The sequence below is a fragment of the Filicampus tigris genome, chromosome 4 (assembly GCF_054856515.1).
Source record: "Filicampus tigris isolate MCC_2025a chromosome 4, RoL_Ftig_1.0, whole genome shotgun sequence".
Taxonomy (NCBI): Eukaryota; Metazoa; Chordata; class Actinopteri; order Syngnathiformes; family Syngnathidae; genus Filicampus; species Filicampus tigris.
The window spans coordinates 7,259,814-7,317,476 of record NC_141220.1 but is presented as its reverse complement, the minus strand read 5'-3'; the positions used below and the strand labels follow the sequence as shown (position 1 = coordinate 7,317,476).

Below are 57,663 nucleotides of genomic sequence, written 5' to 3'. Positions count from 1 at the left end.
GACGTCAAAATCACCAATCATTAGGCTACCCTAACAGCCAACAACTCTAATGTTGTGTTAGTTCACCTCAAATTACATAACAGGCTTGGTCTTACGAAATAATAGCAATTAATACATAAGTAAAGTAACCCTAGACAACCGTCGTAAAAAAAGAGAAAACAACTCACTGAATGCATGTTATACTTTAAACGTTAAGTACTTGCTGCGTGCGTGGGCGCATAAGAAAATTGAGCCTTTCCACTGAGCGCTGAGCCAATCAAAAAAAGTGCACGATTGCAGACAGAACTATTAGCCAATCGGAGTGGAGATATGAAGCAATGGGCGTTTCTTACTGCCAGAGTTGGATAAAGTTATACCCAGCTGTTATTTTCTTCAAAATATATCGAGCCGCAACAGGATGAAGAGAACGATAACGTACACACCACCAGTAATTCATACAGTGGCGGCGTCCTTTGTTGTCCTTCGATAAACAACTTTTCTGCAGTGCTGTTTCACAAGGTAACGTTGCTTACTCAACTTTTTCGCAGCAATTGATATGGTTACAGTATTGCCTTTTTAAACGTTCACTTCGGCCCAGTCTTGGAGCCACTGTTGGCAAGATGACTGTCGATATGATTGAGTGACTTCTTGAATGGCAGAAGAAGGCGGGGACTGTTCAGAACCCAAGCTTGGCCGTGAGTGTTGTTTGTTTCTTCGACTGTCAGTGGAGCTGCGGTCCGACCGGCGGAGGAGGACCAGGCGGAGGTTGTCCTGTGCACAAAGTACATGACTTGAAGTGGAACAAGGAGATTTTTTTTCCACCCTTGTCACCCCTTCCTTTCAGTTGCGGAGAGAAACAATAGAAGAAAAAGCCAGTGACCTGGCTGCGCGCCCCGCTTTTTAAACATTTTTTAAAAAATTTATTTATTTATTTTTCAATTGAACTTACTCTCAGTTGAAAAGACATTTCCATTTTGTGTTTTGTTTGTTTTTAAGATTCAGACCCACTGTCAGTGGATGTGTGAGTATGGTGGAGAGTCCGACCCATGTCCAGAGGGAAGGAGTGTACCGCTGGTTCTCTTCCCTCACCTCTGCCCAGAGAGCCGAGTTCCTGTGTGGCCTGCTGGACCTCTGTGTCCCCATCGAGCTTCGCTTCCTCGGCTCCTGCCTAGAGGACTTGGCCCGGAAGGACTACCATTCGCTCCGGGATGCTGAGATAAAAGCCAACAACCCCACCGATTTATCCGGACTCACCAACATCACGGAGGAGGTGGTGCGGAGTAAGCTGCTGGTGTCCCTTGCCCTGCTCGGCTCGGACAACCGGGAGGCGGCGGGGGTCCTGTTCCAAACGTTGACGCATATAGATACGGTGATCAACAACTACGGCTTGGCCTTAAACGACGGAAGGGCCGAGGAACAGTTTCTGTTGCTTTTCACCATGGCATCCAATCACCCAGCTTTCAGCTTCCATCAGAAACGGGTTCTGAGGCAGCAACTCGGCCAGATACACGACGTCCTGCAGGTGAGGACCAAAATTGTGTGCATCTGTGGGACACATGTCTCTATGGAATGAGTGTGTTTCACCATATTGTCAAAATAACAAAGCCACAGTACACTATTGGAATGCGCTATTTCAAAGGAAATTATACCATATTGTCAAAATAACAAAGCCACAGTACACTATTGGAATGCGCTATTTCAAAGTAAATCTATCTATCTATCTATCTATCTATCTATCTATCTATCTATCTATCTATCTACCTGTCTGTCTGTCCTTGAGCATTGTTATCTTTGTAAATTCATTTCATTTTGCTGTGGTTGGTGTGTGTAATACAGTTTTGCCTCAGTCGTTCTGGTACATTTCTCAGATCAGAATTGAAATTTGCCAAACACTAAATGCATTTCTCCAAACAATTTGTACACATAGCAAGATATCATGGTTTCCCCTGCAAAAAACATTTTCTTCCTCAACATTCTTAGTACATGCTAGGTGGAAGTTCCACCTACATCCAATATATTCATTCACCCAATCACTGATGCCAGAAGCGGCCACGTTTTTATGAATCAATGTGGAAGTATGTCCCATGTCGATTTGTCGAACTTTTGCCAAACAAGTAGATAACGCTCTCAACAGTCAGAATGGCTCCCAAGAAAAGGGAAACTGCCAAAGTGAGCATTCGGAAGCACACTTGTCATACAGTAGATGAGCGGGCAGATCTGTGCTCTCGCATTGTGTACCCAGGCGCTGCATCAGGCAGTGTAGGCACCGCTACGGTACAAGTGTCTTTGTTGTTCTTTTTTGCTCTTGCTCTTTTGCTCTGCTGTTGCTCTTTTTTTAAATTGACAAATCACAAGCGCTCTCCAGCGAGTGTGAGAGTGAGGCAGTAAAAGAATTATAAAAATGCTAAAAGACATTTGTAGTGAATTAATCTTTGAAATTAAATTATGACATCCCATTTGATGATTTTTAAAAATTCTTTCAATAAAAGTTTGCCTGGATCGGTATGCCAAAATCAACCAATGAATTTGAAAAGAAAAAGAAATTAAAAAAACACTTTAATCAGAATTTCCCCATGTTATTGTGGAAGAAATAGTCCTCGTTCCCCTTTTCCCCTCCTTAGACAGAGTTCATAATCAATACATAGTTTTTATATTGTTTAAGTATTTTATTTTTTTATAATAGTGTGTTTCACTTATTTCTATATTGTTTCATATTTATTTTTAACCAGCCATTGTTTTGCGGTTGGAACATCTCACGTTTACTGTTTGCGCTTTAATTTGTTGACAAACCATCTCATTATGATAAAGAGAGGAAAAGATTGCACTGCATAGCACAAAGAAAGAACCATTTTTAAAAAACTATAATTGGTAACATGGGACATTCTCCTAAGGGAAAACATGCAACACTCTTGGAATAAATGTGCAATAGTCCTACTTCCTTGGTCACAAATTCTCATTGCATCACAACAATTATCTTCACTTGCTATGAGCCATTTCAGAAAACTGGTTGATCATTTGTTGATCTAATGCTTCAAACATTTGCCTTTGTTAGAAAGTCACAATTTGCCTGGGAAAAATGTCAAATGGTAATGTTATAGAAATTTGCTTGACATTATGACAACTTTTTCAACCATTTTGCATGCAAAGACTTATACTGTATGCATGTGAACTAATGATAAAATGTGGGGTGTGCCTGTGAGAAAAAGTATCAGAGACCCATTTTCCTACATTTTGATCTACATGACATAAGCAATTGATAATGTTGGAAACAGCAGAGAATTGGACATAATCATTTACACGGTTATGCCAAAGTACTTGCAACTTTTTCAAAGCAATGAGAAACTGCTTTTGTGAAAATGGAACAAGTAATTTTGAGAAATTAAATCCTGATATGAGAAATGTACCAAAGCAACTGAGAAAAATTGTAATACCTTACATGCAAGGGATAAACTTCTTCAGTTCCCCCATGGATGTATTTTTTAAGAAATTAACTTTCTGGCCATGTTATTACTTAACCACTTACTTAATGCCCATGGCAAGTGTAGCACAAAGTGCAGTTTAACTGTGCTCGTGGGAGGGAGTTTTAATTCTTTTTGGCATTTTTGTAGACGGGCGCATGTAGAAATGTGCGTTTGCGCCATTGTGGGACTGAACACAGCCCACTTGATTCCCAGGCAATTGAAACGGCTACCATCATTCCCTTTAAACTCAGTATGACGGAAGCATAACGGATTCACTGAAGTCCATGCAGTAGATTGGCGTGTGCAAAGTACGTTCATAAGAAGATCTCCACTTGAGGATGATGTAATTTTGGTGGCTGTGAAGTGGGCACTTAGAGACCGCCTTCAACCCCCTATTATGAGTCTGCATTTGACAACCTACAAAGATTTTCCCATATTTTGGCCGCCATACAGTATATGAGAGAAAATATAATGCATGCCAATACCATGCCACTCAATTAAGACAAACTAAACTCAGAGAAGAGTTTAGCCACTTAGAGGGAAAGAAGGGTAACGCAGAGTAAAGTACATAAAGAGTTTATGAAACTTGTCCAAAGAAATTACCATTACTCATGAGCATGCAAGACTCACATGGTGTCTTAAATGCCAAATTACAGGTTTGTCAAAATCAATGACAGCCCACCTGTTAGCACAGCAGAACTTTGTCGTGCAAATTACGTGTGTAGGCGAAAGCTGCTCCTTTGACTGACAGCACTGTTTTTTTGTGATGTCTGCAAAGACAGACGTGAGGTGGAAAACCTTTCCTTTTCAGTAATCTAGCAGTGGAAGGATTTTCAATTGAGAATTTACTTTTTTTTTTCTTTTAAATTGAGATGATTTTTGGCTTTATAGCGAGTTGATTTACGTAGCTAAAATACATCCATCCATTTATTTTTTTTACTCCCACTTGTCCTCATTATCTGATTTCTGGGTAGAGGTGATGTACACCCAATGTCAAGCGTTCTATTGGGGACTGGAAGGGGGTGGATCCCATCAACGTAGACAAGGAGAAAGTTCATATAACAAAATTCATTACCGTTAAAGTTCAACCAAGGTCGCTGGCGCAATCTGCCAGGAGAAAACCCGCGATCAGAAAAAAAAAACAGGAACATGAACTATGCCATCTAGAAAATTAGTCTCTTGAAGCAACGGTGGCAAGCAAGGATGAATAAGACGACAATGAGCTGCTGCGGGAGAAGTCCTTTTAAAATCCCTGATTGCTCATGCACGACAGGTGCGGCATCGGAGGACACACCTTCCAATCCCGCCGCAGCCCGCAACAGACCAGAATCATGACACCCAGGACTCGTTGTCAGCCAATTGCAGGACAGATATAGACAAAGAAGCATCCACATCACATTGACACCTCTGGACAATTTAGAGTCTTCAATTAAGCTAATGTGCATGATTTTGAAAGGTGGGAAAACCCAAGCGAGCACGGAGATAATATAGATAGATCTAGATAGCTGGAGATGATTCAAACTACTAGCCCACCATATTGCCTGTAGGATGGTTGGCTTCAGCCGTGACGTGGAACACAAGTAGGCAACAGTAGACATAATAACCATGTGCAGTTTAGTAGATGTTATTGCAACCAAGAATGCAAATGCAAAATTAAAAGGCAGACCCAAAAGGTCCTTGCAAAGAAACCAACCAGTTAATGTACTAATTCTGCTGATGTGGGTGGAGCCACAGAGGAAGGGAAGTGTGTGGAAGCCGATAACGTAATGACATTCCATAACGTAATAAAAATCCTGAACCTATAACGTAATAAGTTTTGGCCAATAACGTCATAACTTATTAAATAATTGGCCGGTTATTACGTTATTGGCCTGTTAAAAAAAAATCTTTACAAATGTTATAACTGAGCCTAGAACGTAATTATATACTAAAATCAGTTTGCTTTTTATTTTGGGATATAACTGTGAAAATACATACTCTATCTGTTTTTATTTGTATGATTTGCTTGTTTAACTTAATGGTTATACTGTAAAACCTGTGTCCATCTCGGTCTTCTTTTCCAAACACGATTTAAGTTCCAACTCTTATGATTTACAAATGACTTATATATTGCATATATAGACCACTATGAAAACTGCCACTTAAAGATGACGTATTCTCAAATGAAATGACCACACGTTATTCTTGAACAACCTCATCTTTATTCAACATTCGTATCAATTATTCAGGGGAAGAAAAAAAATATATCAGTCCTCTTTTTGAATACTTAGTATGTCAATATCTGCTGTTCTTATTGTTTAACTTGTTTTAAGACCATGAACTGTAAAATCAAACATGTAACATGAGCTTCAAAATAACTTAAAAAGACTGCATAACTGTCTCCTTGCTAACGTGAACAAACAAACAGACACCAAACAGTTCTTTCAGCCATGCACCGACACCATTTCCACATCCAGCAACCTTGTAGCGTTTAGTAACACTGATGGAAAAGTTGTTATTTCTGTCAAGTTCCAAATCCCTTGCAAATGTCTCTCCGATATAAATGTGGGGATAAAACGATTGCTTGGGTATGGTGACGTTCACACCTCATCCCCGGGTTACAGGTTGAGACGAGTATCGGCTGTTCTCTTATGGTCACCATAACGTCTGGGTTGACTTGGACTTGTCGAGCAAGCATTTAAAACCTGGGGCATCTTAAGCCATAGGTGCAAGCGGTGCACGCTCCGTCGGCGATTTGTTGCAAGACCTCCTGCCTATGAGCAGCTGAGCTGGCGACCGCTCTACTGACTCAAGTGGAGTGGTTCTGTCTTGTCTGGTGCCTTGTACACTGTGACATCCGACACAGCTAGTTGGCTTCTTGAGTCCCAGTATGGTTGCACTGAAATGGACACCTCCCGCCTGTTGATAGGCACTTGGATGGATTGTCTGCTAAAGACAGCTTAACTTTTCTTTTGTGCGTTCTTGCAGCTCTGCATATTTCTGGTCACTCGTAGAGACAAAGCTGAGCATGGAAACACTGTCAAGACCATCTGCCTCAGAATTTTGCTCCACTTCATAATTGTGTCCTAGGTGCTGATTCGTCACCCAAAAAAAATCAAATTTTAAATCTGTATGTTTGAAGCCTGAAATGTGGCAAAGGGTCTAAATGTTTTGTAACCAGGCTGTCATCAGAACAATCAACAGTCCGGCTCTGTGTGATAGTTTATTGTAATTACATCCTTACATTACATTAATTGCCTAGGAATACGACTAGGGCACAGGTGCGCCAGCTGCAGGTGTGATTGGTGCTACACAGCACTGCCACTGGTTTTAAAAAGCACATAAAGGAGAGCCGCAAGAAATAGGCCTGTCTTGTAAGGCACTTCATGAATGTTATATTAATATATTGTTAAACAGTACTCTAAGGAAACACATGGCATAGTGGTTCGGATAGATGATGCTTCTCTGCTCATTCAATGTTGCAAGAGGCAACGAATGTAAGAAGACAACTTTTGTTTTATTCAATTAATATATACCTTGGATATTCCAGGTGAGCTATGGAGGAGCGGGCGTTGAGGGTCAAGGAGCAGGCCCATGTGGTGATCAAGTGGCTCTCTCTTACGCTCAACTGCAGCACCACTATACCCTGAACAGTGTGTCCTTACCTGGCACAGCCTCTTTGTCTCCCTCTGGCTGCTCGCTTCCTGACGCAAGTGCGGCCTCCTTGCCTGCGTCTTCCGCTCAACTGTGTTATCCACCCTGCACCTGCTGGCAGAAGGTAGGAAGTTGGGAAACAGAAAGCTTCATTAATACTCATGCAGGTTTAATGACTGTTTAAATGCTAGTCACAAGTCATTAAAGGGAGAAATCAACCCAAACATATTTATTTTCAAGAATATGTTCTACGCAAGCCCACTAGTTGAAACAAGGAATTCTGATAAATATTGCGTTTTCAGGATAAGAGTTAATACACCCGTTTTTAGCCATCTCTGGGGGTGCCCATTTTGTCACTTCTATCGACTGAAAATGACATCACCACTGCTCAGCGCTCAGGTTACAACCTGGCCTGTTTTCTGAAGCTGAGCCGTCATTGGTCGTTATCTGAGCTCTGAGCAGTTGTGATGTCATTTTGAGTCCACAGAAGTGACAAAATGGCCGCCCCCGGATTTTGCTGCTTAACTCATACAACACATATTCCTGAAAAAAATATGTTTGGATTTGATTTCCCCTAAAAGTAAAAAAAAAAAAAAAAAATGTGTGTGTGTATATCGTTAAAGTAGTCAGCAGACTTGTTGCAGTGAGATGCAAAACAACTATCGTCACCATATGTGTCTGTTGTTATTAAAGTGATGTGATGCGGTACTTGTGATTTACAGTGGTTAACTTATTTTCACACCTGTATGACATGGAAACTTGGACTGATTGTTAGAGGAATGCTTGACTATTTTATAATCATTGTTGTGTTGCCTTTGACCAAATTGCTCTTTTTGACATATTTTCAAGTACAGGCAGTCCTCTAATTACGACGTACACGACCAACGACGTTTTGACTTTACGACGCCCTGCCTCTTCCGCCATTTTGTTCCCAGCACCATAGTGACTCCCTTTACATACAGTCAATGTTTGGGTTTAGTTCAAAATTCAGATTTCTGAAACATTCTGAATATCCCGTTTACATGATTGAGTGGACAGAGCTGCTCTGGCATTCAAATAACCCACGGTGTCCGGCGACACATGGCTTCGTGACTCAAATGGACGTCATTTCCGCTTGTTGATATTCATGTCACTCACCACAGGAATGAAGCAGCCGGTTTCCTCCTCGCTCCAAAAGTCTGCTTTTGTGCTGCGTCTCTGAGCTTGTTTACCTCTGCTCATGTATTTGCGATGGGTTTCGAGTCAAACAACGCACTTCCGCATACAAGCACTTTCTGTAACTACAAAGACCAGCATTCCTTGCGGTTGAGCAATGAGCATGCGCAGAGTGTGCCGGCAGTATCTTTGCCTTTTTCACCCTCCTTCCTCTCCTTCCTTCTCCATCCACCTCCCACCAGTAATTCTAAGTACAGCATCTTATGTTTTTATTTTAATGTATTTTCATTTTTTTGTACCAAGCATTTTGATGTAAATTTCGACTTTAACGGTGAAATCCGACATATACGGAAATTCAGGTTACATCGCCAGCGTAGGAATGGAACTCGTTCGTAAATTGAGGACTTGTGTCTAATTGCAGATCTGTGTGTGAATTCTGAAATGCACGTAACAAAAGTATACCCAATCACAATTTTTTTACCACTCATTTATATACATATACATTTCAAGAGCAAAAGTCCAAAATTATGTTAAATATACATTGCACGTAAGTATCTTCACAAGCGCACCTGGTTGAGACAACACGGAAGTAAACAATAACAAATAATACTTGTACAATAGTACAATTATTTAACGTTAGATACGATTTAGTAGTTGGCCTGTGCTGGCTCTTTACTCCACTAACATGTTATACCATTACAGGAATGATTTTTCTTCCTTCTTTAAACCCATATACATTTCAGCTGTTCAAGTAGGCGTTTCATAGTTTATTTATTGTTTGCTTTCTAACAGAAGTCTGAAGGTTTCACGCTATCGCTGACTGCTATTTGGAACTGTTCATAATTCCTACCGTCTTGTATCCTTTACATTCATACAGTATTCTCTTTAAAATTTGGGGGCTTAGGGTTAGGGTAAGAGGTTAATGATTGACACACTACTAATGTACTATACGTACAGTAGACCACATGGTCTGTTTTTGTTGTTTAGATTTAAAGGGTCAGTTTGTTGCAGTTTTCAAACTACTAAAAAGGTATGAATGCTGCCCTACTTCACTCCTCCCTCGTCCCCATGGAGTCTCTGTCCAAAGCCAAGCCCCTCACTAATGTGAACCTGCAGGAGACATGCACTGTAAGACCGCGCATGGTAAACAAGCTGTTTTTAGCCACTTCTGTTACTTTGCTAGCATGACTTATTCATGATGGCGTGATACTTGTTTTTGTCGAGAGCTGTCCAATTCCATCTTTTTCACTTTTGCAGCTAACCGGAGGTAAATAAGGAAACTTTTGGTTGTCCCAGGAAAGTGCGGCATGTGCCTGCGTGTGCATGGCAAATGACTGACAAAACCCTTCGGTCGCGCCTTCGATCCCTACAGTCACTGATAGCCTGTTCTGGTCAGGGTGTGGTGTCTTTTAAAATTATAACTCAAATAAAATAAAATTAGAGGAATACATTGAGGCCTGAGATTGATGATAGTTTCAAAGGTCATTTTAATAATATTGTAATGTTCGGTCATCCAGTCAGTTTCAACATACAGTACATGACAAAAAGTGTTGTTGTTGTTGTTTAACAGCAAACTCCCCTTTAAAGTGGACGTTTTTTTTAACGTGCTTGTTTGCATCGTTTGGGCAGAAGCAGGTGTGTATACGTTACCTGTCGGTGTATTTGTATGAGGTGGGGCTAACATCGAAGAGGTAAATCTGATCTGTCCGTTTACACTGCAGTTGCTTTGGCAGATATCCGATATGCTTTGGATTTTTATCCACATTTGGAAGAGGTCCCTTTCCAATGTGGGGTTGCAGTCCATAGATTTCATCTCAGGATTTAAATCTTTTGTTCCTCCTTATCTTCCACATCTCTCAATCTTTCCCAAAAACTAATAGCAGCAGGCAAAATGTTTAAACATGAGCGAGCAGTGAAGGGAAAGTACCCTGCTCAGAGTAGAGCATTTGTATTTAGTGTTTTGTTGCCCTTGGCTCCTACTTAGTGCAGCTCAGCACATTTCTCATTGCTGAAATCAACCCTCTGTGGTTTGGTTCAGTGTGTGTGCGTGTGTGTGTGTCTGTGTGTCTCAAGTGAATCCCCAGGAAGTTAGAAATGCTGTCTCTCCCTCTGGATCTCTTAGCGTAGCCTGAGAGTAAACCATTGTAATGGGTGTTACAGTGCTTTTCTCTACTGCAGCAGACTTGACATTAGCTACAGTGTTGAATCTCAAGGGGTCATTAAAGTTTTGACCTCAGCCCAGCACGAGCTCTGAATCAGTCAACGCAGACGGAGGTAAAACGGAGACAGAGCATGAGTCAAGACAAAATTTATTCACATTAAAGCAAAACCTAACTTAGCTAATATTTTTTAAGTACGTTGTCAGTGTCCATAATAAAAAACATGTGTCATCCGGTGTTTGTGGTATGAGAGGAAGAGAGACAGCCCAACCCATGCGATGTCTATGAGACTGTCCCAATAGCATGTTGCATGCAGGTTTGGCTCCCTATGCACCACACACAACACATGGTAGTAGTTTTGTATGGTTTGGACATGAATCTATGACAAAGAATCTCAGGAAAACATTGGATTTTTATCATGGAGTTTCTGTTTTTTTTTTTCTCGTTTAATTCAGTGTTCTTGTAAGGACATGTCACAATATTTGCTGTTAATAAATGGTCTACTGCTGTCCAAAGCGCTCTCTTTTTCAATGGTTTCTCCCTCTTGCTCTCCAGAACCAAACCAGAGAGGCTGGATCAGCCCCTGCGCCTGGATCAGAGGTGAAAATTGGGAGAGGAGCTCAAGCGGTCAGCCAGGAACCCAACGCTCGTCACCTCGACCTCGCACCTCCTCCTCACCTTGCTCCTCCTCCAACTGCTGTGCAGGGTCACGACGCTGCGGCACCACCTACCAGTCATCAGGGGAAAAGAGGAACAGGTGAGCCTCTGGAAAAGTGTCCTATCCAACCAAGGTTCATGGTTTGATATGATTGACACCCTACCACCTCTTTGCATACTCTATCATATTCTATAAATAGCCTTTCACTGTCATCGTCAGCTTGAGCTAATGATGAATGACTGAACTTCCACCCGGTGCATATGCGGATGAAATGTGTGTCTCATGCTGTGCACCCAGTCAAACCCCGTTGGGCAAGATTCAACATGCCAGTCCCACTGAACATAACTAAGCTTCAAGAATGCAGCCTCAGGCACTGCAGTGTAATATGTCACTCAGGGATTCATTTCATTCATGGTTGCAACTTCAGGTAGCCCACCAGGACAACATTTCAACTTTATCGACTGACTAGTATTATACTGTGCAATGGTATATTTTTCACACGTTGGTCATGCATATTATATATAGCACTCAGTCATGATTTGGCCTGCTAAATATGTCTCAGTAGAAATAGTTTGGCTACGATTTACTGTATTGATACATGTAGACCAAATTGTTGGTATCATTCCACATTCCATTAAGCGTAACGGTCCCTCCGATTATGTCAACTGACAAAACTGAGATTTGCCAAAATGCTTATTGACAAGCCGCAAAGCTTCTGTGAGAATGTCCTTTGAACAGATTAAAGAATGGAGTCGGGGCCATATGAGTCCCACGGGCCATATTATGCGCACTGCAGGCAAACTTTTTTCCTCTTTTTAATTTGGTCTCTCTCTTTAGCTAATTCTGCTTTATATACACAGGCCTGCCAATAATCATTAATTGCATCCTGTTAAAACCACCATTGGCTGAGGTGGCTAATGTTCTACAAAAGTTGACACTCAATGAACGGCATGGCAAGATTTATCATCTAACAAATGAAAAAATACAGGGGGAAAAAAATCTGCAATAGGTGAATCCACAGGTGCCAAATCGACAGTATACAAGGGTCCACTGTAGTAGACAAAACGTTATATGTTTTTTAATTTATTAAAAACAATATTTGGGAAAATTATTTGAGGGGGAGTGTGGGCGCAGGCCACCAGTTGCCCATTCCTGGTCTAGACTCTTTCTGGCTCCCTGCCTCTGTCTGAAACACAATACTCGACTATCTCACATTACCTCATGGTCACATCGCATATCTGTCATCATCTTAAAACGCACAACAAGAACACAGGCGCACAACAGTCACTTTGAGCACATTGAAACATGATTGTGGAGAATTGGAGGCACATGATATGATACACATATGTACAGTAAATCGTTGCTGTCCTGAGAAAAAGACTTATCTCCATTTTTTTATTTTTTCTTATATTTGTATGAATGGTGTTTCCGCATTACAGACATCACATTAATGTGAAAATTAAAAAAAGTTTGCAAAATTGAAGATATGTGTTTTCACAGGACAGCGACAAAATGAAGTTTATATGCCAAACCCTATCGTTTTTGTGTATAAGTGCAGGGGCTTGTGTGTCCTGCAAGGTGCAATTTCTTTACTGTGTGTTTTGTTCAATATACACATTGACAAATTAATCCAAATACGGGATTAGGAAAACATCTTAATGTTATGCAATTCTTGGAAGTATAATATTGTACCTCCTCTTTTGGCCACTTTAGTAGCATGCAGCACAATTTCACTTATACATACAAAACATACATACATAGTTGCACATGAGCTGGCAAATGTGTGTATTGTATTTATTATATGCCCGTGACTGCCTTGTTTCCTATGAATGGCAAGCAGCATGTTTGGTCCTTCACAGTTTCTACCCAGGTGTGCATCAAGGCTCTTTCCTTTGCTCTTTATGCTCTCTATTAGTCCTGCACTTCTTTGTTCATGTCCTCTTTTCTCCATGCTGCTTGTGCGTGCATGTCTGATATGGTTTCACACTTCTTTATGGTGTCTGATGTGAGTCCGACTCCTTTCATAAGTAGAGGTTATTTTTGGTATCACACCCATCTATGAAAACAATCCTGCCAGTTCAAATCACTTTCATCCCGTATGTATTGACATGAAACAAATGTGAAAAAGCCCTAACCTGCCTCTTCACCTGAGGCATAAAAAACAAGCAGACTAAGGGAAGAGTGAATGTTATTTTCACTCATCAAGTAAGTGAAGGATTGGATGTACTGTAGAAATATAACCAAAAAGTAACATCTTAGATTTGTTCTTAAGTATATTCTAAATGTTTGAAGATATTTGCTGAAAATATACACAATGACTGAGAACTATGTAGTACTGAATTGTGGTAGAGGGCTCTATATTCGTAGACGGCGCAGCTGCGCTTGAGTGAAAAAACTGCCGCATCCTGCATGGACTCGAGCTGAAGTTGCATGCGTTTGGAAAAATACCAAAACCAAGTCTAGCCTGTCCCTGCTCATATTCAGACCGCGCCTCGTCCTAGACTTGCACTGTACACAAAAATAGAGCCCATAGTGTTAAACTGTTATTTGCCATGTTGGAGGTTGATGCATTGTTTTGTTCCTATGCTTATACATTTAATAGCCAACATTAAAAAATGCTAAATTAATAAATTTTTCCGGACTATAAGCCGCACATTTATACAAGCCAGACCCACTCTATTAAAAAAAAATAAAAATAAATAAAAAACATAAGCTGCACCTTTATATAAGACACACCTACCTATGTTGAAAAATTTGATATATTCTGCATTTATAGAACGATTTTGAACTGTAAATGTACATGAATGTGCCTGGGCAAATTCTTTCCTAACAGTTCCTTTTACCACGGCAGCAACTTTGCTGATTAAAACGGAACAGAACCAAGGGAAAATAAAGTACTTACGTCATTTCACTACCCGCTGCCACTCCAGTTTGTCAGCTCTACTTCCGAATACCACGTAATTCATAACACAGTGGCGAGCGCCCTCGCCTGTTGAACTCCTCCACCTGCAGTCACATCCTGGTAATTGTAATTGCAATTGTATTGTATTGTATTGTAATTCCAATTAGACCGTCCCTAGTGGTGGAAGAAAAATCCACAGAATAGCCGCACCTTTATATAAGCCACATAGTTCAAAACCTAGGAAAAAAGTGGCGACTAATAGTCCGCAAAATACGGTACTAGCCCATTTATGGCACCATTTTTTAAAATAGAGATTGAAAACTATCTATACAGGTTATACCACTAACCATACAGTTAACTCCTGCCTCCCTGTACCCCTCATGCCTCTTCCCTACATGCTGTCACTTACAGAACAGCTTGGTGTCATTATTTAAAGGGATCATCCTGCCGAGAGATCCATTTTTCAATAACAAGATCAATTTATGTATATTTATTTTTAACAAGGAAAATGATATTACCTGCAGTTTCAATCAATCAATCAATCAATCAATCAATCAATCAATCAATCAATCAATCAATCAATCAATCAATCAATCAGTCAATCAATCAGTCAATCAATCAATTTGTTTTGGAGAATTCAATAAAAACGCCTTGATGAACGGCCTTTGTTAATGAGGAATATGGCCACGCCCCCTCCCTCCATGTCTTAGTGGGAGTCACGAAAGCGATCGAAGACTATTTGTCCATTCCAAATCATTGTACTTGTAAATACATTGCTAATGTTTTCAAAATAATGGGGATCAGTCTGCCCTAAAATATATGTGGACATCTCTACCATTTCAACCTCTGAAAACATCACAAAATGATAAAAGAGCAATAAATGAGCAGCCTATATGTAGCTTAGGTGCAGTTTCTGTCTGTTTTGTTTAATCTCAAGTCACCAAGATACTCAAACACATTGCATTCCAAGAGGCTTTGCGTTAGCTGAAATGTTCAAAGGTCGTTATATATTACATTTTAATTTGTAAGGGTTAGCGTGACTTACTTTTTCCTCGAAGACCACCTCTATAGGGTCCTCCCTTCACCGCCTATCCGAAAATGAGGTGCTTTAAACAGCTTTAAACGGATGAATGGTCAGCCTCATCGCTGATGAGGTGCTCCGAATCTTTCCAAGTCCAACTTAGAAATTTTGACAAGCCGACCTCCGGGGCTTGTCTCGCAAAATTGACGCACACGGGCTGGCCCACAATCGTTCCTCCCGTGACTCCGACCGAATATGGATAGAACGGTAGGGGGCGCGGCCATTGTCCTCATTATCAAGGGGCGTTATTCATGGAGTTACTTATTTCCTAATTATTTCCTAATTTCTCCCAAATTTATTGATAAAATAGAAAATGACAACTTTGGATACAAGTAGTTGGGTCAGTGAAGTGCCTGTCAATGCCTTAAATGTGAGATTAAACTGTTAGCAAGGTGTTCTGCACTTCCACCCCACTGTTAGAAAACAGTGAACAAGCTAACACGTTAACGATTCCTTTTCAGTTTTGAGTTTCAGTCAATGACTTGACAGTGAGACTTGACTAAGTTCCAGAGAGAACCAAAAGAACCACTTTGATGGGCAGTGAAAGCACTACCATGTCAAAGCCAAAAGGTAAACATCGCTGCGGTGTTAACACAGATTAGCATCAGATAACAGTTTTACCTGCATTAGCTTCTGATAATAATAATGTTATAATGATGTTCAGCTAAATGGTCATTTGGCAACGTCATACGCCACACGGCTTCATTAATTTGCAAGCATAATTCGACAGCTTGGTGATGAAATGCTGCCTCCACCAGTGACACTCACTTGTTTTTCAAACTCTGGGCTCTGCTTCCGCTAGTAGAAGCAGACAGCCCACTGCTGCGGGCACTCACCACAGAGCAAGGCAGAAGAAGAGGGACGGCCGAACTCCAGAGGAACACGCTGGCGATATCCAGCCCACATTGAATGTCCAATGTTGAAAGTTTGCCATACTCAACATTGGCCTAGCAGTATGTGGGCAGGATGAAGACTGGTTCACAGAATGAGATGGATCCGCCCCCTAAAACTAGCTTTTTCCACAATGGCAATAAACATGCTGCCTAAACATGTCTATAGTGCTCAGAGGTGTCAATTCCAGGTCCAGAAATCAAAAACCCTGCCACAGTTTGGCCTTAGCCACAGGTGCTTCTACTCAAGCGGCACCTCACCTCTGATAGTGCTTGATGCCTGATGTATTATAATGAATGCAAGCCACAGACATGATGTTGGGACACCTGGGACCATTTGAATTAATTATGAATAAATGCATATGTCTCTTGGGCTGAGCAGGAACTGGCATGAAACGGTGCAACCTTTTAAGACGGCATTTCTACATCCTGAGATTCCTGCTAACTTAACAGAATGTTATAATGTTTTCTTGCTTTCAGAGAATTCGTCCTGCTTGGTCAGACATGATTCATTTGCTTGTGTTAACTGTTTTTATAGTGGCAATTGAGAGAGTTGCATTACGGGGAGTGACACATGCGTTTGAAGACAAAAGTGATTATATGTTTGAGGTGGGTAAGTTAACACTTCTGCTCAGACCGTATTTAAAAATGATACCTAATACAAACTTTTCTTCAGGCCAGCTGGTCCGATGGCTTCGTTTCATCAGTTGTCCGAACTGAACAGGAGGTGAGCGAGCTACTTTCACAGGTGAGGACCACCCCTCTGTTCCACAGTATTACTCAACCTGTTGCTTCATTGATTCAAATGGATTTAAATGAGGTGTGGTTGAAAATGACATATCAATAATGTGCTCATGATTTGATATGTTATTTTTTTAATTTCTTATTTATTTTCTCTCAGTTGTCACAGGCATTTCCTGATGAGCGAATGGAGAATCTATTGCCTCAGTCTAGTGAGTCGGATGCCAGGTTAGTTTCATGAAGTCTTTCTGTCCTATGGAGGATGTTAGCTCACTTCTAGTTTGGACATTGAATGATGGATTTCTGGTTTTTAAAAAGTACAGGCATTGTATACCTTGGAATATCCTACATTAACAACATAAGAGAAATAGATTAGTGCACTGATGTTAGATCTGATCAGGAACAGCAGCATGAAACTCAATATCCAAGCTTGATTGTTGACATCAGAGCTGGGCAGTCTGACCCTGGACCCTACGGTCCGGCCGAATTACCATTTTTGGGGCGGAGGGGTCGGGGGGTGACAAATTTTAAAAAATGGCTGGACTAAGCATGGCCGGAAGTGGATTTTAGTCCGGCCCACTAATCGGCCCTCATGCGTGTGACGTGCTCGCGAGGCGGCCAAATTTCATCTCAGCCTACTCGGTGAAAGTCTTCTTTTTAGGCTTCTTTCAAAACAAATTGTGTCCGGGAGGAAAATAAAGCTGCGCGCAGCACTCAAGTATGACACTGGCACATCATGCACTTCCCTACTTCTGGAAATACGCCGTAGCAAACCTGCTGTGTAGTGGTTTGCTGGCATGCTTTTATTTCGAAGGCAGGGAAGTGTGAAGGAGGGGAGTGTGGAAAATTGGTAACTTGTTGCTTGCAGACTTGTCTGTTGGACCCAAATAATTATACAATACGACAAAACCAACCTCATGGCTCGCAATGGAAGTAAGAACACGCAGCTGGGTTGTTGTGTCTTTCACAACTTGGAGAAGTCTCGGAGCTCAGCTTCTTTTTATTGCGTAAACGGAATTCATTCACAGACGAGTTGAATCACTGATAACACTTGAAATTATATCAGTCCGCGCACATCGCGATGCACTGAGGAAATCACAGGGCGAATAACTACGCCTGGAAAAGTAGGTCCATACACTACATGGGTAAGTACGTGAGTAAGTGGCGCGTTTGAAGCGTGTCCGCAGCGGGTTTGAATAGTAAGTTATCCAGCTAATTGTCTTTAAATAAACCTCCCGCGGATGGAGGGCGGAGGTCGGAACGGGGCGGGGGCCGACAATGTTTACGAATATGGCCAGGGGGTCGCAGCCGGAAGGGTACCCAGGTCAAGGGTGGCGGGTCGCGGCCGGACCGGCAAAAAAGAGTCATGTGTCCAGCTTTGGTTGACATCTTCCAAACCAAATATGACACATTTCTCAAATGCCAAAGACAGTTGTGTCTGTTTTAAATGTGTCAACCACTCTTGATGAGCTAACCAGGGCCGGTAGTACTGAGAGTCATGACTGTCCTGAACAAATGTTAGTCATTAAGTTTCATTTGTTTTTAACTTACAGTAAACATTTTGTTCTTTTTTGATTGCAACTGTTCAGTTTCTGCACTTTAGGATTTGCGCCCATTGTTGCACATCAACACTGCCTTAAACTGCCACCGACATTTGGTGATCAACTGTGAGCAGTGAGACAGACAAAAGGCCAAATCCAATATTGTACATACAGTATTGCACAATAGCAGCCACTAGTGGTCTGACAAGACAAAAGTAATTTGACTACCCATTAGTAGCTGCTATCATATTTATCTGGCATATTGGCCAAATCACATGATTTTAGTATTAATCTGCACACATCTATTCTTCATACAATTTTCAATCCCTCCCCCGTACAGAACCTAAACTGAAAAGTATATCTGCTTGTACTGTATGTCTGTTAAAAAGTCGCTTCTGTAGTGATGTAGCACTGTGGTTTTCAAACTTTTTTTGAGTCAAGGCACATTTCTTTCATTGAAAGAAATCCCGCGGCACACCACCAGCTGAAATTGTGAAAATAAGCATATTTTAACAATATAAGTATTATCTTGTTTATATAAGCATTTTTTAACATTGAAGTTATATTATAACGTCTTGAATAGGGATTAAATAAACACAAAGAAAAAAGTATTTTATAATGTTTCATATTGATACTTACTCAGTGTGAAACATGGGCCTGTTTGCATAAACATGCGTCACTAATTCGCTTGTCTCTAAACAAAGACAATTAGCTACCTGCTGCTGGTGCTGCTACCTACTGTTATGGAAGAGTACTACAATTTAGTAAAGACATGATTACGCTGCCAGGCGCTAGACCGTACAAATGAGATAATTTCCCACGGCACACCTGACAATATCTCGCGGATCTACCTGGGGGGAACCCACACAAGAGCAGAGAGAACGTACAATGTTTACCTAACCACTTGTATTGTGTGTTCTTCATGCAACTGTCTGCTCTCTCTGCCTGCACCCAGATGTCTGACAGTGTTGCCCAGTCATGTCCTCCAGCACCACACCGTCCAACTCTTCTTCACCTCCGCCAGGCCTCTCTCACCCCACTGCCTGCCTCCTCTCTCATCCTCCCTCCCCAACATGCCTTCTTCACCTCCCACAGCTCCTGCCATTCAAGCCTGCCCATTCACTTCCAACTGTAGTGAGTTTTTTCTTTTCTATCTTAATTTGACAGATTCCCATTTTGTCACAATCAACAGTCATTTAAGTCTTTAGGCTAGTTAGTCTGCCGAACATGTGGCATCTATTTTTAGATGTAGAGACAGTGATACCAGTAGGAATATTTCCCGTCTGTTTATGCAGTCTGCGATTGGTTGACGACCAGTTCAGGGTGAACCCTGCCTCTCGTCCGAAGACGGCTGGGATAGGCTCCAGCACAATCGGTTCGGAGAATAAATGAATGAATGTTTCTGCAGTGTTGGTGGTGAGAGCAATGAGTGTCAAATGAAAAGGATAAGGTCATGCATGTTAATACCATTGAGGAGGTGGCGGTGACACGGCAGGGAGAAGTTTTGGTTTGTATTTGGAAGGTGTTACAGGGAGAGGACATCGTCTGTTTTAGTCTGATGTGGGAATTCATTGTGGTATGTTTGTGTTGGGAATCTGAGAGCTGAGTGCGGTGACCTCGTGTGTGTCTGTGTGTGAGTGCTAGCGCTTGATTCTGTGAATGTGACTTCATTTCAGTGTATTTTTAACCTCCGGTGCAGTGTGCTTGTGTGTGTGCACGCGTGTGTGAGTCTAACCACAGGGAGTGAAGTGTCAGTGCAAGTAATCAGCATTGTGTAATTGCACAGTGTATTGTCGTTCAGAAGCCTGCGTAGTCACAATTTTCAACAGATCTTTTATTTTCTGTCAGAGAACGCTAAACCCGATACAAAGTGCATAATCTAGCTCTTACCTGGTCACCTGCGCACAGCACTCTTCACTTTACTTGCTCGAAGATATTTAATGTTCTCTGCGGCCTTTTTAATTCTGTCCCAAAAAGTTACTTTAGTTTGCTGCATGAGACGGTACATTTTAACACATTTTGATTTAAATTCTAGTGTTGTATATTGCGTGTGAATTCTGTAATTTATTTCCAAGGATTGTTTTATGGATATCGTCTCAGTCAAGTCACTTGAGTGAGTTGGCTTTATCGTGTTTGAATTCTAAAGTGGGGTACACACATATAGGTCTCATTTTTTCAACATGAGAAATTAACATATGGCAAGGAAAAATGTGTGCTTACTCCTCTTGTAGTGTGCTAAGTATTTACAGTGACCACACATACTCTGTCGTAGTACAGAGACTACCATATTTTTCAGAGCTGGGCATTCCGCCTATGTGACGGACCGGTCCGCCTATATGCCTATGATGGACGCCTATTTTGTAGGCGATAAAAGGGAAACTTAAAAAAATAGTCGGACTAACCCTTATATTGTGTTGGGGTAAAGCTAAATATTTTTGAGGTAGTACTCAGAGTAAGAAGTTTGGGAACCTTATCTGGTAACAAGTATCACAACTAAAAACACTGCTCTTCGTCTTTTCTATTGTGGTAAGTGATTTGGGAGGTACGTTACACAAACATTCAACACAACCAGTTGCTCCTCTATTTGTATCAGGCAGCAGTGTGAGCTTCAGGTCACTTCCTAATTGGATGCCGTCAGGTTTCACATCACCGTCACGGAATCTGTGGTTCTGCTGAACTCTGTTGCTCACACACGGGTTTGCGATTGTAACTTTTGAAACGGTTGAACATTGACGATTGTGGGCCTCGACCACTTTCCGAGCAGATCAGGAAGGGGAAAAAAAAGGGGAAAAAATCACTATTAACACACACCGCCAGATAATCCATCCATTTTCCATACCAATTATCCTCATTATCAGTCCTCAGTTTCAGTGCTCGACATGGCCCGGTTGTCGTTATGCGTGTACCCACCTTTAGATATTTTTTGTATGGCATCGTCTCAATAACCCAAATCCAATATAAAAAGGAAGAATAACGGGAATATCATTTCCATGTTTATATGGCCATTAAACCACGGCGTGTTTATTATATTTCCATTGTTATCTGTCACTCAGCAAGCTCAGCCGGCTGTATGATGCAGTACAGAGGAGCCAGCAGGTAAGATTTCATCATCACTCATCAGCGCAATGTGCGGCGTTTTCGGCCCTCTGACAGCGTTTCCTCTTTCAGGGCGGTGTACCGAGTGGCCAGTGTCCAGCCTGTTGTCAGCACTCACAATTCCGCCCTGACCCGCTCCTCCCCTCACCTCTCGTCCCTCCCTCCCTCACATCCTTCTCCGCAACACTCTCTCCAGCTGTCCTCCCTCCCTCTCACGGTGTCAGCCTTGCCCACACAGGGTTTCCTTGCTGGCAGAGGTGATGCTTCCTCCCAGCCGCACCCCCAAAGCAAACCGTGTCCTCTAGTTCATCCGCACACGTATTCTGAGCCGCAGCACTTCTCATTTCACCCGCTGCAGCTACAGAGCCAACCTCAGCATTCACCCCATTCTCAGTCCCTTTCGTATTCACTTTCTCAGTCCCGTTCCCAGCCACACGCACAGTCTCCATCTCAGTCCCAGGTGAACACGGCGGAGCAGAACGGCATCTTGGATTGGCTGCGCAAGCTCCGCCTACATAAATACTATCCGGTGTTCAAACAGCTGACAATGGAAGAGGTGGGTGCAGTCTCCAACACGACTTACGTTCACTTAAGCCCGTATCCCACCGAGCGACAAAGGTTTGCGAAGTTAGCGGATGTTGATTTTTTTTTTTTTTTTCATCAGGGTTCGTTTAAGGTTGCAAAGACGTTTGCCAGGAATTTTGAACATGTTCAATTTTTTGGGGGCGACAAGAAAAACTGTTTGCCACCTTGAACAAACCCTGATGAAAAGTCAACATTCGGGCCGTGCGCAAACACTCGCAAACTGTCACCGCTCAGTAGGATATGGGCTTATAAGATAAGTAATATTTGAGTGATTGGAGGTTTCTCTTTTCAATACAGTTTTTAGCACTGACAGAAGATGACTTAAACAAGTACGACTTAACCCAGGGAGCAAAAAAGAAACTCAAGACTCAGCTGGAGTTACAGAAGTCAGCAGAGTAAGTTGCAGTCACGAAACCCGTTTTCTGCTGGGACTTTTTCTTTTAGCGCCACTGTGGCTGAGTTGGTCTCTCAGTCTGGTCTGAACAATGTTAAGTAATGAACTGTCATTACGAGCAAGGCGTACCTTGCTTGAGTAGGACGCTATGAAATAAGGGACACTCACTTGAGACCTTAGTTGAAACTGTATGCACATTACATGGGATATAGAAATGACATTACATTTCTTATGTTCTTGGTTGTTCTGCTGGACCAAAGTTTGCCTCCTTTTAGGTTTGAGGAGCTTTGATTTTAACTGCTCATGCATTTATTTGCATATCACAATTTTACAGTTACACAAGTGCAAGTGCAAGTACAACCCCCCTACCCCACCCCCAGCAAGTGGTGATTTGGAATCAACCTGCATCAAAGCACCTTGCTTTATTTGACATGCTAACAATTCGGCAGCTGATTGGCTTCTGTGAGCTCAGCGGTGGTTGTACTCTATGGCAAAAACAGATGGTACACCACGTCTTAGTTTACAAATTGTGAGAAGACTCGAGCGATAAGATTTAGTTACACGAGATAATCTAGGGAAAGAAATGCAAAAACAAATACGCACGCGACCAAATGTGTCTCTGTGCATAAATTGCCATTCAGACAAGCATGGGCATGCATAAATAGAAGTACGCACGTGGACACATGCACACACGAAGAGCCGTGCTCTTATCATTTGATCATGTTTTCCATTTTCACCATGTTTCCATTTGGTAGGCGTTTGTGCGCGTGTGCGTGCGTGAGCAAGATAAACAAAATGGAAAGTTCCTGCAGTGCTTTTCCATACATCAGATTTGCAGATAGAGCAGCCATGCAGGGAGCAGCCCAGCTTGCTGTGTGCATTGATGCCGCCCTCTAGTGGTGGTTTTTGATCACTTACAGTTTGGCATATATATATATATATATATATATATATATATACATATACATACATACATACACACACACACACACTACAGCAAACGCCCAAAATCACCCAGTGTATCTGCAATAGCAGCACTAATGACCACAGCACGACCCATTTGTCGGAACACCGAGCTCTACCACGTCAGTTAGTGCGGCTATCGGGAAAGAGCGACGCGTGTATCTTACCTCAGCCACATGGAGTATGAGAGTGACCGGGCTCGCACACGCAGCGTGACGTCACTATGCGATCGCTCCCAGCAGCACGCAGATCAGCTCACGTCATTAATGTACAGGTATGAACATATAAGCAGTAACAAAATAAAGAAAATATACATTCAATCCCAACAGCAATACAAGTGTTTTGATTAAATTAATAATATACTGTAACCTGTTACACTTACTTCCATTGCGAGCCCTGGTGTTGGTTTTGTCGTATTGTATAATTATTTGGGTCCAGCAGACGGCCAGAGATCGCAATCAACAAGTTACTTATTATTTTGCAAACTTCCCCTCCTTCACGGCCTTCAAAATAAAAGCATACCAGCAAACCACAATACACAGCAGGTTTGCTACGGCATATTTCCGGAAGTAGGGAAAACGCCAGATGAAGTGCATGAACTTCACCTTGATGTGCCAGCGTCATCCTTGAGAAAGTGCTGCGCGCATCATGAATATACTCATGGACACAAGTTTTGAAACAAGTCGGGGGGCGTCGCTTCAAAAAGGCAGCGACAACAATGGATATCGTGCCTGCTACAACCATAAAGGGACTGAGATGACTAGAGACCCGTCACCAACAGCACAATGCGTCGGTCACGTGAATCAATGCGGCAGTTGTCGCTCGCGCCGAAGCGGGAGTAGAAAGAAGCCTCAAAAGAAGCCTTTCACCGAGTAGGCTGGGATGAAATTTGGCCGCCTCGCAACCACGTTAAACGCATGAGGGCAGATTAGTGGGTCGGACTAAAATCCACTTCCGGCCATGCTTAGTCCAGCCATTTTTAAAAATTTGTCACCGATACCGATTCCGATCACATTGAATATCTGTATTTTTTTCCATTTATTTATGGTGACTGCTACTATGCAATATTATCTGAAAAAAAAGGCATTTTATTGCCGTAATTTTGACAAAAATCTCTATATATTTTCAAAAGCATGAAGAAATTTAAAACCGTTGCTGGCACAATACAACAATTACTCAGTCACAAAGATAACTGAAAAACTTAAATTTACCAGCTTTTAGTAACACCGTTTTTAACAGATTAAAATAATCAGCAGTCTGAAAAGACTTAATTATGCAAAAAGTCAAATAAATAACATGCCACCTAAACAGTGCATGGTTCAGAATGTAATTAAAGTAGAAAAAATAGTCACATGCAGGCTTCACTTGAATCAACTATTCAATGAGTTCCTAAATTGAAACGACTCAGGAACTTTATTGTCTTGTGCATAGACAAACGATCTTGTGCATTTGTCAACGAGAAAAAAGTCACCGTTAATCTTTTTGTGAATTATAAAATGATATAGTGGGTCTGTTGCCCACCAGTGACCTACAATGCGTCTCCCTGCATGTGGCAATAATGCCACTTATACTGCGCTGTGTCCGCCTTGACTTTATTCAATGCAGTGAGCCTCGTAAACTCACCATAGTCTCCCGATTGCTTGTTCATCAAATGTCGGATTAAGTTGGTTGTGTTGAAATTTTTGGCCATGCTCCCCGCGCGAGGTACCTTTTCATGGCATATACAGTATTACAAGACGCAAACTCCACACACACAGCAGACAATGCTATGTTCACACCAACTGCGGTGGTCGGAATATTCGATCAAAGTCTTTTATTGCCAATCAAAACATCCGATCTGCTCGAGCGGAGGCGCGGCTGCGTTAGGGAGCCTTTCTGGCGGCGCGTTTCAATTGGAGTCAATGTAGCTTGCGCGGGCGTGCGCGCTTGCGTGCAGGGCGGCGCGAGTGATGCTTTTGGACGGAGGGACGTCGTCGCATATTAAACAAATCAACTTTTTTGCCATCTCGTCTCGCGGCAGCCAAGCATGAGCTGCGGTGCGGGTGATCGGATGTTTTGATCGGCAATCAAAGGCATTGATCAAATATTCTGATCACGTAATTTTTCACGAAAATCAGCCGATCATGATCGGTGCCTGATCGATCAGAGCATCCCTAATATATATATATATATATTTGGGGAAATAAAAGCAGCCCTTTTTTATCATTAAGAAACGTCTACCATGTTAAGTTGAAATAAATAAATAAATAGAATGGTAACATTCTTATTCTGTTTTAGTTCTTTTAGAAAGTCACTGGGGAGCTATTTTTAGATTTTCCCTTGGGAACACGCTGGTACCTGCACCTATACACATTTTTTTAAGTTTATTTTTTTTAAAGGACAATGAAAAGGCACTCGTGCAACTCTAGCTGTCTTTTTCGTCTAACCTGGCTCCGCCCGCTCCCCCCCTCCACAATAAGAAAAGAAGAGCTCATTACCAGTTATTCAAAGCTTGACATTTTTAAATCGGTTATCGGCCGGTGCCTACTTGCAGGCCGTTTTCTCCACAAATAAGGTTGTTGTGAGTTGGCTTGTTAAAGATCTGGCACAAGACACATCAGTTCTTGCTTTTTTTGGGTCGAGGAAAGGTCCAAGGTAACCCTAAACTGTATGTTTTGGATAGTTAGAAGATTGTAAGCTTGCAATTTCATGATTCAATTTTTGATTGAGGCATTTCTTTCTTTTCATGATTTGTATTTTGTCCTGACCAGCAGGGAGATGAAGATGGAGAAAAGGACCTGTAGTGGCATCGCGCGAGTGACGCCTTCCAGTCATGTGGGACCCTCCCCCCACACCTCCAGTGCAGGTAACAAAACGGCTTTGTCCAACATGCGGATCGGATCTGAGAAAAGGCAGGTTACATGTTAAGAAGAAAAGAAGACCAAACAGCTAAATGTCACATTTAACGCTGTCTGCTCCTGGCCAGATCGGTGCGTGAGTGATCCTCTGTATCAACCAAAAGTAGTCCCAAATGTGTTGTAGTAGAGCTGCGAGTGGAGGTGGACAGTGTGCTGCACCATCACCCCGTCCTCACAGACAGCAGCTCGTCCTCGGGCTACTCCAGTTCTTCGTGTTCGCCCCGAACGCCCCTCTGCTGCGACTCCACTCTGGACAGGAGCCGAGACATTTACAGGCGTAAGTTGCCTCCGTGGACGGACACGTCTTTGCGAAGGGACATTTTGTTTGCGGTTATCATTTTGTGCAGCCGTCTGTGTGTCTATTTCAGGTGCGTCAGGTCCAGATGTAGTAGGAGGCGGTCAAGCGAAGGAGCGCTCGTGCATTTTTATTTTGAACTCCAGCTGCCCGGCAGGCCCCAGCCGGCCCACGGCGCAGGTCCATCCCGTCCAAACGGATCTCGCCGCTTCCGCCGTTGCGTCCTGCTCCTCCCACCTGCCCTTCGCTCTCTCCCACTACCACCCTCAAGGCAGCTACCCTCAAAGCCCGCTCTCCTCGCTCTCAAACCAGGCACGTATCCTGTCCTCCCCGCGAAAGCCGAGGCCGCACCCCCTGTGCCCGGAGGACAGGACTAAAATGGCGGGCTCGGGCCCGCCCGGTACCAGTGCAGGTTTCGGTCCTGAGCTGGCCGGCATGGGCATCAGGCTGGAGAACTTGCTGCCCAGGCTCAAACTGAAAGCGGACGCCCCCTCCTCTCTCCACGACTCGGAAGGCTGCCTTGGTCTTCCGGGGGCTGCCGTGGGTCTGATGATTGAGACCAGTTGCGCTCTGACCTCCACCTCAAACAGCCTCCACCACGTGTCCCATCCTCCTCTCCACTTTCACCTCTCGTCCTCTTCATCCTCATCGCCGTCCATATACTACTCGCACCCACCCACATCCACCTTTTCCACGTTTGCCGCTTCCTGCCCCTCCACAAAGTCCCTCTCTCAATCGGCTAGCTCCACTGGCGGAAGCGTCTTTGTCTCCATGGCAACCGCAAGCACCGTCCCTATCGCCGCAGTGCCCGGCAACATGTACTACCACCAGCAATCTAGCGCGGGCCTCTCCTCCGCCACTCCGGGTGATCCGAGTCAAGGCCACGCCCACTCCATGTGCGTTTGCAGCTCGTGCGGCTGCCAAGGCAACTGCGGGGCCTACGGCGCCTTGCCGGCATACGCGCCCGCGTCCGGCTACCTGCAGCCGTTCTCAGCCAGCTCCGTCTTCACTCTGGGCCCTCTCCTCCATCTCAGCCCCGTCATGGCTCCCTCGTCCTGCGCCACAGGCACCGCTACCACGCCCTTTTCCTACCCGATGATGGCGCCGCCCCCCCTGTACTGCCAGAGCCCTGGGTCACATGACCAGCAAAAGGGCTTTAGCTTCTACCAGCCCCACGGCATTGTGGGAAACGGCGTCCAGAAGCGCCTAGCGGGGAATCTTTCTTGTTACAACTGCGGCGGGCACGGACACAGAGCGGAGGACTGCAAACAACCACCCATGGAGTCATCGCAGCAAGGTCAGTCAACTCATGAATAATTAACATGTCGATAAGGAAATCATTCACACTCACATACCGTACATAGAAAGTCGATCAACGGACTTCTGTTGGTATGTTTCAGCGTACAGTCCAAGCATTTGAGTGTCGTTAATTTCAGGTTGTGTGAGCACCTTTAAAGCGGAAGTCAACCCAAGCATATTTTTTTCAAGAATATGTTCCCAGCAGGCCCACTAGTTCAAACACGGCATTCTGATTAATTTTGCGTTTGTGGAATATAAGTTAAGGAGCAAAATGCACTTGTTTTTCGCCATCTCTGGGGGTGGCCATTTTGTCTTCTGTCGACTGAAAATGACATCACAACTGCTTACAACGACCAATCACAGCTGACCTGTTCTCTGAATCTGAGCCGTGATTGGTCGTTGTGAGCAGTTGTGATGTCATTTTCAGTCGACAGAAGACAAAATGGCCGCCCCCAGAGAGTGATTAACACTTATTCCACAAATGCAATATTTATAAGAATGCCCTGTTTCAACTAGTGGGCTTGCATAAAACCTATTCTTGAATAAAATATGTTTTGGTTGACTTCCCCTTTAAGTCACGAATCTGAATCTGCTATGTATTTGACAGGCACTTTTCGACTGAAGTACACCCCCCACTCTGACAATAAGGACTCTGGGGACTGACGAGCCCGCAGTGCATTTGGAAAACCCGAAGTGATTTACTCCAGCCACAGTTCAGCCCTCTTCACCATGACCGTAGTTTGTTCAACTCAAAATAGTGTCAAACTGTCTATCGAGCTCGTCCTTTTCTTTTCTGTAACTCTTATCATAGCCGTTGTCAGTGTGCACTGAAGAATCAGCGGTTGCTGATTGAAAGTTAGGCCAACTTTCAATTTTTTTTTATTTCTGTACTTTTGGCAATTCAGCATTTTAATTTGATTTCATTTGACTTGTTTGCTTCTCCTCTTATCCTTGTTTGACTTTTTAGCTTTTGATAGGCTCGAATGACTTATACATTATTGTTATTATGCGACGGTACTATTCTAGATTTCATAACATGGGTTTGAGGGGAAGTTACATTTAAAATTCAATTGTATAGCGTTGGTCTTAATAGAAGAAGCCCGTAGCACAGCACATTTCTGCACGCTTGTTCCCTGTGTAGGGCAGCCTGTTTGAAACGTAACAAATTGATTTGTTTATTTGTAAATTTTCTGTATTATGATTAATACTGCATTGTACAGAACACGTGAAGACGAGATTTTATTTTTTAAGGTTGACTTTTTACTGTCGCAGTGAAACCTGTTTGTAAAGAATTTGTATCTCCTCTTCATTCAGTTATTTGCTCAGGCAAGACCAACAAGTGCCAATTTTGTCATGTCTGCTTTTAAGATTGTTTTATTGTCGATGCAGGTGAATGATACAACACAATTGTGTGTAATTTACATAAGAAAAAGCTCAGGATTGTTTCCTAATCAGTGAAACATAGTTGACTAAAGTGTCTGGGCAGGACCTAGAATATGATTAACATGAGGACAGCTTGTCCAACTCACTATCTGGACCCCTGGAGGGTGTGGCACTAGTTTGTGCTAATTTAATTTAAAATGATTATAACTGACTTTTTTTTTTATGTTGTGATCAATGTGAGTGGGAGAGGGGTTTTGCAAATCGTACAAAGAATGCATGCTTACTTTGAAGTTCTGTTTTTATGTCGTTGTTTAGTTGTTGTCTCAAAGCCAGCTGGAAGTGTTAACTTTCTAGCATCACAAGACAATCTGTTAAAATCATTCACAGCATGCATCCTGCTTCCTCTTTGTTTAAGAAGTGTTTTTCTATGCCAGTATTTCAATAACAACAATAAAATTGACAATTGTAGGTCAGGTTTAACTTTTTGTGCTTTTTCAACTGACCTTTGGGTAAATTTGGGAAGTCAAATTGTGTAATAGAGTATTTTATTCTATTTTGGGATGTTCATTATAACATTTTATATTAAAAAAAAATCTAAAAAACATTATTTTAACACAACATTTAATATGCTTTATGCGTTGAAAAAACAATGGAATCCTAATGCATCGAACTATGCTGCCCTCCGCAATTATTGGCACCCCATTTAAAATAATAAAGAACCAAAAAAGAGGAAAACACCTTTTTAATTAAAGTGCATATAGTCATTGGGGCAAAAAATACTCCATTAAAAAACAATTATTTTACATCAAAACATGTGTGCTACAATTATTACCAATGTCGGCAACGTCACTCGTCGGCAGCGGAAGTCCATCACAACATTCAAAATGACGTGTGGGAGAGACTATAGTTTGTTTCATGAAGCATTAAACTCGGTTTTAAATGACCAGAAACACATTCATTACATTACAACCCCAGCAGGTGACAGCACTGGAAGCATTCATTTAAAAAGATGTTTTTTTCAACGTCAAGACCGCTCTTCGCTGATTGGTTCATTTCGCTGTTTGCTCAGGTTTGCTCCGCCTCAGAAAGACACTTGATGCGACTACCCTCCAGACTCAATCGCTGGTACTAGGGATGGGCGATACCACACTTTACAGACTCGATACGATACCGATACTTTTTCTTGAAATACTGTACAGTATACTCAAATACCGATACCAATACCCTTTTCAATCAAATTAATTTTACACAGGCAATTCACATGACAATTTCTATAATAAATATTATTTTATGCATATGATGTATAATACATAATCAAAAGTAAAATAATATATAAGCTAGGGCTGTCAAAGTTAAAGCATTAACTATGGGGTTCTGCGCAATTGCGTAGTGAAGTAAACTACCCACAAAATTAAAACAGTTCAAAATGATGCGTGCCAAAAAAGTTGGTATCAATACATGTTTTAAGGAAATCGACGCCAAATGAGTAGCATGGGAATCGATATATCGATACCAAAGGATCGATACGCCCATCCGTAGCTGGTAGAGCAATGAGTGGATTATCAGGCTAGATTATCTTCCAGTAAGGAGACAGCAATATGATTTTGTTGGATGTAGACTGATGAACAAAGATAGTTATTGGGACACTCCCCATCCCAGTTAGGGAAAACAAAATCACAAAGATCACTTCAAATGTTTTTTTAAGCTTTTATTGTTAACAAAATACCAACATTACATACATGGCTATTGCTCGGTGTGAACGTGTGAGAAACGGAGGGGCTGGAAGACAAATAACCCAATGCTCCCCCCTCTGCAACAAACACAATGCCTTGTACTTGTCCAACTGCACAAACTGAAAACATTGAGAATAAAGACTTGTATGACGAAAACGTTAAATTAAACAAATCAAAACGATAAAATACTGCAATATAAAAGCAGCTGAACCTCAACAAACATAAAAAAGCACTAAGGTCCATGTGCACAGACAACCCACAAGGCGACCAGGGTGAAGCCTCCCACTGACAAACGGTGTTGAATTGCACCAGCAGCACCAGGAAATCAACCCTGTGGGCCAAAGTCAACACACTGATGCAGCTACACACATAAGGGACCTGCATTCACTCGTTTCCCCTACTAAAAAATCTAATTACTTGTGACTGAAAGAAAGTATTGAACCCATCCCTAAAGTTTCGTGCCAGTCTCATTGTAGTGTCCAAAAGTCAATTTGGTAACTTTAACAGAGCCGCTCATCTTCTTAGATTATGCATTCAACGCAGTTCTTGCATCTTAAACAAATGTTGAAATACTGTACTTGAAGCTGTAAATGGCAGCTAAATCAAAGAGGGTGGGCGACCACACTTACCACACATCTATAACAAAGAGACAGTATAAAAAAGTGGACATAGCCTCTTGTGGAGCCAGAAGTGACTAGATTTGGACTCAAGGGTGGAGCTTGACACAAAATCGAGCTCTGTCATTACTGTGACTGAAAGGTTGCCAATGACAAAGTAGACACCTGCTTAATAACGCTTTGCTTTATGGTAGATTTGACTCTGAATGTGACATTATTTACAAAATGAACACAAAGCTCAAGGGTATAGTTGTTTACAATCGGCCATCTTTTTTTTTTTGCCACCAGTCGAGTCGTCCCATCATACTGCTTTAAGGCAAGCCTGCATCCGGCCTGGAGGCTACATCCACTTCTTTCCCAACATCTACTTGAGCAATGCCTCAATGATTGTTGTTGATACTCTACATAACTTGCACCCGTCTCCAGAAAGCCTCAAATCAACGTTGGCTTTGTTCTGTTGCTATCGTTAATATAAATATAAATATATAAAAAGTGGCGGAGCCGCACCACTTTTTCGTAAAATCGCGAGCTGAAATGGGAAGAGAGACGAACAGGACAAGGTCTAAGATTCATCAAGCCACAACACGGAAATAACTGCTACGTTGCCTTGACAGCCGACAGGATAAGATAAGATAAGGAATAAAGGAGGCCCAGAGAAGACTGGGGCTCTAACTGCGGTGCACCAGTGTGGCACACATACTGGTTCTTCTCTCTGTGCAGTCAGAACCCACGAAACAGAAGAGCCTCTACTTGGCTATTACGTACGTTTAGCGGATTGTGTTTTAGTTGGTACAGTCAAGACTAACGTGGTGAGAAGACAGCATTATTACTTGAAAGAAACTTGGAAAGGAGCAAAAAAAAAAAAAAACTACAATTGTCCAAATCGCTGTCCAAGAGGAGTAAGAGATCAAGGCTGATCACTGGGAAGTGGGGTCGGCGCCGAAGGTCTCCTGAGAGGCGTACACCATGTAGAGGAAGCCGTCTTGGTCGCGCTCCCGCTCGTACACCTCCGAGATGGCGGCCGACACGGACACCATGCTGTGGCCGTTGACCAGCAGGAAGAAAGCCTGGTTGGAATTGAGCTGCAGGCGCCTCCTGATGGTTACGACAAGATTGAAATTACAATTCTTTTCCTCAATGGATTTTTTTTTTTTCTTCGGGTCCTCTTCCCATGTATGTAATTTTTTTTTTGCACAAACCCACACAATATATTCATCTGTGTTGCAATAAGCAAATAAATATTTTGGTCTTTTAAGATTAGGCTTACATGTAAATAAAGGCAAATGAACCATGATTTAAGACAAAAGAAATTGATTTCTGAAATCCAATTCGAGATGTTAACTTACAAAAACTTTGCCTCGCAGTCTTAAGTGTTAACAACCAAAAGTTGTGACGTAAACCAAAACCATAATCTTCATAAAGTCATAAATCAGATTACAACAATAATGCAAACAAATCTGGGGATTTATCACGCCAACTTTTCATGTTTCATGAAGCAATCATATACAAACAGTGGACAGCACTTCTTAAGCACTGAACCTATCTATCTAGACACTATATAAATGAACACACCAGTAAAATAAAAATAAAAAAAAAAAACCCCGCCCACTCCCAACTTGCAGCCTTTGCAATTTGAAAATTGCATTCTACTCCGCTGCAAAGTCAATTTGCATTTGAGGAATTGTTCACGCCCCAAGACGTGACGTGAGCCATCGTTAATCAAGATCACAAGAGACAAAGAAGAAAAAGAAAGGAAGAAAATGTCTCAAATGATCATACCTGATAATCTTGATGAGTTCACTCATGTTGACATGGTCGGGCACTAAGAACTTTGTCTTGTCCAGGATGGGGAGCTGCTTTTCTCCTTTGTACCTCTCGATGATCACCTGCAGGACGCACAAACGATGCTTGATGCAGATTCAACCAATGACCATCACAATAAATAAATGCTGTCATCTGTTTAGCGCTGAGTAAGATTCCTGCTCATTTTCCATCTTGTGTCTTGGATTAATCCGCAGTAAAAGGCAGTCCACCAACATTATGAGCTTTCTAGGTTAAAAAAGTTCGCAATGGAAAGAGATCACAGCAGCGGTGACAAAACGTATCGCCCAAGGCATGACCCCGATTAGCGTTGCGACACCTTTCAGCTGCCAAATAGGCATCGAAATTTAGCACTTTAAAATTCTAACAATTCCGGGGACACCAGAATGTTAGTACCGGTTTCACTCGATTCTCAATGCCCAGCCCAAACTCATTCGTACCTACTCAATAAGATACTACACACAAGCAAAAATACCCACATTGTCATGTCAATGCCAAATGGTAAGCAGAGCTGCATTGAGGTTAGTTCAAAAAGAACTCTACTGCTCGCTCGTGCTTTTCATGTGACTTCGTTTACAGCATGAATGTTCTACATGTCGACATGCTGGCTAGCTAGAGGCATACAAGTGAAGAACGCTCACGGGTATCTTGTTAGGATGTTGCTCCCGGATCAGTCGGACATCTTCTACTCTCTGATCTGCAGGGACACAAAAGCATACACATTGTCAGCAGGGTGGGAATTAGCGGACACATTACGCACTGCGCTAATCTCACGCTGCTTAAAAACAAAATGAGGTCGGACAAATGATTTGCGACCGTAAATTTAGTACGTGTGTGCGATCATACCAGCACATCATATTTTACCATGTCTTGCAATTTATAGCTATGACGTTTCGGGGAAAAAAAATCCCACCTGTTGCTTAAGCTAACCCTTAAAGTTGAAGTCAACCCAAAAATTTTCTTTACAAGAATATGTTCTATGCAGGCTCACTAGTCAAAACATGGCATTCTGATTAATTTAATAAAAGACAAATTTTAAAAAATGGCTGGACTAAGCATGGCCGGAAGTGGATTTTAGTCCGGCCCACTTATCGGCCCTCATGCGTGTGACGTGCTCGCGAGGCGGCCAAATTTCATCTCAGCCTACTCGGTGAAAGGCTTCTTTTTAGGCTTCTTTCAAAACAACTTGTGTCCGGGAGTATATTCAAGCGGCACGCAGCACTCAAGTCAGCACATTATGCACTTTCCTACTTCCGGAAATACGCCGTAGCAAAACTGCTGTGTAGTGGTTTGCTGGCATGCTTTTATTGTGCGGGGGTCGGCACGGGGCGGGGGCCGACAATGTTTATATATATGGCTGGGGGGGGTCGCGGCCGGAAGGGTACCCAGGTCAAGGGTGGAGGGTCGCAGCCGGACGGGCAAAAAAGGGTCAAGTGCCCAGCTCTGGATTTGATTTTGTATTATGACAGTATTAAGATGTGCCTTTGATTGTAATTAAGTAAATGTAACAAAAAAATATGATTCTGCAGCACATGCACAACACAAAGTGATATATGACTTTTTTTGAATGATACAATTTGATACTATAAAGGCGATTTTGCTACGGTATTTTGATCCGATTTTATGATATAGTGAATGGATGAATGTTTATTTGAACATGAAGGAAAAAATAGTAATTACAATAACAATGAAAATAAGATTTAAAAAAAAAATAACAAGAAGCAAAAATGTATCCACAGCAGACCTAACAAAAGTCTTCCATGCTCAAATGGGAGTTGGAAGAAGTCTGGACTAATTAAAATCCCACCCCTTCTCCATTTTCTTAATTTTTATAAATAATAATTTAATTATTTCTCCTTTCTCTTTATTTAGATCACTATTCTTCATCTATGGTAAAAATAATATTTGTAACAGTAATAATAATAATGAACCACTACATAGTGCTAATATAAAATAATAAATGCTTAACAGATATATACCATCTTTATAAATCCACATCGACAAGATCCAAAACCCATCAACCAACAATCACAAAACACCCGTACCAAACATTAGTAAATAAATGATGTAGAGTATCTAAATACAAACCAGCAATACTCAACCTAGTATTGTAATACCTAGTGACTCTGACAGTAACAACTCTGCGCGCTCCTAAATGAGAAGTCATTCTTTGAGCACGAGATTTATAATCGCATTTTTGCATAAATAAGGCAGCAACGCCATTTTGGTCTGTCCAATTACCTTTGCACAGCAACCGCCGCTGTTGATTCTTCAGGTTCGTTGCTGCCTGTATTGCATGGCGCTGGTCGAGATGCGTCAACAAATTGACGTGCTCCAGTTACATTTCACTTGGCATTTGCAAAAACTATACACGGCAACCGTCTTGTCAAGACGATCTCCTTTCTTTCTAAATCGCACGCATTGCTTCGTCTTAACACTCTCCTTTTCATCGCCACCATGACCCAAGTTGCGTGCTTGATGTTAACGACGTCAACCGGAAATGTTGTACACGAGCGAAAAATGAAGAAAAGTTGATTAAAAAGAACATTCAAACAAAAAATAAAAGTGTAATGGGAATTTTGGCCATTGGGAATTATTGTGTTACTTATAGCAATTGAAATGATAAAAATGATATTGTTTTGATGTGTGACTGACCAGCATCGATGAAAACTAGTCCGGCGTGATTGATGTAATTGGTTTCGTTACACCCCTAGTTCTTAACTAAACAAAGTATGCAAACTATCCATCATCCATCCATTTGTACTATTTAACCTGATTTTAAACACAAGCTTGTCATTGTGCTGTCTCATTTTGAACAATGGGTGGCACCCATCTAATGATGTACGTGACTTGAGTTAAGAGGCGAAAAAGAAGACAAGCTGTAAAAAAAAAACAAATCCGATGTACGGTACAGGTCCCGACAGTGACCCCCGCCCATTGTGAAACTCTTTGCGCCAATCGAAGGCTCATCTGCGGCGGTCGGGACACAACAAAGCTAGATGCTATGCTAACACACCACGCAAGCTATTATCTGGTTACAACAGCACATGCGCTTCAGTTGACGTTATACGATGCAGTTCAGCTCAGTGACAGTGCATGCGTATTCAAAGGTGCTCTACAACATAAAGGACTAACATTGGCAACAAATCATGAACAAAGACAATAAACATGATGAAAGACGACAACAACAACAAAGACAACACTATAGAATTAAAGAAAAGCCACTTTGAGCAATTTGAAGTTATTAAGTTAAATAAGTCATAACTTTCTCAGTTCTCAACCAATTTTCACTTCCTTTACATTTTAGCAACACCAAAACGTCTGCTATCAATACAAAACATATGCATCCTTGATTTATTTATTTATTTTTTTTGGACGTGCACGAACATGGAACGCATGGCAACACTTTGCCAAAATATCTTACTATTTTGCATATCTATGGTTCCCAGAATGCATTTGTGTGGCACAATGCATTTAATTAATGAAGTTATACGTTTAGGTTCATTCTTGTCGTATGTGTGTTTGTGTTACCAGTACTGTGTCATATTTAACTGTCACATTTATGTTGCACTATCCAGGACAATTCTTTTGCCACAATTGTAATACAATAAGCAATGCTTGTGAAAAATAAGATGCATCTAGCCTTGAATAACTTCATCAACTGATGCATGTTATAACAATTAATGGCAACTATGTATCACATTCTATTAATTGGCTACTTATACAAACAAGTGAAGTCTGCATCAGTTGTAAAAAGAATGTTTAAAAGTGAGAAAATGGGACAATTTATTAGTCAGGTACCAAATGTTTGTGCCGTGGCGAGTGAACTTCAGATCACAGTCAATTAATGTCCAAGTCTGTATTCTGTTAATCAAGATAAAGATCTTAAAATATTGTCATAATGTGGGATATCAGGCGAAAATTAAGCCCAGGTGGACATTGTATTAAATGAACTGCTTTAAAACTAAAACCTAGTGCAAGCACAATGGGTTTAGCTATAATCCACTCATTGCATAAACAAATTGTACCACAGCATTTATCATCAAGGCAGAAATTAATACACATTTTCCACAGAATTTAACTTGTACCACGACCCCGGCAAAAAGACATCTTCACATGATCTATATTGATTTAATATTAACAGTGCCGAGATGCAACACAGTTTGGAACATTGTTAATGGGCCTCCAACGCTGGGTTTAACCGCACACATAAATCTTAGTGCACTTTGAACCTACGACGACAACAATGCCAGCCTTTTGTGGCCCGAATGACAACAAATGCAACTGCAGCAATATTCTGATCACCTCAAAATCCTCAGCAGCGTAGAACAGAATTGTGATTCTGCTTTGATGGGTGTGCATTTAACGACACATATTTAGACAGAGTCACGGCATCTGGTGATTTACAGGCATCCACTGTTGTGACAGTTCAACCTAAGTGTTAAAATCGAATTTCCACGCAGAAACGGCATGTTTATCTTACGGGGTAATGTGGGACAACGTCCTGTGATAGCATCTCAATTAGGTTAAATTCACTGCGCAGGAACAGGGAAGCTCTGTGGATGTTGTTTGTCTATCGTGACACGTCTGAGTCATCACTTTTAGTGGACATTAAGAGACGAACAAGGAGGAAGCTCTGGACCTGACAGCTGACACATTTGTCTGAAGAAGGTGAAGTGGGGTGGGGTGTGGATTTCATTTCCATTCCTTTTCTTCATAATAATGGAAATTGTGATACTGCTGACTTTTAACCCTTTTAAGCAACACAGGAACCACATTTGGTAACACAGTTCAGTAGAAATTGACACCTCATTAAAGCAGAAATCAACACAAACACTTTTTTTTTTCCAGGAGGCCCACTAGTTGAAACACGGCATTATGATTAATATTGCGTTTGAAGAATATGAGTTGAGCAGCAGAATCCACCACTTTTTAGCCATCGCCGGGGGGCGGCCATTTTGTGAAAATGACAATGACATCACAACTGTTCAAGCTCAGATAACGACCAATCACGGCTCGGCTCCAGAAAACAGGTCAGCCGTGATTGGTTGTTGCCTGAGCAGTTGTGATCTTTTATCTTTTTACAAAAAGACCAACATCAACAGATTGCCTTATTTTTAGAACGCAGACAAGTGCAACAGTCACATTTCAAGCAATCAAATTAATATGCTATGAAAACATTAATACTGTCATTTGATTTTACTCTATTCCCATCTGAAATGCCCGCTAGTATGGCTGTTTTAATTCTGGCAGAAATTGTACTGCACACATTTTTAAAAATCAGTTTTACCTTATTTTCATCTATAGCAGGCCTGGCCAACCCGCAGCTCTTTGGCCGGTTTCATGAGGCTCCTGAAGCACTTTTCGAAAATGAATAAATAAAATGTAATTTACTTGCCAGTGTGACCTTTCAACAACTCACTTCCGGGTTCGTGTTACGCGGCCAATCGGGTGCCATTGGCTGTGTAACCCACGTGATAATTTGACACGTCTAAAGAAATGTACTGATGATTGGCTGACTGGCGCATGTGACATTTCTCTCGCGGAGCTACGTAAACAAAACCCAGCCGTGTACGCTCGGAGCTACAGTACATTATCTTCCGATTAAAAGAAATAGATATGGAACCACAACGTTCAAAACTGCAGAAAAAATTGGGCTGTTTTGTACAGACTAACGCAATAAGGTGGGTCAAATTGACCCAATTAGTGGATCGGTCCATTTTTGACCCAAAATTGTGTTATTTTTAAGACAAGAGTTTTTAGGTTGTGTGAGCTTTCACACAATATTGCAATCTATATCATACTGTAACATAAATACAGTGATAACACCAAACAATGAGCTCTTGATATTGTTACAGCAGGTTTGTCTGATGTAAATGAAATTTCGGCCCGCAACAGGATCGTGAGGAAAAATTGCAGTTTTACACAAAGTGAGCAAATACGGTTTGCGTGGAGGGCTTGTTTGAAAGTGGTGATGGAACGGATTACATTCGACAATCAAGGACCGTAAGCCGACAAACAAGGTGCCGAGTGTATGAATGCTGTGGCTCTTTGCGGTAACACTGTCAAAATGGTGGCCCTTTGCCTTTGAATGGTTGGCCACCCCTGATCTATAGTTTAAAAACAAACAGCACAATATAGAAAGTGTCACGCGCTGTATGCAGGGAATTGGGAATTATCAACGACTCCCACCTACAGGTTTACGAATCCCGATGGATACCACAAGATAGTGGCAAAGCACTACATTTGTGCAAATGACACTCCTAAACTCATTTCAACATAGTGTAGTTTCTTGATAATGAAGATGCCACAAATCAGTGGCAAAGTACTAATTTTGTTCAAATGAAGCTCCTCAATTCACTAAAACACAGTTCCTTGCACCCCGATGCCAAAGTGATACTTTTATTTGGCAAACCGCAAATATGCAGGGGTTCGCTGTACCAGAATTAGACATAACAACTGTACAATTTCTGAAGTTTTGGCAACAATAAAGGGAATTTGAGTGATTACAAGTGCTGTAGCAGAAATGCAAGCCGGGGATAGTTGTGACAGTGTAATAAACAGCATTGAGCAGGTGGCAGACGGGAGGGCCACGTGTTGCCCAGGTGCCCATGTTGGTGCTCGAATCGCCTCACGTGCTTTCCTTGCGTAAACAGACAAATAAACGTGACTTTCAACCGGAAGTCGATTGTATTACCATCAAAAAGTAAGTGGACACTGTCAAGTACACAAAACATGCATTATTAGTAGAAATAGGAACTTTTAAGCAAGTGTTGCATGTATTTTTGTCGGACAATTCTTGCTCCTCCTGAAAGTGTCCCATCCCCCAATCCTGCAGCTCACTCTTGTGCCGTTTCGACACCACTTGTTTTTGTACCATCGCCTCACAAACACAGTCATGGAAGAATACACTCTCGGTCAGAAACTGAATTTCATACAGATGCCATTGTGCGTGTTAACTGGGTCGTATGTTTTATATGACAAGTAACAAGAAAGCGAGGCCCTACAGTCAACAAACCTCCATCTGCCCCTACTTGTGTTTGACGCAGTTTTGACTCTGAAGTGGCCGAAACGAAAGCTCAACTCACCGCATTTTGGTTTCCTTACTCGCCAGAAACGGCTACAAATATACACAACATACAGATAACGAAGAGAGGCACTGTGCGAAAATGTGTGAAAAAATACCTACCGAATGTTCTTCTTTGTTTGAAGGATTTTTCTGAAGGCATACTGCGTCAAAGTCGTCGTCCCAGTCGACAACGGAGGTAAATGGCGGTGTTAGCAAACAAAAGAGCCGCTGTTGACGACACGTTCCGTGACAAGCGACGCGTGGAGCTGTGCTGTAATGGCAGTGAGGAGCTGTTGACGTTACCCAGTGCGTTTAGACGTCCTCGCTTCCTACCTCTGTGTTTTTATCATGACGACCTCCCAAAACCAAGCAAAACAAAACTGTCAGCTGACCCGTGACGTCACGCACCACCCTCTGTTGCCTGCATCTTAGCTTCTCCAATATGGAGCAATACAAGTGCTGTATGGCTCATACGTTTCTTTTCTTTGTATGGTATTATAACAGCTACTGTCAAATCATCTGTTAGTCAGTTCGACCCACTTTATCTATTAAAGGTTCACTCTAACACAAGGGTCTCCAAACTCGGTCCTCAAGGGCTGGCGTCCGTCCTGTTTTCCTATCGTATCTATCCCCGCTGCAAGACACCTGATTTAAAAGCTGCTGATGAGACGATCATTTGAATCAGGTGTGTTGCGGCAGGGAGAGCTGGAAAACAGACAGGGAAGCGATCCTGGAGGACCGGAAGTGGACATGTCTGCAGTCTAACACTACGAATTCTACAAAATTATTAGAGGACATTTTCTGTTCCCTCTACGGAAGAGGATTAGGGCCAGTGGGGGGAAAAATAAGGTTGGTAAGATTCTCACTTTTATTTCAGAGTTCTGACTTTTTTCTCAGAATTCAGACTTTAAAGTCAGAATTGTTCTCTAAAGTGGGAATTTTGACTTAATTCTCAGAATTCTGACTTTAAAGTCAGAATTGTTCTTTAAAGTCGGAATTCTGACTTTAAAGTGAGAATTCTGAGAATAAAGTCAGAATTCTGAAATAAAAGTGAGAATCTTACCAACCTTATCCCCCCCCCCCCCCCCCCCCCACTGGCCCTAATTCGAATTCTGACTGTAAAGTGGGAATTCTGAAAAGTGAAAAGAATTCTGAGAATAAAGTCATAATTTTCACTTTAAAGTGAGAATTCTCACTTTAAGGAACAATTCTGACTTTAAAGTCAGAATTCTGAGAATAAAGTCAGAATCTTACCAACCTATTTTTTCCCCCCACTGGCCCTAATCCTCTTTCGTATCCCTCCTTGATATTTTAAATAAGGCTTTTTTTTCTCTAGTGTAAATTGTAGTTGTATTGAGACAAACAGTGACTTCAGCTGCAGTGGAATTGATTCCTTAATATTATTTAGAATAATACATAGCTCTTGAGCACCTCCTTGATGTGAAATGACCTTTTATTCTTTAAAAAGAACCAACATAGACCAGATGGCTTTGTTGTGCTTTCATGCTGGTCTTGATGATGTCACCAAATACTCGCCAAGCAAAAGCACAACAAAAACATCCCAAGATTCAAACACCCGATCATTTGGTCACTGGGTAACCTGGGGTCTATTTCACAAAGCAGGTTCAACAAACTTAGTGTAATCCTGAAGTCTGAACTGATCTACTCTGAGATAGGAAAATCTGAGTACATCTGATTTGAACGTGGTGTTAAGCGCATGCGCCACAACTACACTGAAATAAAATGGAATGTTGAATTTACTCAAATTTTATTTCATCAAGTGGTTGTAGGAAATATAATCATCTGAATCCCGATAGATTTCTTAAATTGACTACATATCTCCTTAAAAAAAAATATCTGATCGACCTGATGAAATAAAATTGAGTGAATTCAACATTACATTTTTTTCGGTGTACACAAAACACTATGACAAAACACCTACGAATACACGGAATCAAGTTTATGGTGCTCTATATTTGACCTTCATGTGCTGCTTCTAACTTCGGCTCCGGCGCCTATCGACCACACCGATTCAGACTTTGGTGTGGTCTAAACCAGTAAAATATGTCATGTGCCAACATCAAGCCAACAATATCTATATATCTAAATCTATATCCACCAATGTCTCCAATTCCAAGTGACAACAGTTCAATTGCTGTGTCACTGTCTAAAACAAATTCACAAGTAGATGAACCAAAGTTTTCTTCAACTAAACCAAAACAAAACTGAGGTAATTGTTTTGGGCAAGAAAGTAAAAAGGATTACTGTTAGTAATAATTATGCTGCGGTCAGACCGAACGCGAGCTCAGTGTTTCTGGTGGCGCATTCCCACATAGAGGAAATCCTCATTTTATGAATGAGTTCCGTTCCTACACTGGCGATGTAACACGAATTTCCGCGTATGTCGGATTTCATCATTAAAGTCTAAATTTATGTCAAAATACTTCAAAACGAAATACATTAAAATAAAAAGCATAAGATGCTGTACTCAGCATTACTGCTGAGAAGTGGGTGGAGAAAGAGGAAAGGATGGCAAAAAAGGCAAAGATACTGCCAGCGCGCAGATACGATCGAGACACTCTGCGCATGCTCAACCGCAAGGAATGCTAGTCTTTGTAGTACAGGAAGTGCTTATAAACGGAAGTGCGTTGTTTGGCATGCAAGCCACCGCAAATACACAAGCAGAGGTAAACAAGCTCAGAGACGCAGCACAAAAGTAGACTTTTGGAGCAAGGAATAAACTGGCTGCCTCATTCCTGTGGTGAGTGACATGAATATCTGGTGTTTTATTGACAGTTAAAGTAACAAGCGGAAATGACGTCCGTTTGAGTCATGACGCAGTGTGTCGCCGTACACGGTGGGTTATTTAAATGTCGGAGCAACTCTGTCATGGCAACTAATCATGTATTATTCAGAATGTTTCAGAAATCGGAATTTTGACTTTAACCCGAATATTGACTACATGTAAACGTAGTCACTTTAGTGCTGGAGACAAAATGGAGGAGGCGGCACAGGCGTCGTAAAGTCGAAACGTCGTAATTTGAGGACTTTCTGTATAGTCAAACCATTTCACGCAGTTAGTCCTGGTTGTGTGCGCGGATCAAGCTTTTGAAGCGAAAACTTTGCTCCTTCGCCCATTTCGCTGTGGCACGCTGAAGTGATTTTTGGGGGCAGCGGCCCAACTTTGGCAAAATTGTTCATTGTGAGTGTAGTAATGTCAACATTAAAATTAAAAAACAATTGACTCTTACAGTGCATAGAGGTTCCACTGTGTATATTAGGGATTTCAAGCTCAACTTAAGTGGGGTCGCTGGAGATAGAGTCTGGGTGCGTCTGGGCCGCATCAAGCATTCCACAAAAAGGTGTTCAAATATTTAAAAAAAAAAAGTGCAACTGATCCAATCTTCCCAATCTTTACCAAAATAGTTCACAACATTAGCGGTTCTTCAGAAGGTGAACAAGATTGGTCCTCTCTCATCTCTGTGGTACTTTGCATATCCTCAGCATGTCTAGTTGAGTAATGTTGATCACCACAACTTTCTTTCTGCATTCAATGTTGGGCCCGCTGTGCTCAACAAAAAAATGTAAAAAAAAAAAAATCCATCTCCTGTTTTTCTTGAAATTGACTCTTCTTATCGTCAATATTTCTCGGCAGGTTTGGAAAAAGACATGACGGGGATTAGGTGAAAGGAAATATATTTTCCTTCCATTTGGTGTCACAGGAATTATGATCCTCCCAATCACGCCCTTCCAGGTCTCACTGTCATTGCCCACGTGAGCATGAAGTCTCCCAGCAGAATGATGGAGTCCCCAGGGTTAGCGCTCTCAAACACACCCTCCAAGGACTCCAAAAAGGGTGGGTATTCTGACCCTGCCAGGGGCATAAAGCCCCAGACAACTTAGCTCGGAGGATCATTGGCACACGCAAACCCCTCCACCATGGTAAGGTGACGGCTCAAGCCAATTATATACTGTGAAAATATAGTCTGATCTGATGAGAGCAGAATTGAGCTGTTTGGATGCCATAAGGCACACCACGTTTGGAGAAATGGCAATACACATCACCCTAAAAACACCTTACCAACAGTGAAATTTGGCGGTGAGAACATGATGGTGTGGGGCTGCTTTTCAGTAAATGCTACTGGTAGACTTCAAATTATTGAAGGAAAGATGAATGAGCAATATGAAACCGAGACATTCTTGACAAAAATCTGCTGCCATCTATGATGATAATAATGAAAATGAAACGAGGGTGGACATTCCAGGAGGATAATGATCCAAAACGTACCGCCAAGGAAACTTTCAATTGATTGCAAAGGAAAAAATAAAAAATAAAACTGCACGAATGGCCCAGCTAATCACCTGACTTGAATCCAATTGAAAATCTATGGAAAGAACTGAAACTCAAGGTCCAAGAGAGAAGCCCATGGAACCTTCAAGAAATGAAGACTGGTTGTGTGGAAGAATGGGCCAAAATCACACCAGAGCAATGCATGCGTCTAGTTTCTTCATACAAAAGGCATCTTGAAGCTGTCATTACAAACAAAGGCTTTTGTACACAGTATTAAATAAATATCAATACTTTTACCCTGTGTCATTTCACATTATTACGAACAACTTAATTTATGATCTTATTCGTTCTGTTTTCTTTGCATGTACGGATTACTTGGGTTATCCCAACATCTGGCGAAAATGTCATGTCAATAGCTCCTTTGGAAATATATTTAGTGGTAAAAATGGTGACGTGTTAAATACATTATAACTATATAATAATATAGCTATATAATAGTTGTGTATATATACATATATATATATATATACAATATATAAATATATATATATATACAATATATAAATATATACCATATATATACACATAAAAAAATATACATATGTATGTATTGTATGTATATATCTATACATATTATATATATATAAATATGTATATATATATGTATTGTATGTATATATCTATACATGTTATATATATATAAATATGTATATATATGTATTGTATGTATATATCTATACATGATATATATATATATATATATACACATATATATATATATATATAAATAATATATATAAAATATAGATAAATATACATACATACATACATATATGTATAAAGAAAATACAGTAGTGTAATGTAATAATACATCAATTAATTAAATTATAATATATAATATGACAAATTAACACATTTTTAAAAGTCTACTTATGAAGGATTGTAGTAAAGTTGGAAAATATTCTGCAGTTCTCATTTTGTCCAGCTGGGGGAGAACTTTGATCACTGTTGCACTTAATAGGGCTGGCTGTGGGTCTCCAAATCCTCACTGCGGTAGCACATTTTACTCTCTCTCTCTCTCGCTCTCTCTCTCTCTCTCTCTCTCTCTCTCTCTCTCTCTCTCTCTCTCTCTATATATATATATATATATATATATATATATATATATATATATAGTACTGCATAACAAGCCAAAAAATATATTTTTGTGTTAAACTTTAACAGGCTGCAAGAGATAAATTGTCTAAAGATAATAATAATCAGTGCCCCCATTTTTCCAGATTATTTCATCGAGGTCCACATACAGATGACTGCAGTTTTGTACAAGAAGTCAGTCGCTCCCCTCATATTGCAATGTGTTTTTCCTGCTTCGAAATACATGTGTAAAATAGTTTTTTTCTGCCTCCATGGGACACCATTCATCTGTATTTCCACTTGAAACCTCCAAGAAATGTGCAGTCAAGTATGCTGCAGTGCGTATGTGTTCCAGAATTTGTAAGTCCTTTTGAGTACAAAATGTACTGATTAGATTCTATGGCCAGGATAATAGTTATTGGAGTAACAATGCGGTTTGAGTTAGGTAAAACGATGACGACGAACTTGGCCGGCCTGCAATAATGACGGAAAATGATGACTGACGGACTGGCATGTCCACCACCTGAAGAAGTCGTCTCTGAGAAGTCTGTACAGTACACGGTCCTCTTCGGGGATAATGTGCAAGTGTGTCCATTTGCATTGACATTGCCTGGGTTTTCGAACACGCAGACACCCACCTAAGAGAGAAAGATGTCAATGATAGATAATATAAAGTAAAACACACGCAGCATCCTCCATACCATAGACCAGGGATGCCCATTACGTCGATCGCGATCACCCGTCATCGCAAAGGCATTGTGGGTAGATCGCCAACCTATCATTCGTCCTCACTACTGTATTGCTACGTTCATGCTACGTTCACACCAACTGCGTTGGGAGCGTTTCTGGCGACGCGTTTCAATTGGAGTCAATGTAGTTTGCGTGGGCGGGCGCAGTTGCGTGCGGGGCGGCGCGAATGATGCGTTTGGAGCGGGGGACGCGGAGGGAAGCACCCGAAATCCATCCATTCGCTCGATTCGGCACGTATAAAACAAGTCAACTTTTTTGCCATTTCGCCTAGCGGCAGCCAATCATCATCGGGCATCCGTGTCGCACACAGCCTCACAGCGTCCTGTTCACTCGGCGGTTTTTTATTTTATTTTATTTTTTTACAGTTCTTGAACTTTACCAAGACAGCGATATTGATAGCATTAGCATAGTGTGCAAAAACGTTGACTTGTTTTATACGCGCCGAATGGAGCGAATGGGCGGATTGCTGTTGCTGCAAACCTGCTTGAGGCTGGCTATCAGCAGCTACTGTCCGGACTATGCGTCCCTGGCTGATTCCATTCAGTGCAAGTCATCAGAGTAAGGTAATTAAAAAACATTTTTGTTGTATTGTGCTATATAGGTTAATGCAGTCATGCAAGGTACACCAGCATAAACATAAAAATAATTCTCAATATATTTATATATAATATGTTTTGCATTTTTAGTAGGTGGTAGATTATTTTGACTCAGTCATGTCATAAGTAGCTCTCAGGCTGAAAAGTTGTGGGCACCCCCGCCATAGACGGTCTGTGCAGGTTTCTCAGCATGGAGCATGGCCTGTATGTGAGTGTGTGTGCGTGTACTGTGTGTGTGTGTGTGCAAGTGAGGTGGGAGTTGCCCTCGCTCAAGTGTCTTACCTTTTGTCAAATATTTGCGGTCAATATTTAGCCCTGTGCTGTGTTTCCCCGCGTGCTCCTGCTATCACCCTGATCTCATTAGTTGGGGGCAGTGCTGTGATCTCACAGCGCTCACCGGGAGACTCACCGAGTGCACCCGTTTTCTCAATCAGCAGTACAGGAGGCTCAAGTGTGACTCCCACTCATATGAAATGTCGACACGAGTGTTAGGTGTTGCAGGGAGCAACAATGTGTAATTGGTAGAAATGATAAATGGTTCAACTGCCAGGACTTGAATGTGTGTGCCATCACTGACACCCAATGATTTGATTTTAGAGCCTTCCTGGCTGAAAGGTGGGTTACACCCTGGAATAGAGTAGGTGTCAACCAATCACAGCGTACATAGAGACCAACAATCTTATACACCTACAGTATAGGGATAATTTAATAGTAGTAGTAATAAAATAAAGAATCTATAGTAGGGATGTCACGATACAATAATATCATGATATGAACCTCGCGATACGATAGTTATCACGATGTTGTGGCGACATACAAAAAGCTCACGATATTGCAAAAAAAAAAAAAAAAACATCACAATATTCTCTTTTTGTACATAATAACAGCATTCACAAATAAATCGGCTGGGCCAGTCATGCACTGGCTCAGCAGCGCAAAGTATCATGTTCTATGTAGTTCACAATGCCGTGTTCGGCTGAAGCGGTCCGACAGAGATGTTGAAAAATGTTTTCTGGTATAACTGATTTATGCGACCCTTTATTGGTTCGAACATAGTTTTGTTCATGTGAGCAATAATCTATTTAATTTCTGTTTAATTTGGTTGTGTGGGTGTGTGTATGGTTTCTGTAGAACACGAAACAAATACAATAAACATGAGCAAATGCGTGTAAATGTCTCTACACAATGCTAATTAGCTGTGGTCCTATAGTTCAAATAGTAGAGTTAACATCAACCTCAATGTATATAAATGACCTAAAATGACCGAAGACCTAATATTGAGGCACTTACTTGCTAATGTACGCACACATTGTGAATCGGGTCAATTTGTGGAGGAACTCTAATGTGTTATGTTCCCCTTCATCTGGTGATTAGCGTGGGTCTTAAACATAGGTGCCATCAAATTAAACTGCACGAATAAACTCAACACCAGAGGGTGCTGGAACTGCACAAATGGAAAACAAGTTGAGCTTTTAAACAGATTTGCTGCTATTAATATTGTGACATGACAACGACGATATAATTGACAATTTTAATATCGCGAAATCATGATATTTACGGTATTGTCCATCCATCCATTATCTACACCGCTTATCCTCACGAGGGTCGCGGGAGTGCTGGAGCCTAACCCAGCTGTCTTTGGGCAGTAGGCGGGGGACACCCCGAATTGGTTGCCAGCCAATCGCAGGGCACACAGAGACAAACAAACATCCGCACTCACAATCACACCTAGGGGAAATTTAGATGCCGATATTGTGACATCCCTAATATATATAGTATTCAATTAATTATGTATGTTTTAGGGATGTTTTAGGCAGGCAACAAGAGTGCCCAGAGAAAACTTATGTAAGCAAAAAGCATGGGGAAAATATACAAACTCCACATAGAGATTTTTTTTTCTCAGGACTGTGATGCAGATGTGTTAACCGCCATCGGCCATTCTTTATTACAGTGTTCCCTCACTTTTCGCGGGTGACATGTTTCATGGTTCCCCACAATACGTGAATTTCCGTGAAGTAGAGGCAGACTTTTTCTTTTTTTTTTTTTACGCCTCTATTAATCCCTTACGAACCCCAACACCCAGTTCCCACCCTTCTAAACACTTATTACATTAAATAAATGTAACTTTTAAAATGCTAAATGAAGAGTAATTACAGGCGCTATAAATTTTTGTTGTAAAAATGTAAGCTATATGCTATGACTACCGATAAAGTATTTCCGATGAAAGTTCTTATTCGTCTTATTCGTTATAAAAGGAAGACAAAAAAGAAGAACAATGGTAGTCATGGCAACTATCTTACGTTTCCACAATCAGGATTCACAGCGCCAAAAAGACGCATTAACCCACCAGGATTGCATCTTTGGCTACAATGTGACACGGAATTCTAAAGCTAAGCCATTTCAAACTAACAAGAAAAACTAAAAGGAAAATGTAGTTATTAAGTAGACGTTACGTCGTCCTGTTGTGCTGCTGGGGGCAAGAGCTCTCCTCTCACAATTTCTAAAAACAGTCTATAATCAGCAGCTCGTGCTTCAAATGGTTACTTTCCTTTACTTCATGACGCACTTGGTTCCGGTACTCTGTTTTTAGGGCACTCTGAATAACCGAACGGCACATTTGAACAACGTTGTGAGTTTCCAAACGGTCTGAGTGAAGCAGTGCACTACGAGAGTATTTCCGAACACACCCACAATGAGGGAACGATGATTTTGGTGGCGAGGAGCTCTAATGTTCACCATGGTCTTGGTTTATGAAGAACAAATTTCCACACAATTTCTTTGAATGGTCTGACTTAGATGAAAGAAACATGGTAAGAAAATCATCAAAATATGGAGATAAAACAGATAAAAGATAAACCCGCAGTAGATGAAGTTAAGAAATGAAAGCCCCAGCGATAGAGTGAGGCCACATTAACGGAACCTTGAAGTAGCGAGGGAACACTACATATTTTCTTTCTCATCAAATGGACAAAAGAGACAAACAAATGCTGTTCAGTATCCATGAATACCTTCCAACAGTACAAGTAAAAAAATTCTTTGAACACTTTAAAATCTATGTAACGATATTTAATAGCACTAATTGTTCTGCTATCCCCAACAGTCATCATCGCTTCCATCCTGACAGATCACATTGTAGATGGTGATGGTTAATTAAGTCTGGCCTACGTTTTCTGCTGTGAACGTAGTCAACTGGATTTGACATTCCTGACCTGATCACCTGTCAGTCACAGGACTGACTCAAAAAGACAAACATCCACAGCCATGAACATACTACAGATCTTCGACGGATTACGTTTTTGGATGGCAGGAGGAAAAAGCAGTGCCTTCATAGACAACATTTAGGCAGACACACTAGGCACAGCTGAGCTTTGTGGAGTACAAACTACATTCAGTTTACCTTTAATACAAATATTTTGAAATCTGGGCGAAACACTGAACCCTTCCCGCATGGCTGCAAACCACAAGGGGCAAATGAGAAAAAAAATAAACCCATCTGATCTATCATGGGGGGCTTTTCTTTGAGTCTGACCCTAAATCACATCTGAACAAAAAGACACAGGGATGGGATTTTTGGCTCAGATACTCACATCCTACCCACCTCTAACAAAGGATAAGTAAGGTTGACCTCAAGGGTGATAATTTCTGAAAAAGCATCATGTTTGCCTCAACTGAGACGAGGACCCAGCATGTGTACCTTGACGCTATGAGAAACTCATCATGTTGTGTTGGGTTTGTCATTCATTTTCAATCCAGCTGCATTAGAGGGCAATTTTAAGAAACAGCTCTTACAAGGTGTTCCTCCCAAAAATGGTCATCGGTTGACGTAGTGCTCGGCAATATGGGGAGAAAAAAAACCGAAATAGGCCTCTTTTTAATCATGATAACGTTGTACCACGATATAGTTAGTTATTCTATTAAAATAATTATACAACATGCTTTGACCAGAGCTGGACAGTCCGTCCCTGGGCCGGACCGGTCGGACCCTCCGGCCCGGCCGGATGCCCATTTTTGGGGCGGAGGGGTGGGGGGTGACAAATTTTAAAAAATGGCTGGACTAAGCATGGCCGGATGTTGATTTTAGTCCGGCCCACTAATCGGCCCTCATGCGTGTGACGTGCTCGCGAGGCGGCCAAATTTCATCTTAGCCTACTCGGTGAAAGGCTTCTTTTTAGGCTTCTTTCTACCCCCGCGTCTGCGCGAGCGACAACTGCTGTTATAGGGATTATGGTATTGCCCCTCCGCCCCCTCTTGTAATGGTATGCCCCAGTTGCAGGTGGGAGGCGCGGGTTACGTGATGTGAATATGAGGAAATACAAACACGCTTGAGCGCACGTTGCTGTCTCACATGTTGCGATGACAGTTTCCCACACGAAGACGGATGCACCACGCAGCTCGTTGCTGCAAAGTAAGCATAAGCAAGCTACTCACCCACGTTCCCCCTTAGCCGCCACCTTTCAGATCGTTTTTGCAATAAAATTAAATGCATCGTCTAGTCATCCTTTTATGGTTGTAACAGGCACATATGCATTGTTGTCGCTGTCTTTTTGAAGCGACGCCCCCCGACTTGTTTCAAAACAATTTGTGTCCACGAGTATGTATATTCAGACGCTAGCACATCAAGGTGGAGTTCATGCACTTTTTCTGGTGTTCCCTACTTCCGGAAATACGCCATAGCAAAATTGCAGTGTATAGTGGTTTGCTGGTATGCTTTTATTTTGAAGGAAGGGAAGTGTGCACTTGAACTTGACTTCTGTGACATCTTCTACAACTCTTCTCTATAATTATTGGGCCCAAATAATTATACAATCCCGGGGCTCGCAATGCAAGGAAGCACGCAGTTGGGTAAATACTACTGGCGCATTTGAAGCGTGTCCACAGCGGGTTCGAATAGTAAATTTGCCAGCTAATTATCCTTAAAAAGCCGCAGTTAGCGTCCCTCCCGCAGCGACGTCAATCAAGGACGCTTTTTTTTTTTTTTTTTTTTTTTGATGGGGCGGGGGCCGACAATGTTTATGAATACGGCCGGAGGGTCGCGGCCGGAGCGGTACCCAAGTCAAGGGTGGAGGGTCGCGGCCGGACCGGCAAAAAATGGTCAAGTGCCCAGCTCTGGCTTTGACTGTTTAGCTTTTCTCATTTTATGTTGAGGTGACATTAAATCACTTTTGAGGGGGGCATTTTAGTACTGATGTTATCCTTACATGCAAACCTATTATATAAGTGCCAATGTTAAGCTCAAGTGTCTTTTTAATATTTGCCATTTAACTTTGTTAGATCACATTTATGAATTAATGTGCTACTCCTTTTTTTTTTTTTTTTTTTAAATAAAATGTAATTTAAAAAAATGAAAATTCCATAACAGTGTGTTATCACCATTAGGAGAAGGTTTCAGATATGTCTTGGGTCATTTTTCTTTTGATAAAACTGAAGGTGGGTCCCACAGACCCAAACACCATACAAGGGTTATATACCAATCATACTGAGTGACTCACATGTATTTTCATTTGACTTAGCTTTTTCTTTTTACATTTTGCCACAGCCGGTACATCGATATATTTTTTTTGACCCGCATTTTTAAGATCTCCATGTTTGTTGTGTCTGTGTCGGGGAGTGAACTTTCTTGAGGCAGTCGACAATTTTCTGCTCCTCGCCAGGTGTCTTGAACCCTAAATGAAACCAAATTAAAGCTGTACCCCCTCTTTTCACTAAAAGTGCCTCTCCGCCTGCATGGGAACCTGCCTCTGTCTGTCGTGATGAGGATGCAATTTATGTTTCAGACACTGCTATTCTGCCTTCGTTGTCCTCCATCGTTGAATCCACTTGTGATAAATAATTGTCAGAAAATAAAACTAGATGTAATTGTTGTCTCGGCTTTACTTTTTTTAGTTTTACATTTATTTTTCCTCAAACCGATTGCATGCATAATAGCAAAAACAATACTGTAGCTGGAAGGAGTTGACACTGGAATTCCCAGCATGCCTTGAGTTCTCCTCTTTTGCAAATGGCTATGAATAAATAACAAATACAATTTCTGGAGAGATTGCGTGGGAAGCTGAGAGGCTGAATGAAAAATGTGGAATGATTTGGAATGATGTGGATTGCGGAATGATAATGAATCACATGGCATCATATACTGTACAATGAATTGGAATGAGCAGAAAATGTCGAAGTTGGAATAGTTTCAATCGGTCCAAAAATGTGGAAAGCAGAGGAGAAAACAAGAAAAACCCTCATTCTTTTCTGGATTTTATTTTACAAAGTAAATATATTTTTATGTAGTAGGAGGAATAAGCTGAATGGTTTAAAGCTGTAATGGTTTAAATTACCATAGTAAAAAAATGTAGAAAGAGAAGTACCAAAAGAAAAAAAAATAGTTTGGGGTTTTATTTTGGAAAAAAAACGATAGGGATAAGATGAACAATTTAAGGTTGGAACCGTGTAAAATCAGTCCAAAAAAATATATATATAAATTAGAGAAGCAAAACAAAAATACTTTATTTTGGGCCTTTATTTTGACTTTTCGAGAAAAAAAAGACTGCAGTACAAATAAACTGAACAGTTTAAAACGAGAAGTTATGTTGCTCAAAAAAATGTAGAAACTAGAGGATAAAATAAATAAATAAATAAAATGAAAAAAAAAAAGCAATTTTTGGCTTCTATTTTGAAATTTGAAAAGATTTGGTGGTAGGGATTTGGAGAACAGGCGGCACGGTGGTCGACTGGCTAGCACGTCCGCCTCACAGTTCAGAGGTCGTGGGTTCGACCCTGGCTCCGGCTTCCCTGTGTGGAGTTTGCATGTTCTCCCCGTGGCTGCGTGGGTTTTCTCCGGGTATTCCGGTTTCCTCCCACATTCCAAAAACATGCATGGTAGGTTGATTGGACGCACTACATTTTCATAAACACAGTTTATGAGATTGATATAGTGTCCTTCAATACAACCAGGGATGCATTTATATTGAAACTAGAAAAAAAAAAACATTCCTCGGTGTAGGATTGTTGCTGACAGAGATGGGCCCCAACCGGGAGGAACCCAGTGTCTGTGCTGCTAGCCTCTGCGGGGATATCGACGAGAAGTTTACTGCCACCAGACTGCCACAGAGACAAATGGCAAATAGGCCCATAGCCTTCGCATCGAGAAAAGGCTTTCCGTGCAAGGTGGTCTCCAACGCTAGCCGATCCCCGAGAAGCTACACAGCCTCATGGCAGTCCCACAACTGAAGCCAGGAAGAAGCCTTCGCTCCAAAGCCAGGCAGTCATGGATTCTTGTTCAATGACACACAAATTTCATTCAACATATTTCAGACATCAAAGTTAGGGTTTTGATTTTACTGTACAGTTTTTTTAAAATTAGAGGGAAAGTCCGCACCAAATACAGTACATACAGTACAAAAATCATTCCCCTCAGGTTTGGACTTCAATAAAAACCATTCCTCCAATAAGGAGAAAATCATTCCAGTGGATTCTTCTTCCTGGTGGCTCATGCTATCAGCACACGAAGTTTGGACTGATTTTACGGTACAGTTAAAAAAAAAAAAATAGAGGCAAAGTCTGAACAAAATACAGTACATACAGTACAGAAATCATTCCCCTTAAGTTTAAACTGTCATAAAAACCATTCCTCCAATAAGTAGAAAATCATTCCAGTGGATTCTTCTTCCTGGCGGCCCATACTATCAGCATGCCAAGTTTGGACTGATTTTTAGTGTCCAGATTTTTTAAAAATTAGAGGCAAATTCTGCACAAAATACACTACACACAGTACAGAAATGATGATTTCCCTCAAGTTTGAACTACCATAAAAAACATTCCTCCAATAAGTAGAAAATCATTCCAGTGGATTATTGTTCTTGAGGGCCCATACTATCAGCATGCCAAGTTTAGACTGATTTTATTGTGCAGTTTTTTCAAAATTGGAGGCAAAGTCTGCCTAATCATTCCCCTCAAGTTTGAACTGCGATAAAAAACATTCCTTCAATAAGTAGAAAATCATTCCAGGATATTCCTGTTCCGGGATGCATGCAGATAGTATGGGACCTTGGGAAGAAGAACCCACTGGAATTATTTTCTACTTATTGGAGGAATGTTTTTGATGGCAGTTCAAATGTGAGGGAAATGATGATTTCTCTCCTGCATGTACTGTATTTTTTGCAGACTTTGCCTTTAATTAAAAAAAAAAAGGTAAAGTAAAATCAATCCAAACTTGGCATGCTGATAGTATGGGCCCTCAGGAAGAAGAACCCACTGGAATTATTTTCTATTTATTGGAGGAATGTTTTTTTCATGGCAAGCCAAACCTGAGGGAAATGATGATTTTTGTACTCTTTGTACTGTGTTTTGTGCAGACTTTGCCTCTAATTAAAAAAAAACAAAAAAAAAACTGTACAGTAAAATCAGTCCAAACTTCGTATGCTGATAGTATGGGCCACCTGGAAGAAGAATCCAGAATAGAATGATTTTCTACTTATTGGAAGAATGTTTTTTATGGCAGTTCGAACGTGAAGGAAGTGATGCATTGCGATGCGCAGGGGGTTCGCGTGTGACCCTGGGGAACATGCTTTGTTTCCGCCGTACCACAATGAATCTAAATTCTAAATTCTTAATAAGGTTATTCTTGTAAATTGAACTATATCTTGGGGGCTTGCAGCACAGTTTGATCGGGTCAGGGAGCCTTATTTTGAAGGTTTTCCTGGCCTGATCAGCACAGGTGTGTGACAGCTCTGACAAAGGCTGAAGTGACAGCTGAAACTGTCAGCAAGGTAAGAGAATTCTCTCTTCACTGGAAAAAAAAAAATCTTCAAACCTATTGTAACCTGGAAACTCGTGCACATACCACCAATGAGCCGTGATTCTGTCAAGTCTGAAGGTGGCCCTAATTTCTGGATTGGGGTTTTCCTGAGAAATGTGAATTCCATCCAGATCCATTTGTGAAATAATTTGTCACACTTTAAATATGAAATTAACTAGTGAATCCAGAAGTTATACTGATCATCGCCAGTGTCGTGTGCGTGGCTCACCGACAGGCTACTTTGAAGGGGGCATGTGTTTTTTTCATTCACTTTTTAATAAATCCAATACCTGCAATTTAATCAGAATACTGTATTTTGCACATGCCTGAATGCAAGATGGATAGGAGATGGTGCAAAGCGAGACAAAGTAAACCAGGTTGCTAAGCAACGCAATGCACATGGCACACATGCGATCAAATAGAAAAAAACTCTAACTCACGACCCATGATTATGACTTTATGCCCTCACAGGTTAAGAAAATACCCACTGGTGTTGATTCTTTTTTCCCACCGATTAATATAATATGATGTCGACATTGAGCCATCATTGTAAGGTAATAGGCGAGCAGTCGGAGAGTGTATAGACCCCTTTACGTTCTACATCATCAAAAACTGCGTGCGCATAATTGGTGCAAAGGAATGGTAGACATACATAGTACATTATTTGGCTGGGAAGATCAGGATTTTTTTGTGTGGCGTTTTTATAGTTTTTGAGTAGTTCCAAAAAATATCAGTATGCCAATCTGTTGTATGGGTGTGCAAATGCACGTGGAAAGGGGTTAAAATTTGTTTTAATTTCAAAGGAAACCGTCCGTTTCAAAAACACCGGAGAGGCCTGTGCCTGCATGCTTTTAAACGTGCAGACAGCAATGCCCGCGTTTGCAGTGCTCATTTAGATTTTGGTACGTTTTCATGGCCATTATTTGAACTTTAACCTCTATGTCTTGAAATGTTGCGTAAGTGGTTGGGAATTGTGGAATAATGGCAAGGAGTGTTTGTGACTAGCTACTGCTAGCTAGTAACTGGTAGCTAACTCATTTAGCTATGAGCTTCTGTGCACACTCGCAGTAGTAGAAGTAACTAAAACCTAATTTGTTAGCATGACTGTGTGTGATGTTTATCTTAGCAGTTTCCCCCTGGGCATCCTAGAACACCCCAGCAACATAAAAGTGGCTAGCTGGTGATATTTGGCTTATGTGCCCCTAAGAAAAAAGGGCTCTGGTTTGTCATGAATGCGTTTTCCGTGCGTGTTTTTAGCTAGGATGTATAGTGGAATCTTCTCTGTCACCTCATTTCAATTTGGTGATTTTCATGCATTTATATGTTTATCGCACGCACGGCAGGATAACTCATCCTTTATCAGCCAACAAGTGTTGAAAGCTAGCTTGCTTTTTTTTTTTTAAACGACCTATCAAGCAGAATTTTCAGGTATTTGGGGACATGCAGACGTTTCATCAAATTTGTTCGATGCAGAAGAAAATGATACGGTGCCAAAATTTGTGTTGCCTAGCCATGAATAGGGGTAGACGAAAGAGAACTGTCCATTGGGATAAGCCAGCCGTACGTTGCCAATGATGGTGTGGGAATAGGCAGGCGGAGGCAAAATTTATAAGCTCATAAAACATGGAATCGAAATCATCATGTTTTATGGTCTGTACATGTCCACACATCACCTAATTGGAAGCATTCAAAGGCTCACAGTTTCTCTCTCTTGTAAACATTGGGTGTCTCCACTAAGTACAAATGAATAGCTGGCCA

General features: G+C 41.4%; 2 protein-coding genes and 1 long non-coding RNA gene across 6 annotated transcripts; 1 reads left to right on the top strand and 2 right to left on the bottom strand.

The window, feature by feature from the left end:
• The first annotated feature begins 348 nt into the window (after positions 1-348).
• zcchc14 (zinc finger, CCHC domain containing 14) lies at positions 349-29,592 on the top strand. 4 transcript variants are annotated; one of them, XM_086029495.1, is made up of 16 exons: positions 349-498; positions 976-1,501; positions 6,970-7,197; positions 10,943-10,987; positions 11,093-11,144; positions 16,457-16,527; positions 16,595-16,666; positions 16,820-16,887; positions 19,156-19,334; positions 21,254-21,296; positions 21,369-21,852; positions 22,179-22,276; positions 25,989-26,083; positions 26,260-26,412; positions 26,504-27,727; positions 28,337-29,592. In XM_086029495.1, the coding sequence occupies exons 2-16, from the start codon at positions 1,007-1,009 to the stop codon at positions 28,390-28,392; spliced, it is 3,363 nt and encodes a 1,120-aa protein (XP_085885621.1). In that variant the 5' UTR covers positions 349-498; positions 976-1,006; the 3' UTR covers positions 28,393-29,592. The 4 variants fall into 4 exon arrangements, with proteins under 4 accessions (XP_085885621.1, XP_085885620.1, XP_085885619.1 ...); XM_086029494.1 differs by having other exon boundaries at positions 10,943-11,144; positions 25,992-26,083; XM_086029493.1 differs by having other exon boundaries at positions 10,943-11,144; positions 26,263-26,412.
• On the bottom strand, positions 10,792-14,057 carry LOC147148350 (uncharacterized). The gene is made up of 3 exons (XR_015086656.1): positions 13,948-14,057; positions 11,066-11,114; positions 10,792-10,976 (listed from the first exon to the last, which is right to left on the bottom strand). It is a non-coding gene; the product is annotated as an uncharacterized LOC147148350 (long non-coding RNA).
• A 1,213-nt stretch (positions 29,593-30,805) lies between the features above and the next one.
• map1lc3b (microtubule-associated protein 1 light chain 3 beta) lies at positions 30,806-40,976 on the bottom strand. Its single transcript, XM_086028757.1, has 4 exons — positions 40,473-40,976; positions 33,925-33,980; positions 33,242-33,348; positions 30,806-32,557 (listed from the first exon to the last, which is right to left on the bottom strand). The coding sequence occupies exons 1-4, from the start codon at positions 40,510-40,512 to the stop codon at positions 32,380-32,382; spliced, it is 381 nt and encodes a 126-aa protein (XP_085884883.1). The 5' UTR covers positions 40,513-40,976; the 3' UTR covers positions 30,806-32,379.
• Positions 40,977-57,663: the final 16,687 nt, after the last annotated feature.

Excerpts from the sequence above, each read along its gene's own strand:
- zcchc14 (XM_086029492.1), top strand. The coding sequence starts at position 1,007 with ATGGTGGAGAGTCCGACCCATGTCCAGAGGGAAGGAGTGTACCGCTGG. Across the intron at positions 21,297-21,368 it reads CAGTACAGAGGAGCCAGCAG|GGCGGTGTACCGAGTGGCCA; the intron begins GTAAGATTTCAT and ends TTCCTCTTTCAG. Across the intron at positions 21,853-22,178 it reads AACAGCTGACAATGGAAGAG|TTTTTAGCACTGACAGAAGA; the intron begins GTGGGTGCAGTC and ends TTTTCAATACAG.
- map1lc3b (XM_086028757.1), bottom strand. The coding sequence starts at position 40,512 with ATGCCTTCAGAAAAATCCTTCAAACAAAGAAGAACATTCG. Across the intron at positions 33,981-40,472 it reads CAAACAAAGAAGAACATTCG|ATCAGAGAGTAGAAGATGTC; the intron begins GTAGGTATTTTT and ends GTGTCCCTGCAG. Across the intron at positions 32,558-33,241 it reads GAACTCATCAAGATTATCAG|GAGGCGCCTGCAGCTCAATT; the intron begins GTATGATCATTT and ends CGTAACCATCAG.